Source organism: Phoxinus phoxinus, assembly GCF_949152265.1.
Source record: "Phoxinus phoxinus genome assembly, chromosome: 24".
In the NCBI taxonomy this organism is placed as follows: Eukaryota; Metazoa; Chordata; class Actinopteri; order Cypriniformes; family Leuciscidae; genus Phoxinus; species Phoxinus phoxinus.
In genome coordinates, this window is record NC_136899.1 from 6,463,858 (window position 1) to 6,529,337 (window position 65,480).

Consider the following 65,480-nt stretch of genomic DNA (forward strand, 5'->3'; position numbering starts at 1 on the left):
GCTCCACTTCTTGTCAATATCTCATATCCTCTGAAATTCATTAAAGCGTGTAGAGATGAATTTGGTCTGTAATTTAAGGCTTTTTGCAACTAAGTGAATTCAGCCGATTCTACAGTTTAATAATGTAGAGAGTTGGACATTTTCCTGTCACAAAAAGCAAATTAGTCGTTTTCTAAGGAATATGATGATAAACGGAAACACACTGTCTGTTTTGTTGTTGTTTGGAGCTACATTGTGTGTAAAATAAATTTAAAGCTGTCAAATGGTGCCAATAGACCAAGCCAAAGAATCCAAGGCAATTATGTATAAATCAATTTCAACATTATGACAAATGCTTTTTGAAGAATACTAAAACCATCAGTATACAGAATAAAACTAATATATTGTGTATTAGTATTAACCCCAATTTTCTTTGTTGTGTTCATGCATATATATATATATATATTTTGGCTTGCATATTTGTTCATGACCTACATTCAAACTGATTCTTCACCTATAAGGGACAAAATATACAAAATGCATCATAAGTTTACTTAAATCAAGCTTTATTTATAATATGAGGGGGAGGAACAAAGATGATGTGCATATAAAAATAATTTCAATAAAGAGCAAATTAAGGAGCTGCAGAGGCTTGAATAATTTCATCACGTCATAAACTCTAGACAGATGGAAGTTAAACAGCGAGATATTTACTCAACAGCGTCAAATAAAATGCTATAAGAGAGAAATTCTGTTAATATACTCAGAACTATGAGACTGTAGGATATTTGAGTAAAAAATCTTAAATACAGATAAATATTCTAATATAACAGAGTTAATCAAATGGGTTGCATGTGACCTTTTTCACAATTGCCACTCCTAAGGCACTGTTTAGCATAAATGAATAAAGGAATAAATGAAATTCCATTCATTTTGAGTGTACATGCTAAAAATAAAAACACATTCTTTTTAAGCTGCCAAAAACCTGTTCGATCTAAACATATATTTTTATGCACCCCAAACACCTTAAGAATGATTTCGAAAATAGTTAAGAAACAGACTGATCTGAACTAATCAGTTGTGTGGTCCCCTAGTGGTAAACCGTTACAATATCCCTCCTCCGCACCTCTTTTCTCTCTATTCATTTAAACACATAGCCGAAAGAACGATAATTACAGAGTGATCAAGGATAGAGCGGGCTGATTGTTGCCTTTAGTCTATCTGAAATGCTAATACATCACTTAAATGTGCTGAATGATAATGGAGAACAAATTAAAATGTTTGCAGATTTACAAATCGTCCACGTCAATACATCAACAGCCGGTTCAGATGCAATCTATTTGTTTTTATGCAAAATAGATATAAGTATAAAAAGCAAAAGAATACTTTCTTATAAAGCAATCTCATGTATATTTATCAGATCGGATCGTAAGCTTTCATAAGTCGAGTAGATCCTATTAGGTTCCCTAAATGGATTTCATGGCCGTTCGAATGCAGCATCATACGCTCGCCTGATACATATTCATGATATACGCGTGCCTACATGGCAAGCCACGCCGCAGTCAATCTAAAGCCGTGGTAACTGTTTATCTGCAGTGTGTTCCTTTACAATCCGCATAAATTTAGCTGTCAGTGGCATCGTGGACATTTCATTTCCATTTTTTTCTCTCTCTCTCCAGCCCTCCATATGGAAACCCTGCACGATAAATGTCATTTCAAAATCAATTTGCATTAAAAAGGTGGAGTGTGTGCAGTCCTGAGAAAAGAATATATGGCACAAACCGAACACATTTGCAATGCTACAACCCCGCCCGGCACGTTACAGTATACAGCTTTCCCTTTCGGTGAAGACGCCGTAGAACTCAAATCACAACAACAACAACAAAAAACCCAGTTTTTCCTTTTCCGGTGGCTGAAAAGATGTTTAGTAGGAGCAGGCGGATAAATCAACAGCACAAGCATCACACACAACAGGAAATGCAGCTTCGCTGACTCAATAAATGGATGTGGGCGTGAACCTCGGCGTTAGCAAACGCATGTGTGTGTGTGTGTGTGTGTGTGCAGGCAGGTGGGCCTTCTGGATGCAACGCTCTCTCTAGTCCATTGCAGGCGCCGCCGGTATGACTCTCCTCGACTACGCGTATTCTTAAGCAATAACAACGAGAGCCGTATTATCCACCCAAGAATACCCGTCACCGAAGAGAGTCTTTTACAGAGAGAAACAACAGAACCGCCGGCATCGTCCGCGGCCGTTCGGAAAACGCGGCCTTTTCAAAACAATTGATTGAAGACGCTTTGTAGCGCAAGGCAAGGGCCCCTCAACGGCTCGTCTGCAAACAGAAATTAACAGTGCATTTTTGTTCAGTAAACGCCTCAGAGGAAATATGTGGTAAGTGTTTTTTTGTGCTATTTCCTCCCAGCAATCTGTGCTCTCACAGGGCCACTCGGGGGAAAGGTGCATTTAATGAAGGAGCGGGGGATGGGAGGTGGTGGAAGGGGGTTATGGGTAATCCACCCCCCCCACCCCCCCAACAGCATAAACTCACCTGGGATGCAAGGACCCAGCGGAGGTCCTCCGGGAAGCGTCCATGTCTTGACTCCCATTGCCACGGCGGGGATTCTGATGATGACGATAGTCCAATGTAGCGGGTTCACCTAAAAACACAGACCACCGGGGTTAGGATACTAGAGCAGGACGCTCCGGATATACATCCTACTATGGTCCACTTCACCACACGCTGCACATCTCATCTGTCTAAATGATATAGAAACGGGGGGGGGGAATTAGCCAAACAGTCCATTAGCACCGTGAGGAGATTTCTATATGGAGACACGGACTCAAATGAAGCATGGCGGCCCCCCTCTACACCCCACTTGAGGATGACGGGGGGAGGGAAAAAAGGAGGTGGGGGCTAAACTGTGTGATTAGTCTATGAGAGAAGGCTTCTTTTGAAGAAGAAGAAAAAAATCGCCCAACTTGTATAAATGCATCATGTTACATATACAATTGTGCATTTTATGACAAAACAGGTCTGAATTAGATTATCTTTAAAATGCATTAACATTGAATGAAGTGCATTTAGCTATTTTAGCTTTTTATTGGTGTCATACTAATTTTAAGATATAAAGGATGTTATTTCAGCTGACAAACATACTGTGAAATATGGCTATTTTGTTTCAAATAATAACATTTTCACTTTTTAACATTCTATTAGGATCATCTTTTTTTTTTTAAACAAACAGGCCATTTTAAGGTAATTTTTTTTATTCACTTGCAATAACATGAGTTTCCAATATTTTATATAATTATTTCTTTCCTTCATTTCCAGAATAATATTTTGATCAATAAAACACAGTCTTCTCAAAATTACTCATAATTTAAAAACAAATTAACACTGATTTTAAAAAAAAGTGTATATTTATACAAATTCGTTATATTATATATATCATATTTTCCTCTATTTCCTGCAAAAAAATATTAATTAAAAAAATGACACCATTTAAAACAATAACCTACTTAATTATAGTCTGCATACCTACCCAAAAATACTTGTCTATTTTACAGCGATCATTCACAAAACGAGAAACACACAATCAGCTCTCGTGCTGAAATCCACACGACACAGAGAGAAGGCAGCTCAAGAAACTGGAGGAGAAGCTAACGGAGGCAGATGGAGAGGGAAAAGCTGGACTCGAGCACAAACGCAACAAAAGCCACCGTACGGACACACACCGGCAGTGTAGCAGCCGGCTGCTCGCTCGCTCGCTCTCCAGACCCCCAGTCTGCAAAACCATGAGACGCACCTCACACACACACACACACACACACACACACACAGCCACCCTGACGCAGGGCACACTCCCCCAGTGCTATAGCCCCAGGGCTCTCGCTTTCTCTGTCCATTTCTGAAGCTACACACACACACACTCAGAGCAACCAGGGACTCGACCCCCGTCCAAACCCCCTCAGAACTCCAGGAGTTAATCAATGGTCTCCATGCATAGATTTTGTGCTTTTTTTTTGGTTTGTTTGTCTTTGCCAAAGTTCCTCTGGGAGCATCTCTTATTTTCCTCCCTTGAATTATATATATATATATTAGTCCTACAGTTTTTAATTCTAATCTCTTCATGCAAGAGCTCATTCAGTCTTTATTATAAAAAAAAAATGTATAGATATTTTTAAGTTTAGCAGCAAAAAATATGACCAAATCTGTATTCTCTACCTCTCTCCACTCCTCCCTTTCTAAACAAGCGATCTGCGCTATTCCACCCTGCACTAAAAAAAAAAGAAAAAACACTTCGAGCTGGACCCTTCACTGATTGCAATTTAATTGAATGGAGCCCATGAATATGGTAATTTCACAAGACACTTGACAAGCATCAGAAGGTGTAGACCACACCGGCAAAAATGACAAAAACGTTAAATAATAAGAAAAGAAAAACGTCACCCAATCACACTGACATAAAACAATCAATATGTTTGGAAAAAAAAGAAGAAGAAGCGATGGAGTCCACATGTGGATGCGACTTACCCCGTCAAACCTTGAGCATCTCGTCGTGCCGCCCGCCTCAGCGAGGTGGGATGCCTGATGGTGATAAACCCAGGACGGTACGCCGATGTTGGAGCGAGCCAGGCGGGCAGTCCTGTGGTGTGCAGGTGGACGCGGTACACGTTCACAGAGGGGACGCTTGACAAAAGGATCAAAACCCACTGCCCACTCCCGAGCCAGTTGTTGCTTGACACAGCAAATGAACTTACAGCACAAGAGCGAGTGAAGCTGAGGGAGGGAGAGACAGACTGGGAGAGAGAGAGAGGCAGAGGAGGAGAGAGAGTGTGTTTGGCGCGTGTGTGTATGAGAGAGAGATGGAGAATGAGTGAGAGAGAGGAGGAGGTGGGGGAAGAAGGGGGTTCGGAGTGAGCGGGCGAGCGAGGGAGAGAGAGAAATCACAGCATAACAAAACCTATAGCTACGTGGATGGCCACTCTCTCTCTCTCTCGCTCTCTCTCTCTCTATACATCTCTCCACCCTCTCCGGCTCAAAGGAAGGGAGAGAATAATTAGATTTGAGCCACACATGCTTTCCAAAAGCACTGACTCGTGGATCCCAGGCACCTAATGTTGGATTAATTGAGGGAGATCTGATGTGCTACATGCACCGTGAGCCCTCGGCTCTGACTCCCCCCCTCTCACAACACCAAAAAACTACCATCGTGATACGACTCCCTGCTCCTCTCTTCCGGCATATGGTGACTGACACGGCACTGTAGGCACAGAGAAAAGAAATAATATATTGTTTATTTAATTGCGAATACATACAGACGTTTATTAGGCTAGATTTGTGCTTCTGTCAGAGTGGAAAACAGTCAGTATCCATCTTAAAGTCTAGAAATTGGCATTAGGAAAGGAACATTTGGATTTTTTTGAGGGGTTTAATGCACATTTTGAGCATGACATTTCCAATTAAAAAGGCCTAAAATTGTTTGAAAGATGCTTTCTTCATATCTGAGATTATTCCCAATGGATAGATTGGAATAATCAATCCATACGACATGATTTTGATCATAAACAGATCTCTATGTGAACATTCCTTATAAATATACCTATTATTATTCCTTAAAAATACGATTTTTGAAGATGTCCTACAAATTTTTGATTAATAATATAATGAATAATCCATTTTTTTAAATTAATATTAAGGTTGTATTGAATGAAACAGGATTCATCTGATTCCATTCAACTCTATTGAAAAAGGCAACTGTACACACACACACACACACATAATATATACATAATATAATATAATATATATATATATATATACACATACACATATACATGCACATATATATTGAGGACCTGCAACCAATCGCCATCATTTCCACCTCCACCTCGTCCCCTTTGATAAAAATCGCTTCAATAATATCAATATGATATTCAATATTCAAGGTAAATGGCAAAAGAAAGCAGCTCTGGTAACTGGCTTTTAACAGACCAGCAGACAAAGGAATCAGACATGTTGAATTTCACGCTATTGAAAGCGGTCTACTGCCCCCTGTTGACCATTTCGTCACGCTCCAAACAGGAAGGCCCAGACAGCTGGACCATATTGCGACGACACACATCGCAATTATTGCAGGAATAACAAATAATTCTTTATCAACCTATAGTCGTCTAAACAACATTAGGCATGAAACAAAGCAAATCAGTGATGAGGGAGAAATGGAGGGATGAGAGGGGGAGGAGAGGCGCTCTCGCTCAAAGAGAGGTGAGAACTCCTTACAAAAGCCCGGCTGATTCGGTTTTCACCCCTTCAAGGCCACATGAGCTCGGCACAAAGACGTACAGCAGATGACAAAAATCCATCCGTTGTTCTCTTACTTTTTAGCTTCCCCTCGTTCACAAAGTAGCAATTAAGGTGAGAGTGTTATGAGAGGGAAGGAAGAGGCCATGTCTGCTAACACCCTTTGTTTGCCCACGCTGAAGTAATTGAAATCGACTTTCAGAAGAGAACGAGATACATTAATTGACATCTACAATAAAGAGCCGCTCTGGGCCCTGGCACTCTGCATGGTTATGATCAACTCACCCCCCCGTTTCAGGCCATAAACTAATAAACGGAAGGTAAAGACAGAGTGATCGGACGTTCCCAGTGGATTGTTTTAGAACACGTATGTAATGACCGGCTATTAGCGTACTATTTTTTCCCCCCAGAGTCGCCCAGCGTGGTGGACACATTAGTTCATTAGCAGCCGTTTCGCTGCTGTAAATATCCTCGCCCGGAATGTACGGGTGAAAAAAATGATTTATTTAAATTTGATGTGCCGAGTTTATTTGCCTGGTGGCTCGTGCGAGCTGAAGAGAGAGATATTCACCTATCCTTGCAATAAACAACACCCCTCCCCACCTCGCCTGGCTGTATTTCAATTCAACAAGCTTATAAACACACATACGCGAGTGCACGCTCTCGCGCACACGAGCACGCGGGCATCCAGCAAATAGAATTCCTTCAAACGTACGTGGGTTGAAACATACTCCAGGGATAGAGAGAGGAGAGGTGCAGGGAGCAAAGGCCAGGCGCGGAGCTCCCTGTATCCAAATGGCATTACTCACTCTGAGATGTATTATTAAAGAAAGAAGTACCGCAGGCCACGGCTGACAGACCATGCAACAATAAACAAGAAGAAAAAAAACAGCAACGTTTGACAGCTAAAACACCGTGCTTTCATTCTCACACTGATACCAACAACACAGGGATGTGTTCGAATAATTCGCCGTATGTTTATACGTAGGCCTACCTGTGTGCATTTGGGGGGGTATCTTTTGACACTATTTGAAACGTTTTATGAGGTTGCAATGACTTTTGATATTCGATTTGTGCTTTTTTTCTTTGGTGTTGCCACATTGGTGATCCATAGGAAAAAAGAAAAGAAAAAAAAAGCTATTTGTCTCATGTTTCTAGCTTTGAGGTTTAATAGAGAGATTTGTAGATCTTTCTCCTAAGACAAAGACCCTAGAATCACACATGCTTCTTCTCTGGAATTGTCTCAAACTTTGATCAGATATACCAAGTGTGCAGTCTTAATAGTTTCAATATGAACTTTTAATAGGCCTACTTAAAAGTTGACACTTGGAGTTTCCGAAGAGATCTCAAACTGTGCTCGGATTTGCCAAGACGGCAAAGTCTAATCAGTAGATCTCGGTATGAATTCAAACATTTCTCATTAAATCATTCATTAGGAATTTTAAGGAGAAACAAAGTTTATACTTGCAGTAAGTGAGATCTCAATATTTCTCACCAATCTTTCAAGACCAAATTGTTGTATATTTTAATTTTTAAACTACTGCCATCCCTAGGAAGATGATCTTTCAATCAAACACACAGACACACAGACACACACACACACACAGACACACACACACACACACACACACACACACACACACACACACACACACACACACACACACACACACACACACACACACACAGTGTCTATACCTATATTTCCTGGCAGGTACACAGCAAGGCAGAAAGCGTACATGTGAGCATTATGATGATGAGAGGGTGTGCGATAAACCTGTCTAATATTACCACTGCAAGATCATGTGACTCAATTCACATGCCAGTTACAATTATATAGAGGATGTAACATAAAATATGAGATAAGATGTGAAAGACAGAGAGCGTCTAACCTGCTGCGGTTTTTGTAGCACTATTATTTGTCATTCCAATAAAACCCAGTGAAAACTGAAACTTGAGAGAGAGAAAATGAAGTCTACAATCTAAGCTCCTCCAACAAAATCTGTTTTTAAACACTCTCTCTCCCTCACACACACACACACACACACACACACACACACACACACACACACACACACACACACACACACACACACACACACACACACACACACACACACACACACACACACACACACAGGCAACTAGGTATGTAAATTGGATGCTCTCTCATGCAAATTATTTTCTGGTTATTAAAAACCAGCAAAGGTTGTTTGGAAAATCTGCCACTCTAGTGGGTTTCACTGTTTCAGAGCGTGTTAGAGAACATTTAAAGGGATAGTTCACACAAAATAAAAAGTCTTTCATTGTTTATTTTTGCCCTCTTGTCATTTCAAGCTCTTTCAATGCTTTTTCTCATGGAACAGAAAAGAAGATTTTCAGCCGGATGTTTACAAGTGAATCGTGACCAGAGGCTGTCAAGTTCCAAAAAAATGACCTAAAAATCTACATTGACAGTATCCATATGGCTTTTTTACAATGTTCCAAGTCATCTAGTTATAAGATAACTTTTATGGTGCAGTTTTTTAGAGCTTGATTGTGGCCACCACTCACTTTATTGTATGTAAAGGACAGCGTGACCATTCTGCTAAACTTCACCTTTTGTGATTCACAACATAAAGTAACACTGATTTGGAACTCCATGATGGTGTTCCATTTTTGGGTGAACTATCCCTTTAAAGTCAATAACTCAACATTTGATTGAAACATGGGTTTTCTTGCTCTTAGAATTACACAAAGCATGACTTACAGCAGAGCATAAAATGCTTTGAAACATCCCTCTCTCTCTGTTGTTGTCACATATCAATTGTGAACAGCTCGATGTCAAGGGACTCCAGCAATCTCATCATGGTCTCGGTCTGTCAGTGCTGACAAAGCAAAATTATTGCTTGTCACTGGTTATTTACAGGGGTTGGACAATGAAACTGAAACACCTGGTTTTAGACCACGATAATTTATTAGTATGATGTAGGGCCTCCTTTTGCGGGCTAATACAGCATCAATTCGTCTTGGGAATGACAGATACAAGTCCTTCACAGTGGCTAGAAGGATTTCGAGCCATTCCTCTTCCAGAACAGTTACCAGATCTCTATGTGGAGGAAAACGTGACTTGCTCCTCCACAATACCCCAAAGTGGCTAAAAAATATTTAGATCTGGTGAATGTACTGGCCATGGGAGATGTTCAACTTCACTTTCATGTTTATTAAACCAGTCTGTCACAAGTCTTATTGGAGCATTATCATGCGGATACACAGCACTCCCTTCAGGGTACAATGTTTGGACCATTAGGTGCACATGGTCCTCCACAATGCTTCGGAAGTCCTTGGCAGTGATGTCCCCATCAAGCACAGTAGGGAATGCCATGATATTGAAGCCCAAACCATCATAGATCCACTCGTGTTTAACTCTGGGCAGCAACAGTCTGGATGTTCTGCCTTTTTGGGGCTTCTCCACGCCGCAACTCTCCCGGATGTGGGAAAGACATTGAAGATGGACTCATCAGGGATCAATACATGCTTCAGATTGTCCACAGCTCAAGATTTGGACTGTGGCACCAGTAAAACCAACATTTGGCATTGGCACGAGTGACCAAATGTTTGGCTTTGGAGCTCCCGACCAACAGTTTTGTTGGAAACAGGAGAGTCGAGTTGTGAATTTTATTCTGCAGTGAGTTGGGCAGCTGTGGTTTTTGGATACAATCCGGGTTAGTACCTGGATATCCCTTTCAGACAGACTCCTCTTGCATTGACAGTTACTCCTGTTAGAAGTGGTTCGTCCTACGTGGTGGTATACCGACATTACCCTCATAGGTGGAATGTGTGTAAGGCTGGCCAAGGACTTGAGAATAGAGTTACATTTTTTCATTCAAACCACTGACTTCTGATAGAGGGAAAATCTGTCTATAACTGCTTGTCTAGGATTAGTTTTCCCCCGTAATAATAGCATATCGGTGAAAGAGATTAGGTGATTGCGATCTTGAGAGCATCAAGTGTTTCTATTTACTATGTGTTTTAAAGCGTTGAGCAATGTAGCCAATTACAAATATATCTGTTGAGTTCTTGAACGCAATGGCCAGTCTGTTGAGTTCTTGAACGCAATGGCCAATATGTTGAGTTCTTGAACGCAATCGCCAATCGGTTGAGTTTTTGAAGGCAATGGCCAATCGGTTGAGTTCCTAAACGCAATGGCCAATCTGTTGATTTCTTGAACGCAATAACCAATCTGTTGAGTTCTTGAACGCAATGGCCAATATGTTGAGTTCTTGAACGCAATGGTCAATCTGTTGAGTTCTTGAATGCAATGGCCAATCGGTTGAGTTCTTGAATGCAATGGCCAATCTGTTGAGTTCTTGAATGCAATGGCCAATCTGTTGAGTTCTTGAACGCAATGGCCAATCTGTTGATTTCTTGAACGCAATAACCAATCTGTTGAGTTCTTGAACGCAATGGCCAATATGTTGAGTTCTTGAACGCAATGGCCAATCTGTTGAGTTCTTGAATGCAATGGCCAATCGGTTGAGTTCTTGAATGCAATGGCCAATCTGTTGAGTTCTTGAATGCAATGGCCAATCAAACGTGCTTAAGTTAGAATCCCCTCACCACTCAAAACCCCAGGGTTTTTGTCCAGTGCCGAGTTCTGCACACTCGTAAATCATTAGTTATACATTAACTTAGAACAAAGTGTAGATATGAAGAGATCCATTGTGCAGTCAGCATAATTGATTAGCAGACTTTGTGAGATCGCAATGAATTGAGATGAGTGACAACTTTTGAGTAGCGATTATAAAGGGAGCGCTCTTTGCACCCTTTCTAGGCGATATACGGTATAATGCATTCAGAATTTGAAGAAAACGTATGCTTTGCTTGATTTAAGCAATGGTTATTTATTATTTGAACTGGCTGCCATGCCAAATTGCTCTTCTGTTCAAATAATAGTGGTTTGTGAACATAGCCAGTTTAATAACAAATAATTTATCAAAAGCGTTTATGTTGGGAAGTGTGGGTTGTTGATAGGCGAGACGTAACCTTTCCAGTAAATCAGATTGGCCACCAGGCTGCACATATATAGGTGTGAAACCTCCAAAACTATATTGGCCAGTGTTTCAGTTTCATTGTCCAACCCCTGTTTGTCCAGAAGGTTTTAACCAGAGCGCTTGCTTTTTATTTGTGTCTTCTGTCTATGGATTAACCATTGACCTCTATGTGGCACTATAAGAGAAAACGCCAGGCATGACAGCTCTGGAAAGGTAATATATAATATTGAAGTTTATTTGTGTTTCCAAATCAAGTTAACTTATATTTCAATGTTATAAAATGTAAAAAAAAAAATGTTAATGGTTTTGAGTGGCTTATTCCTTCAGTAAATCTTAAATGTTAAGATCTAAATCCAAATTGAAGTGTCTATGTATCTAAAATGTATATCGTGTTTTTGAGACACGTGTATGGCAATGTGTGGCCATCAGTAGTCAGTGTATTTTTGAATGAATACAGTTTTGTTTATCTGTGTTTATATAAACTTTAAAGAAATCTCCAAAATGTCTTATGAGCCGGAGTGCCTTTGAAACTACATTAACAGAACATCATACATTACAGCAGAATTTTCACATTCTGCTTTTTTCATGTGGAAAGGCTTGCAGATGAGTGGGACATTTCCATGCAGCCTTCGCTCCATTACAGGATCATATCATTGGACATGTCACCCATCTAAGTGTGTGAAACCACAGCGGCGCTGTGACATTTTCACAAGATGAACAGAATCGAGGCCCTGAGTTTCTCCTCAAAGGCTCTGACTGAAAACCCCTTCCTACATTTTAGCATGTGTTTACCGCAGGAAGCTGTCCCAGAAACAAAAGCCAATGTAATGCATGTACTGGCTTTGATTCATCCCAAAAAGAAGTTAATTAAATGTCAACATCCTCGTCGCTCTTTATTTTTCTGTTTTCTTTTAATTTGCCTCGTTCTTTCTGCTTGGTTTGCTGGTGTATCATTATATCTGGCACTCATTTCATGTTTACCCCCGACTGATCCGATATTTACGTAGTTGTGGAGAGTGAACTGAAGTTGCCGCGTTGCCAAATCGATGACACATTTTCAAAATGTTCTGGCGGTTTCTGCAGCACATGACACTGAGGGAGTGGGCTGAGTGTGAGTGGAATCACACACACACACACACGCACACGCACACGCACACACACACACACACACACACACACACACACACACACACACACACACACACACACACACACACACACACACACACACACACACACACACACACACACAGCTCTTTTGAATACTGCCATCTGCTTTCAGCACTACAGTGGCATCAAACTCATGATCATGATCACTGTTGCAATGTTTGTACGGTGGAAACATGTCAACAATGCACCACAAATTCATAAACAGAAATAGTACTGAGGATGATTCGCATAAATCACTTCACAGTCAAATTTTGCACAAAATCAAGGACCTATAAACATCTAATGGGCCAATAAATGTAGTCAGCAAATTTGACAAAAATACTTTTGGAAAGTCCGTTGTTCTGTGGTTGATGTGCAATCTTCCATCTAAAAATGTTTAATATATATGTATGCTTAATACGCATGCACATGACATCACATGTAAATAGTTTAAGTAAATACAATTGAAACAGTTCTTATGTGTATGTGTGTGTATACATATATACATATATATATATATATATATATATATATATATAGGCTTGCTCAAAGCTTTACTTATAAGATAAACAAATAGTAGTTATACCAATTATGGAACATTATGTGGAATATTTGTACTTCTAAAATGAATGATTAAAACTTATAAAAGGCAAAAAGTGATTATTATGGTTAAAAAAGGGAAATAAGACAAGAAAAAAGAAGGTCCAGGCACATGTGTTTACATAATTTATCCTTAGGTTTCCTGCAACTGTAAATTCAAGGCCTCCCAGAAGAAATGTTCTATTATTGAGTTTATGACACCAATGTAAAATAGTGTTGCCTTTTTGAAATGCACTTCCTTTTGTTTTGTCTTCAGTCAGGGAGATTCTATCATCCTGATATTGGATTTTGAGGTGAATTGAGTTGGTTTTTGGGGCGAGATGTGAGTGAGTTCTTAATGGAAGCTGTGAGGAAGTGCGGTGACGGTCCTTACCAGAATCCAGTCGTGACTCACTCAGACAGGGGGTGACAGAAACATGGCACCCAGGAGACTAACACACACATCACCCTCCCTTACTGGAGCACCACTGACGCATCGCCATCGCTGCCTGCCCAGACCTGCTCTCTTTCAGCTTCTCTCCATCTTCCTCTGCTGTCTTGGAGTCGAGAGTGTTCCATCGTCTCCATATGCCGGGTGTATCTCTGTTGCTTTTCTCCTTTCATGAAGGATCTGGCCTAGAAATGAGCAGCAATTAAGTTTACTCTGAAGTCATCTTCAGAGTATGTTTGTGATTGTACAGGAAACAAACTTTTTATTACATTTTATTGATCAAAGACCTACTGACTATCAGCTGTATTTTTCAGATGTTCCTCCTAAAGTAAGTTAAGCAAATGGGAGTATTCTAAAAAAATAACGAGGACATAACTCATGTTTGATGAGAGAATATTTCATATTCATTTTGAAATCTGATAACTAATTTCTGTCTCTAGTAAAATATGAGCATAGTTTGTGACATTGTTGTGATGTCTACTAAAACTCCCAGAAAAATCTGGAAAGTAGGAGACTAAAAGTCTCCGTTTGCTCCATTTAATCTCATTGTTTGAGATATTAAGAGATCATATTATGAGATCTCATTTTATGAGGTCTGAGATAATATAAAGATATCTAACAATATATTTCTTTGATATGGGTTGAAAATTGTGAGCGCATTTTAAGACGTTTCTTCTGAAAGTCTAAAAAAGAAACATGTAAAATGATTACACTTTTTCTACTTTTTTTTTTTTTTTTTCAATTTAATTGTTATAACTGGAAAAAATTATCTGAATTAAAATCTGACAGTCAATAGAATTTCTTTCAATTTAATCTTGTTGTTTAAGAGCAACAATTGAGATGTTCGGGGGATCTGAGATCTCATATTAAATATACCCATCAATGGATTCTTCCTAGGTTGGCAATTTTGAGCATATTGTTGAGATCTCTTATGAAAGTCTAAAAAGAAAGTTGTGGAATTATTAGGTTCTTTTTCTCAGGGTCGCAATATAAACAGCAGTATTAGCAAATTAATCGAATCTATTTGCTCTCAACTTAATCTCATTGTGGATATTTAAAAAAGCTCAATTGCAGAAAAGATTATTACACTGTAAAAAAGTATATGATCAATAAGTTATGACAATATTATGACAAAATAAGTTCCTTTTTTATAAGTTAGTTTAGTTTAATGTTATGGAAATTGAAATTATCCAAGCTTATTGTACTTAAAAAATTTAAGCCAGCAACTTTTTTTTTTTACAGTGTACACTTTAAAAAATACTGTTGGTTTAACTTAAAGTAAGTAGCCTGATTGCCTTAATTTTAAGTTAATGAGTTAATACAATGAAGGAGATTGGTTTAATCAACAGAAACTCAAAATATTATGTTATCTGAACCACATCAATTTTACAGTGTAGAGTATTTCCCCCCCTCCCATTGCTGTCTAGAAAAAAACAACTGAAACATTAAGGATAATCTCACTTCTGAATTCTCATCCCTCTGAGTGTTGTAGGAGAATATCCGTTCATCTCAACCTGTCTCGTCTTTGACGCCGTATATCTCCTGCTTCATTCCTGTGGACCCAACACAACCCAATGGCAGATGCCTCGCAGGGCCCTCGTTGCTGTCAGTGATTGATCCCCTTGTTTTTATCCGCCGTAATTAAACATTTAGAGCCATGCACTCCCTGTTGCTCAATGTAATTTCCTCTGAATTCAGAAGTCTCGCAGCCCAAGAAATCTTTATTATTGGCAATGAACCCAGCGCGATAATGAGCCAATGGGATGAAACACCCAGTTTAGCACACTCTAGTTACCATTTCTAAGGAGAGGAGGGGACCGCTCGATTTGTTCGCAGCACTATGGAGTCATTCCCGAAAGAAACAGACGCGTTTACATTAACGCAAACACTGCATGGGGAAAATAAGTGTTTTTCTGTGCATGCTTTGCTTTAAATGGACAGCTGGTTTTTTAGTAGCAAACTGCACAATAATGACCTAAGTGAAATAAAGTAGTGCAGAAAAAAAATAAAGGTAACGAATAACAAATTGAGGACCAGCTGTGTCTCAAAATGTGTATTGCTTAGAACAGCGCACGCATTGCCTCAATACGCATGTACAGATTCAATACCTTTCCTAATAAGCGTGAAAAGCACACTAATCATTTCCCAGTTTCCCCCGCTGTGCTTTTTGAGAAAGCAGGTCACGGTTTTTAGACCTATTTAGAACGCATACAAAACAAAAAGATAGTTTACGTCTATTTACACGTTTAGTCTATCGATTTTTGTTTAAAAGGGATAATCTACCCAAAAACAAAAATTCCATCATTATTTGTTGATCCAAACCTGTACGAGTTTCTTACTTCTGTGGAAAATTAACGTTCGTCCATTATATGGACCAAAGCTATAATAGAAGTCCATTGTGACCGAACCGAATCAAGAGTAAATGATGAGTGAATTTTCATTTTTGGCTGTACTGTTCCTTTAAGAAAACTTTTATGTTCACATCTGATCTTGCCAGAGACGTAAAAATCAAGTCATTTGTTACACTGACTGAGTAACTGACTATTATACATGTTTACATGAGGCTATTGTGATACAATTGATTACTTACCATATTTAAAATATCCATTCTTTCAAAGACACCGATTTATTGTAGGCTTGCTCCTAGTCAGACAAAACGTCTCTCATAAATGATTTACTCAATGAACATTTGAGTTGTTCATTGTGCTTGAGCTGAGTGGATCATTACAGTACATCCACTCTAGAGTCATCAATGGCTTATAAAAACATATGTCTGCTGTAATTCCACATGTCCACAGTTCTGTGTCCCACCCAACGTCGCCCTCCCCCCATTGCTTATGCATTAATAATATTAGGGCAAATTTGATGCTTCAGTTCAGGGGAAGCATTACTCATTTAAGGAGTGCATGGCACTATCTGTCTCTATCTTTCTCAGTGTGGGGCCTAATGGCTCTGATTGAACTCCAAATTCAATTTAGACAGGATATTACTGTTACATGAGCTCTCCTCAACAATGCCATTTCCCTTGCTTACACAGTACATTACCCAGTAAAGCTCGGCCTTTCCTGCTAAAACAAAACCAGAAAAATGAGAGAACAAAAAGAAAACGACTTTTCCATCTCGCAATGGCTATGATTGTCGGTTTCCAACGCTAACGTCTTGAAATCTCATGGCAGAGTGAGCCGAATCTATTTTCATTACCCCGCTACAGTGTCCATCTCTCAGAAAAACTGTAAAACCGCACCTGTCACAAACGTGAATCGTGATTTTGTTTCTCATATTTTTGTTCTGGCACCTGGAGGAAAAAAAACTTTAGGCATCTCACATAAAACTCCTGATCGCTTCCATCAAGGTCTGACTGTCATTCGTACAAACCACGCAGTATCGGGGTTCTTAAAAACGCAATGGCCAACTGTGAGTTGAGCTGCACAATATAGCCAATTCATGAGTTCACATGTCCATCTGATCCTTGAAAGTGGTAAACAGATTAGCGAGGGTAAAAAGATCTGGCTTGCTGTGTGTAAAGGAGGGGCTCATGCATGAGACGCCCCTTCTGGATTCATTCATTAAAGATAGTTCATGTAAAGTAGAAGCAGTGGAGTAAATTCAAAATTAATTAAAATAAAAGTGTTGTGATTGATGAACAAGTGCATTAAACATTTGTTTATTTCTTATGAAATTGCAAAAAATGTGAAATAAAATGCTAAACGTAAAAAATATTTAAAGAACTACAAATAAATGTTTTAATATAATTAATTCACTGGAAATAATGCCTATATTTTTTTAATTAATTTTAATAATATGATTTATTATAATTATATATTTAAAATATTTTATTATTTCCACACTTCTAGCAAAACACAGTAATACACAGCAATATGTATCTACATATTTTTACTTTTTAGTACATTACAAATGCCTTGCATTTCTGAGGGAAGATGCAAATTAATTATTCTTTTGACTTGATTCAAAAGATTTGAATCCATGAACAATCAAATCGAATTTCTTTAATCAGTTCATTGAAATAAACAATTTGAATGAATTCCTTTGGAAAGAATAAAATATTTGCCACCATTTTTCCAGTGAAGTCTAAATCAGAGAGGCTATTAAAATAGCTCAAAACTCATATTCATGAGTCAAATGAAAAAAAAAATTTAATTACAAGAAACTCACCAAAAACATGCATTAAATCATCTAGATCCTCGCAATGTTACAACATTTTAGCAAAAACCATAATGAATATATTGTGAATCTTCATTTGAAGCAAGAATCTGACCTGAATGAAAAGCTTTTGAGGTAGATTTCCAATTTCCCAAACTGTATTTGAAACACATGCCAACATGTTCTGAATCTATTTTCATTATCCTCCTTCATCACAGAGGTGAAACCATGTGAGGTGAGGACAGGAATCCTAGAAATTCCATGATCATCATCACCTTCCCAGAGAGACCCGACACCTCTGATGACTCTCAGGACATCACAGATGTGAATCCATAGGTAAATGTGTGTTTCATCCCTCCCCACAGTCGAGAATAACGGGTAATGAGGGAAGGTGATATCTTTAAGCACCGTGGGTCCCTGTGGTGCCGTGTGAATGAGGCTCTCTAAGATCGTCACGGCCCATTGTGCTGGCCCAGCCCGGCGAGTTACGTATAGGCCAGTCCGCCGCTGATTATTTTAACAAATAGCATTCCTATTCAAGTCAACAGAAAGGTTTCCAATGACAGCTCGCATGACAAAAGGTCAGGGGCAGGCTGCTTGCCGTTAATTAAGTAAAATTGGTGAATGTCAGAACTACAAAGGTCAACGTTAATCCACGGCATTGTCTCATCTCCTCAGGTTTCATCCAATGGGCTGGGGGGGGGGGGGGGGGGGGGGCTGGGGGGTGCTCCTTGCCAGATATTAAACAAGCTTAATTCATTCAGGACTATTTAAAGATTAATGCAGCTATGCAGGTCCAACCCCACAGTCAGCACATACTCATTGAAACAATCACATCTTACAGACGTGCCGGTTGCTGGCCAGAGACTTTTAGGTGAAGCTGCCAACCTGATCATTTCATTATCTGCACTGTTTGCATTGGTTTTGTTGAGTGTGCAATTTGACTGCAGCGTAGGAATGCATCGATTATATAGCTATTCATTATTAGGGCTCATAATATATTGGCTGACAAAATCATTTACAAATATCCTAAACTGTAATGTAGAATTTTATAGTTACGCATTAAGTGAAATCGGGCATTAAAGAACTGCAATTCGCTATAAAACCGATATGTTTGATATAGCTTTCAAATGTGGGGTCAGAAAGAAGGGCACGTTAAATTGGTCGAAAGTTAGTTAAGACATTTATAATGATGCAAAAGATCTCCATTACAAATAAATGCCGTTGAATTTGCCACAAAAATATTAAGCAGCAAGTGATACATTTATGATAATAAGAAATGGAGCAGCAAATCAGCATATTGGAATGATTTCTGATGGATCATGTGACACTGAAGACTGGAGTAATGATGCTGATAATTCAAATTTGCCAATAAATTACATATATATATATATGTGTGTGTGTGAGTGTGTGTTTAAAATTCCTCTAACGTTGTCCTCTAATGTTCCCCTAACGTCACATCGTAAAATTCCCCTAACGTTACATTCTAAAATTCCTTTAAAGTTGCATCCAAATGTCCCCTTAACGTCACATTCTAACAATCCCCTAATGTTATCCTCTAATGTTCCCCTAACCTTACATCCTAAAATTCCCCTAACATTACATTCTAACATTCCCCTAACGTTACATTATTTGTGCATGTTAAGTTATCATGTAATCAATAAAAATGTAACTATAGTCTGATTAAAGTATTTTAAAGCATAATATAATCTAATTACAAGTATATATTTTTGGAATCTGATTACGTAATCCAGATTACAGTAAAGGAGTCATAACTATAACTGTCCTCTCAACCAATCAGATTTTATATCATTTTTGGTATCTAATTACGTAATCCAGATTACATATAATCATTTACTAGTACCCAGCTGACTACAAACCGAAGTTAACCAACAGTTTTGCTTGTCACTCTGGACACACACACATCTCCAGCTGTGATTTTACAATACAGTAATGTAATGAAAGCAGTACCTGCGGCTTCAGGAGCTCTAGATGTGAGACTATACGATATGCTGTCAATTAAGAGAGAGAGGTTTATTGCAGGTCGGGTCAAAAGCAGCAGTTATTGATAGTGTGCATAGCCGTGCGGTTCCAAAGACACTGTTGTGCAGCTGGAAGCAGCGCTGCCTTTGAGGAGACCGTGCATTAACTTGTCAGGAGATCTGACAATCGTACAATGGCATCGTACCAGCTGCCAGCGAGCACTCCGCCGCTCCAAATCTAATTTCCATTACAATTAAAACCCTCGCCGATGGATTGAGGATGATGTTTGCGCTGCAGGGGTCTAATACGGCCTCTCTCACAGTTTGATAATGTGGCGATCCAGGTGGCTTCATACAGGCCCCCACCTCTCCACCAAACTGAACACACCAAAAACACAAGCACACCGTAGGGCTTAGGTGCTTCTACAGCCAAACGCTTTCACTTTCCCAGAAGGCGTGTCTGTGTTTGTGTTCTCCCAGAGGTTATGTGTTCATTGCGTTCATTAAAAAGCTTTTTTACAGCGCGAGAGCTTGAAGGAGCGACATGGCTTAGTTATCTCACCGCTGTGGATCTCTGAATATTACTCCTGTCCATCATATTCAGTCAAAGCATTCAGCCTGGGACTCTGTGAAGGCTACACCGCCACACTTTTTAATGATTTAACCAAGTTGGATGCATCAATCTACTTTGTTGGTCCTATAAAAATGTTTCTTTAAACCAATCAGACTTTAGCTGTAGGTTTAGGGGCTGGAAGAACATTCCTATCAACCAATCAGATTTTAGCATTATTTGCAGTAGGGATGCACAGATATAAACATTATTTTCAATGTTCATTATTATACAATTACAACATTATAAACAATTATTTTCAAAGGTTAACCGATAAATGGATGCTATTAAAAATCTATATAATAAATCTATGCTATAAAAAAAATAAAAAGTGAATTTAGGCACCGCAACATTATAATGTACAGCATGAAAATATTAATTTTGAGATTTGCAAAAGATTACATTTAACTATGACATTTACATTTAACATTAAGTGAGCGTTAGATGACAACAAACTATAAAGGTAAAAATAGGGGAAATGTGCATGCACAATTAAATATACAGTAAAATATGAAGTGGTAACGAGAAAAAAATCCTCTAATACTAACTGATATGGTTCTGAGATATATCATGCTAAAATTCCAATAATTATTTTCATGTTATGAGATATGACCGATAAATGGTTGATATTAAAAATATATATTTTGTTTAATAAATATTTAAAAAACACAAAAATCTAACATTTTGAATGCAACAAGTGATGTTGAGGTAACAGTAAAGGAGTTATAACTATAACATTACCAATCAACCAAAGTTTTTTTTTTTCACAATATGGCCAATAATGGATCAATGACAGATATTAAAATTCTATATTATTTTGTATAAATAAATTCAAATAAAACCAATATAAAGATCAATCGTTTGAAATGCTACAAGTGAATAGGCACCACAACATTATAATGTTAAGTAAATTTGTTCAAGTTTAACAGTGTTATTACATTATTCATGTTTTAAAGACAAACTAGTGACCAAAATATGATGCAATGTAAAAACAGAGGCAATCAGCATGCACAATTAAATAGCCAATATAAACCAATAATAAAAAAATCATCCACTAACTAATAAGGGACATATTGTGCATCACTAGTTTGCAAAAAAGGTTCAATGGGGTTCAATATAGAACTACAAGGTTCTTGACTCAATTTTAAAGAACTCTTTAAAAGGTTATAAGGGAGAAATTTGCTTTTTTTTTCTACAGATTAAGTATGTTTACAAGCTATTTAATAAAATGAAATGAAAACTAAATACATAAAATGTTCCCATGATGGGAACCCCTAAAAGGTTCTAGGCCCCTGACAGAAGGTTAGAGGGCTTGAAGAACATTTCAATGAACCAATCAGATTTTAGCGGTAAGTTTAATGTTATAGTTTCCAACAGCATTTCTATCAACCAATTATGTCACTCCGCACCTACGACTAGATGATAGGCTAATATAATTGCAGGGCCACTAAAGGAATATGCTCGGAACCACGTCATGTCCTCAAGCTCTTTCTGACCTCTCTGAACCTTCAAGTGGGCTTCGAGGGCGATTTGCTCCTGATGTCTCACTAAGACAGACTGACACCACAACGCTATGTACAATTCCAGCAGGGACTCTCGGGAGAGCTGCGAAATCACTGCGCACGCCACCCTTTATGACGGAGGTTTTCGCAGTAATACGGAAAAGCATTTCTGCGCTCGCGTACTCGGCATTAAGCATGCATTATTTATGCAGGTGCCTCGATGTATTTTTAATCATTAGACAAATTGAACACAGAACAGGGTTGCTTTCATTAATATCTGTCTGCTATGTGAGTGTTTCCGGTGCTCCTGTGTGCATTTTTACCCAAACTGTAATTGCTCATTTTCAGGAAATGATTAGAGTAAAAGGGGGCCGCATTACAGCGGGAATGTGAAAAGAAAATAATTAGCAGCGCCGCACAAATCTCATTTGGAGGCATACAGGAGCCTTTTAGAGGGAGGTCACCGCATGCATTACAGTGTTGATCAGCCCTGATGCTCTGCCAGGGTGACGCTGGCCAATGATCAGAGGGGCGAGGGCTTTTCCCCCCTCACGGCCCGCTCGTATCCCAACCGTGGCAGGAAGATTAAGTGCGAGCCTCTCTTGGATGTGAGGAATCATCACTGCGCCCTGAATGCTCCAGCGCCCGGACCGGCTCACCGAACACACTGGCCCGGAACAGAGAACCTGGAGGGGAGCTGATAAAACTAACAGAGCAGGAGAGAGAGGAAGAGGGCGAGGGAGACAGCGAGCGTATCGAAAAGTCCAACTTCCTGGGTCAGCTTCAATTTGTATTCATGCATTCATTTTTTTATTTTTTATGATTTATTTCACCCAAGTCTAGGAATCAGACTTGGTGGTAGTGGACCAAGTCCAGTATTCACTGATAGAGGGACAGAAAAAGGGGGGTAAAAAAAAGAGAGAGAGGGGAGGATCACTGGGGCGGAATGAAATGAGTGATAGCACCTGCGATGAGTCTCAAAATATATACAGCTAAATAAGACAGACTGTAAATCTTCTGAAGAGTTTGGGGTCTCTGCTGTACTTAGCACTGACTGACAGATTCACAGTAGTGTGGTCATATATTCATAAATGAACCAGTGTTATTTAAGGGTCACACTTTAGATTACGGTCCAATTCTCACTATTAACCATTACTTTTGCCTCAGTGAAATCATAATAGCTGCTTATTAGTTGTGAGGTAAGTTGAGGTGTTGGGAAGGATTAAGGGATGTAGAATAAGTCATTAATATATGCTTTATATAAGTACTAATAAACAGAAAATACCCCAGAAATGTGCATGCTAATAAGCAACTAGTTAATAGTGGGAATTGGACCCTAAACAAACAATATGATATTGGAACATGTGAAAGAAAAAGCATAGCAGATATCTTCAATATCACAGTTGGTTTTACCAGACATCAATGAAGTTAAAAGGAGAGTTGTTGAGGTCTTCTGCTTCAATGATTTTTCCCTGGGGAGAAAAAAAGAGATCCCCGTTAATATCACATATCTTCAAGAATTTCCGAAAATTCTGAAAAGTCAAATGTGCTCAAAGTTACCAAATCAAAAGTCATCTCATTATGAACATCAAATTCAAGAATCTTCTGGGCTATACATCCACATTCATGTATATATAATCATAATAAACTATCAAATGATGCACCGTATACTACAAACTTGGCCATCTAATGTATGTTTTAGCTCAAAAACATGTTTTAACTACATGGAAGTTTTTGATCTACTGCTTTACTCTCCTGAGCTGTGAAAGAGCAACCTCCGAGAAACACAACTTCTCTTTGGGTATTTTCAAACAGGAAAAGGATGGGAACTCAAAAGCAGTGTCTGTTCTCCATAGATATCATCACATTGTATTTGTAAGTGTTGATATTGAAAAAGATAGATTTACCATTGATGAAATACTAGTTGTTAATTTGCCTGTCAGTGAAAATATCTGGGTTTTCTTCAGCTAACAGCTTTTAGATAATAAAATCTCTCTCTCTCTCTCTCTCTCTCTCTCTCTCTCTCTCTTGTTATTATCAAATACAGTTGTGCTGCTTAAGAATTTTTTCTATTTGATGAATAGAAAGTTCAAAATAACTTTGAGCACTGAGCAAAAGAATTGATCTGAAATAGAAATATTTTGTGAGGTCTTACTGATGCCAAAATTTTAAACGTCAGTCTATGTACCTTAAAGGGATAGTTCACCCAAAAATGAAAATTCTGTCATTATTTACTGTCATTATTTACTTGAACAACATTCAAGTTGTTACAAACCTAAATGAGTTTCTTTCTAACACAAATAAGAAGATATTTTAAATAATTTTTGTAATCAAATAATTGACGGTATTCATTGAGAAAAAAATACTCAGGAAATCAATGGGGCCCATCTGGTTACCAACATTCTCCAAAACATCTCATACAGAAACTCATAAAGGTTTGTAACTGATGACAGAATATAATTTTTTGGATGAACTATCCCTTTAAAAACACAGTTAAATAATATTTTCACACTTTTTGCATAATTTCCCAAAAATAAATCTTAATTGTAAATGATGAACAGTATAAACATTGTTCACAAATCATATTTACCTTGATTTCTCTTTGTTTTCTTCACACATCCACCAATCACATGTCTAATAGTTCATGTTCAGCTTGTTTCCTGACTGACACTTGGTAAACAGGTACAATAACCCTTAAAAAACATTAGGGTCAAATTAATTGTTGGTTATAATGGAAATGACACCACAACTGAGGAAGTAATTTGTGTACAAATAAATAAATAATTTTCACACACAAACAAAAATTGGTTTCATACTTTTTTTTTTTTAATTAACAGTTAAAAAACACTTTTTTTTCTTAGTTCAGTTTAAGATTGGATCTCTAGGTCGAGGACAAGAGTAAAACGATGAAATCTATACGCCATTTGAAAAGCAATTCCTTCCACAATCTGTTCTACAGGCATCAAGAGACTTAAATGTAAATATCACAGCCCCCGTTAGTGAAAAGTAAATGACATCATGAACAGGACTCATCATGTGGAGATTTCAGGTGCCCCACTGACCTGTGGGTAATTCACTTCATAGAGGAACATTGAGAATTACTTCAGACTAAACCCAGTAGACCTGTGCACGTCTCAAGGGGACAGTTACTGTGGATTGAGACATGGGATGGACATAACCCCATACACACACAGACATGATTGCATGATCTCATGTTCCATTGTACATGCAGTTAGCAGCCATTGTCTAGGTCGATTGCAAGCCAAGCCGAGGTCTGTTGCCAGGCAGATGCATTCAATGCACACGGGAATAAATAAAGACCTGTGAGGTCTGTAAAAGTTAAAGGGATACTTCACACAAAAGCAAAATAAATTCTGCCATTATTTAGTCACCCTCATGTCATTACAAACCTGTAGAACTTTCTTCTGCAAGACACAAAAGAAGAATGTTTGAAGAATTATAGTGTCCAACCAACATTGGAAAAATGATTCACTGGAGAAATGTCCAGTCAGTGGGATTAAAAGTGAGTTTGGCCATTAAAACTGATCAAAACAGTTGAATGAGGATCTAGCGATGTATTTTATTTTACAGTACATGTACTTACTCGCAGTGTAGTTACCCAACAAAGTACTGATAATATAAGGTAACTGGGTTAAGGTTAGGTTTAGGGATAGTTTGAGGGTTAGTACCTAGTTATAACCCAGTTAATGTAATTAAGTTTAGTATATACATGAGGAACAGGACTGTAAAATAAAGTGCTACCCAATGTATTATCACATTGGTTGTTGTACCTATGAAGGCAGTTCAGACATGAAATGTCCAGTGAGTGGCGCTTAAAGGTTAATGCCCTATCGCATATAAAAATAGCATAACACATCACATACCCTAAACCTAACCAATAGTTGCAAAGATGACATAAAAACACATGTGTTGAACCAACCATGGCTGCATTTCTTAAAAGCATCATGAGCTAAGTTGTCAGGGTTTGGGGTTGAGGACTCAGTGGCTTAGTGGTTCATGTAGGTTGTCTACAAACCGGTGGTTCTATCCCCGGTTCTACCTGACCAAGTGTCGAGGTGTCCATGAGCAAGACACGAGCTGGATGGCGCCTTGCATGACTGACACCGCCGTCTGTGTATGAATGGGTGAATGTGAGCCCATATGTAATGTGCTTTGGTGGCCATGGGTCTGTTAAAGCGCTATATAAATGCAGTCCATTTACCATTTACAAACAAAAACAACCCCGAGGGGGGAAACAAGAAACTTGACTAGGCACGACACATGAGGTACATTCAACAACTATCCACCACAGGACTGCAAACACAGGGAAAATAAATAGGGAAACTTCAGGACTTCAGAGTCCTGCCCTGAAGACATCTACATGCCAATATTCACTTATAGTAATAGAGCCACCTCCTGGCAAATTCACTCCCAGAAACATATTTAAATATGCCATGAAGTACCAAACATGATAGAAACATGTTAAATCATGCAACACTTGGCAAAGTGCTAATGTATGCGATTAACGCCACGAAACAGGAAGTTGTTGTAACTCAGGCATACAATGTCCTCTTATCAAACGTCACGTTTGATAAGAGTCCTGTCCTGAACACATCTACATGACAATATTCAGTTATTAGTAATAGCGCCACCTGCTGGTAGCAGGAAGTGTGGCAAATACAAATGACTGACATAGTCCTCCTATATTTACATACTGCCCACCATGCTCTGTTTTCCTAAAGCCGCCGGGTGGCGGTAGCACGGGTGCGAGGGCCCTTTTCATCGCTAATTGCAGCTTTAATTAGGACTTGCGTTTCACTGCAATGCAAGTGCAAAACTGTATCAGGTGAGCTACCGCATAAGTTTACTACATCAAAAAAGTTCTGGTTATGAGGTGCAAACCTCAAAATGTATTAGCTTACAAATCAGGTGGTTTTAACAGTGAGTTTTTGAGGTCATAACATGGTTTTGCGCGAAACAAAAAGTCTTTACTCAATAATAAATAATCTGCCCATGTAGATCATAATTTGTGTGAAAAAGAATAAAAGTCATTGGCGTTTTATTGCCACTAGTGGTCATTTTAGCTGAAACTGCAGTGAATTATGCATAGGTATTGTTGGAGTAGAGGCATGTTTTCCCAATGACAATTGGTTGCATTTTTCATGCAAACAGTGTTCTGCAGAAAAAGAAAGTCATACAGGTTTGTAATGACATGTGAGTGAGTAAATGATGGCTGTCATGTTAACTTCAGAAAGGAACACTCTACCGCACTCATTTCCATCCGAGACAGCTCTGGCGTTATCAAGTGTGGTGTTATCAAGTTAATGACTTAACTAATTGCAATAAAAAGCAGTGGTGTTTAGAGAGCGAGAGGAAAACGGGTCTAATTAGAGAGCGGTGGCGGCAAAGTTCTCGGATAGTCGGTCTGGGGGAAAAGAGGGGGTCAGGCGAGACCTCTGATCATCGGTCGACTCTCAAAGAGAACGGTTCCTCCATTGATCTAGTGCACTCTCTGCTACCAGCTGATATATGGAGCCGGTTCCTGTTCACTGCAAACAGCTAGTCACCACAACACACACATCAATACGAGCGCATAAGCACACACACGCTCTTCTGTGCCTTGATCCACTCATACGCTCGCTCACGTCAACATGGACACACTCGCTCAGACAGGACACCCTCATGCACAAACAAATGCTCAATAATGATGTTGAATCCACTCTCATTGCTTTTTGATGAGAGTGTGTTGAAAGAGCAGGCTGCTATGATGTGGTCTAACAATCCCGTTCCCTTATTTGCATTAAGAGCAAGCAGGTAGCCCCAGTAATGGCTTTGTGGCTCTCCAGAAGATGTCTTTGAAGCCAGAGAATCGATGTGCCTCTTCAAAACTTCATATCCTTCCAGATACGACTCCTCGACCCACTCAGGCGCTACCGTGAGACCAAAGCAAAACACTCTTTTAGAAAAAAGAAAAAAAAACGAGCGAGAGGAAAGAGGCTAGTGGCACTTTTTTTGTAAGAGAAAACGCAGACATTTGGTCTTTCCGTTCCCTCAATGTGACTGTAGCAAACATTACTGCGCAGGGCTATTTGTGTATAACTTGCTAAATGGAAATAGAGAGGGAATCATGATGCCAATTTGCATCATTCAAGCGTAAAGCCCGGCTGGCATAACAAAGATAATGAAAAAGTAGCACAACTCAATTTTAAACATCTGAAATGAGCCTCATTTTGACAGAAACCCCAGATTTCCAAGGCTATGACAATAATGCCATTTTCAGAGACATGTACTGGGTTTTCCACAGTCCACTGAGGCTGAAAGGCCATTTTGATGGGACAGGCTGAACCTTCTGCTATTGAATGTGACTGCAATGATAATTTGAAGAATGGGAGGTGATGGTTAGTCATTACGGCCGTCACTGAAGGTTCTTGAAAACGACTCCTGGCAGGTCCGGCTCCTTCCCAGATGCAGCCTGTCAAGACGCACCAAAGCAGAGGCTAAGCTGATTAAATAGGACCTTTTCCAGGGTGTTTGTTTATTTAGCTCTCGTACGGGGGGGGGGAAACAACTCTCGCCGTGATGAAACCGGGCTAGCGCTTAATTGGGATGCGGGTCGCATCTTTTAGCAGGCGGTGACCTGCGGGGAACGTCCTGGCAGACGTGTTGGGGTCACGCGAACGGGCCGGATTAACATAACGGAAACTACATGCCAACTTTGGGCCGTTCCAAAGGATGCTAATTATGGAGCAAAAGTTTAAATCAATACCTCGGAGAGAAAATGGCGATGCACGTATAAAAACACAGGAAAAATGCAGCCAAATTACAGTTGGCCTTTCTCCCCCCCCCCCTCCTCATTAGGGAGCAGGCAGCATTATCGCCTCAGTTTCTGCGGTTAATGCCACCCAATTCCTTCTGTTTACTGAAAAGCCTCTGCTGTGGCCTCATACCTAATGTGCTGCTTTAAATTTTAATGCTCCGAGTTCACATCGGAGGCTTCTAGGGGCCCATCAAGGCGCGAGCGAGGGAGCCAGATGCCCATCTCACCCCCAGAAGGATGTGGAAGTATTACATTAGACAGTAAATCCACACCGGCCTTGTTAATTATTTAGGAAAACAAAGTGCTGCAGTCATAGACACTCCACTGTACAGCTGAGCAATGTTTAATCTACATAATGTATCTGGAGGTGGATGAAGCCGGGAGAGCGGGGGATAAAGCGGCAGGGAGAGAGAAACATGCATCTGATAGAGAAGTGGAGAGCGTGCTAGGCTACAGTAATGGCAAGGAAAGGGAGAAATGAAGATGTGAAGCGCTAATGAGACAGCGAGGACAGCGGCTGTGAAACTGCACGCAGGAAGGTCACGAAAGATAAACACTGCGAGGACAGAACAAGCAAATGATCTGAAGCTTTGATAGACTGTAGGGGAGACCGGGGCTAGTTGTCACGCAGGGAAGGGTTATATCTCAGTAGCCATAAGTCAAAAGTCCTATTATACAAATGTGAATTATATCTGGTTTATGTTGATGTCAAACAGCTAGTTAAAAAACTTTGTAAATTAGGCACTTTTCCATCCTTCAAGATATATTTTTTAAAAATAGCTTTTGGGTGAAGACAACAAAATATAATTGTACAAATAATACAAATGTAAAAAGTTTTTATTATTTTTTTTATAATATCACTCTAAAGTTTGGGGTATAAGTGCACTTTATTTAAAAGACATTATTACTTTTATTTATCAAGAATGCATTAAAGCTTGATTGTGTAGGATTTTCTCCCATCTAGCGGTGAAATTGTATATGACTACCAACTGAATATTACTTTCTAGCCCCTCCCATTCCGAGGGCGTTTTAACTTCTACGGTGGCCGTATTATTTCAAAAATCTGCCGGCAGTCGCGAGTGATCTCCCCCTCGCATTCGTCACGGTGCCACTGAGTGTAAAAACGTGAAAGGCGAAGCTTGGATTTCCAGGTATGTCCCTCTTTGGCTAATGTATTTCCAAGATGGAGGCGCAACATGGCTTCCGCCATTTGAGTAGCTCACCCGTATGTATTATAAATAGCAGATTTGCTCTTACGAGAATACTTGATTAGTTGGTAGAAGTAATTATACATTAATGAGCACATATCATTTTGAAAGAACAAAGTGTTTTTTGCTAAGAATCAACTTAAAAAATTACACAGTGTATCTTTAAAGTGTCAGTAAAGACATTTATAAAAATATTATATTTCCAATAAATGCTGTTCTTTTGAACCAACAAAAAAAAAAGGTCCCACAACAGCACAACTTTTAATTGATAATAATAAGAAATGTTTCCTGAGCAGCAAATCAGCATATTAGAATGATTTCTGTCATTTTAAATTGTAATACTACAGTATTCATTATATTACTGGTTTTACTGTATTTTTGATCACATAAATGCAGCCTTTGTGAGCATGAGTTTTTCAAAAACTTTTTTTTTAAATCCTACCGACTTGAACGGTGTGAATATATTTTTGTAAAATTATATTTTATTGTACAAAAGCTATTACAAACAAAATGCTAAGAATTATTCTTTTCTATTACAATAAATATGAAATATTATACATTATTTAATATAGTATAATCCAATACTTATACACAATATACCTAACCTAACCTAATAAATATTTACAAAAACTTTGACAATGCTTTCCCAGTTTCTCTGTGTCTTTCTGTCCCTGAAATGAAATAGGAAAGACCGCTATTTGATTTCAGGGAAAGAAAAACACAGAGACACTGGGAAAGCGGAGTTGACAAAACTTAGTTTCGCCACAATATGACACTCTATCCTCAAATCCTCTACATTTTTAATCCCATTATTGTTCAAAAGCTCTGACTCCTCGCTACACTGAACAAAGACATGCAATTTCCCAAGTATTTAACGTTAACTTTTATATGATTGCAACAAAAGGACATAATAGCAAAGCCGTAATTCTTACCATTACACACTTTTTAAGTTCACGAGTGAAAGTCTTTACAGGTCTTAAGAAACATTCCCTGCATAAATTTGTGTTTGTAAGTGTGATCTATTATGCATTCAGAGGGAGCAAATAGGAACAGACCGGGTGCATTCTATCATTTATCATTAACTATATTGGAACCACAACGCTTATACTGGCAATGCAGTTGAGGACATGATGAAGCATCTCAAAGAGATCCTGCTGGTCATTATGGCAGAGACACTGAAGTAATGTGGTCGTTATTGATGAAACATATTGAGCTGGGCTGGAATAGAGTGAGAGGGATAGGATGTGGAGGTGTTGGCAGTGGGATGATGATGTTGCAGCTATAACCCTAATCATTGAAATCAGATGAATGCTGTGTCTGGCTATATTTATATGCAGACCATCCTCCATTTGTTTAGAGGCTTTCTGTATCTCTTGACCCGAGATTCCTGTTAAATGCTAAAACAAGAGTTGATGGCAATCTGGGAGGTAAATGTATGCTGCATATGTCTAAGATATTACTAAAGATTTATGTAATTAAAAATAAATGGTTCTTAAAGACCCCATTAAATATCAAGGTTTTGTGACTTTTACTCCAAGTTTATAAGCATTGAGGTCATCTACATGCTAGTGTATACTAATGTTTAAATGTATGCATTTAAATGTTAGCGTTTTTTAAAACTTGACTCTTCTGTAGTTACATCGTGTACTAAGACCGACAGAAAAAGAAAAGTTGCGATTTTCTAGGCCAATATTATTAGGAACTATACTCATTCCTGCGTAATAATCAAGGAACTGAGCTGCCGTACCAGCAGGCGCAATGATATTACAAACTTAGTGCCGGTCACGTTGTAAGTTACCTAGCTGGTAGTCTCAGCCGTCTGATGCATATGGTACACTTAACTGGAAACACTTCAGGAATGTCGAAGTCGTCATCTGATTGGTTGAATTTTATCGGATTTCAGGGGGGCGCGAGTGTCGCGTTTATTTTCGGTCCGCCGGGAAACAAAGCGCAGACGTGTGATTGCGGAAGAAAAACTGTTGTGTTTACATGAGTGACAATGAGCATTTATCAAGATCAGTACACTCTAAAAAATGCTGGGTTGTTTCAACCCAATTTTGGGTAAAATATGGACAAACCCAAATGTTGGGTTAAAAATATAATGTAAAAATTTAACCCAACGGCTGGGTTTGTCCATATTTTACCCAAAATTGGGTTGAAACAACCCAGCATTTTGTAGGATTCTCAAAAGTATGCGAGGTTCACGGCATAGACTCTTTAAGAGATGTCCAGGAGTTTTGTTTGAGGCACTTAGTGGAGACTTGTTGCATGCCGGTCTGTTGTTGTGGGGACATTTCCACGCCCCGAAACGTGACGCTGAACGAAACGAACTTTAATTGGTTTTTTGACATGTCGGTCAAACGGCCTTATGGGCGGGCCTTGGCCAAAGAAAGCTGCTATGAATTCCAGACCTTCAGCCGTCAGTCTGAAGGTCTGGCTACGCGAGACTACCTAGCTGGGGACTATTTTCAGGCGCTGCGTAATATCATTGCGCCTGCTGGTACGGCTTCACAGTTCCTTTGATTATTATGCAGGAATGAGAGTGTAGTTCCTATATCGGCCTAGAAAATCACAAATTTTCATTTTAGGTCGGTCTTAGTACACGATGTAACTACAGAAGAGTCAAGTTTTAAATAGGAAAAATATCGAAACTATTTTTTTTGAGAGAGATGCTAACGGTCTAATCAGATTCAATGATCTATGCTAAGCTATGCTAAAAGTGCTATACCGCCAGACCCGGAGATCGGCTGAATGGATTTGAAAACGGTAAAACTCAACTGTTTAACTCTGGAGGAGTTGAAAAGTGAGCCTATTTCCCCAAAAAAGTGGAGTGTTCCTTTAAAATATTAGACTTTGCATTATTAAAAATGGACATGAACAATGAATGCATTGAGGAGCAGCCACACCTTTTGCTCAGCTGTGATTTAGAATTGTGCGTAATGCATTTGCGCTTGTTTTCACCTCTGCTTATCTCCCCCTCTCAGCCCTGTATCTCGCGTGCCCCTCCTCTAATTTATCTTCTTTCTGGCTGATTGATTAGTAATGCCTTTTTTTGTTTGTTTGTGACTGAGACTTAATTAGATTTCACAGGTTAGAGGTCTACATACTGAAAGTTCAAGATTATTGTTATTATTTTAATTAGATTGTGCCATTAAAGCGGGTTATTGTGGGACATTTCGGAGAAGGGAAGGGCAGCACTGTGGCTCCAGCGGCAGTCATTAAGTCTGTGATGGAGTTCCGCACGTGTTCGAGAGCCCTGGATGTGTGTGGTGTATGGCCTAACAACGTCATAAATGAAAAGAGCTTCAGGGAGACAAAACAAGCGCCGTGTACATGGACAATTTTAGTGTGCTATGGATCCACCTGTTGACTCAAAAAGAATTCTTGTCAATAAAATAATGCTAAAAATCTCAGAAGGCTACACATTCGCAGATGACATGCTCTTAAGCGCAGTGAGCCTTGAGAGCTTTTTGTTGAGTGCAATTAGAAACGGCCTTCTGTCTAAAGGCCTGCTCACATCAAGGACGATAACTGTAAAGATATAGTTCTGATAGAGTCCAAGAAGAGTCCACACCAACTAATGACACAATATGGTTGGAATCATTTTTTTCAGCTGATGAATGATAAAAACATTGACAGCCAATTATAATCCATCCTGCTTTAAAGAGCTCAAGCATTTAAAGCATGGGACAACAAAACTCAGTGTGCGCTATATGTGAATAAGCCTAAATTAAATCTGTTCGTCATAAAAAGCGATCGTGTCTCTTCCGAAAATTGGGACTAAACAGCTCAATTCATGGATTCATTTTACGATCTCTTTATGAACTTTTCAAAGCGACAAAGTGGTAGTTGCGTAGCTGTCAATGGAAAGCTCTCAGATTTCATCAAAAAGATCTTCATTTGTGTTCGGAAGATGAACAAAAGTCTTACGATTTGGAAAAAGAGGTAATATTAATAAGTAATATTCATGAGGGTGAGTAATTAATGGCCACATTTGGGTGAACTATCCCTTTAACAGCACATCCTCACCAAAGAGATCTAGAATACCTGGTGAAATGACATTGCCATTCATATCAATGCCAGTTTCACAGCACATCATGAGTTTTGAGCCATAAATGTCAGGAAAATTGCATCATGACAACTTTGAATGGCTGATGGCACCGCAAGAACGCACACAGTTCCAAACCCTTCACTAGCAAAAATCCCGAGCGGTGACGTCAACAGCGGCATATAAATCCATTTAACTCTATTCCATTTATTTGCCTTCCTCAAAGACCCATTAAAAGCCTTCTTGAAATCATGCAGATCTTTCTAATGGAGACCCGGAGAGGAAGTTGAACCTTCTAAAGGCATTTTAATAGATGAATTATAAGACAAAGTAGTGTCCAGCTGCTTGCCCCCTAAAAAAAGAAGTGCCTTATAATGAATAGCCATTATTACGACATGTACAAGTTGCTAATGAGAGCGATCATGACGGCGCAGTTGTTGGATTGGACACCTGGTAGTTATTGAACAGCAGTCACATTTAAAATGCATTTAGAAGCCTGATTACAACCATATGAAATAAGGTATAATAGTCCTCGTCAGAATTCACGGCGTCTCAAACAGTGTGTCGGAAAAAAAATAAAAATCGTAAAAGCGATAATAACTATTGCACCCATCTGGGGGGTAATAAATAAATAAATGTGTGCTTTGCAACTGTGCATCAGCCAGCAACAAGAGAGACTCGGCTGTGTGCGGATTTAATTAGAAAGCAAAGCTTTTTGACAGTAAATTGATTTTTAATTGTCTTCTTCTGCATTCACTCCAGGTGGCTCAAGTCTTCTCTATTTGATGTTTTGTGTGCTTTATGTGAAGGTTTTTTTTTTTCCTCCTGCCAAAACACAGTTTATTATGGCACACTGCAGATTAGCAAGCGGTTCTCCCAAATCAAGCCTATTCTACATCTGAGGGACATCCAGTGGGGTTTTAACAGAACTGTCGAAATTCTCTGTGGCACTGTCCCGCAAATGCACTCAGAAACAACAGCAATGTTTTTTTTTTTAAACATGGTCTGGTCGACATTGCTAATGGGCCCAACAGGAAGGAAATGCAATTTGAAAGGAGCTGATCTATGTACGCCATTGTTGTGGGGTAATGCTGATGTAATTATTATCTGCCGTTGATGGAGGTCGGTAGAGGAAGGATTTGGGACCATGCCACAAATCAGTGCAGGATGTCGTTCATTCATACACACAAAACACCATCTATATATGGTTATGATCATTCTGCTAGGTAAACATATATCTGAATCATATAGATTCAAAAAAGCCATGACTAAGTCCGAATGGGTGTGGTCTGCACTGAATCTGATCTAATGGGCTTATATCTGTAGTTTTGAATCATGTTATGTAACACATTCCCTATATCCTGCCTTACAAATGACTTTCCAACGGGCTATTTATCATTTACATGAAACCCAGTTTTAATTAACAGCTTGCATTGAATATGCTCGCTGCACTGGCTAAATAAAGATTGTTTCACAGCAACTCATGCATCATACGGTGTGATAGTGTGACACAGTTATGAAAGCCTTTGATCGTCACACATCAAAATGATAAAAAAGGGTCCTAGCTTCAGCTTTAAATCAGTTATGAAAGCAAATGATATAAAATGACAGTACGCTAATGTGATCGGGGTGGGGTTGACCTTTTCTGTGCTTAGCTCTACAGCTGTCTGGTCCAGTCATGAGTACGGCCTGCCCTTTCTACAGATATTCTAATACTTTATATGCTTTATAATGCAATCTATATCCAACTTCAGGGAGTTCTTGTGCGGAAGGGCGTCAGCTTCGAAAAACAGTTTTACTTTTTCCTGATGCGTGGTATAGGACAGCTCTTGATTTAGTTTCATACTAAATTAATGTAATGCAATACGTAAAGGGAGTTAAAATCATATAAAAAGCAATATCTAGTACCATTTTCACTAATAAACTCAATTCAGGAACGTAAAGCATTATAATTTATGATAATATAATGGATAAAGTCCAAAATCAAAGAAATATGATCAAGTCCTACATTCATTATATCCAAGGGGATGGTCTTTATTTGATTAAATAAATTAAATAACTGACAACTAATGAGGAATTCTGAGGCAGAATATTTTATATTAATGACAAGAGCGGTCTCATGGTAAGTACTTAAATTCGATATAGCCTGACTGGCATGCCCCTAATTAGATATTTCATAATAAGTCCCTTATTAGATATGCCCGATTTTGTCCTATAATACAGTCTCACACAGCAAAATACTTGAGTGTTTGCATAGCTATATAGATTTGTAATTGCCACTGTCATCTGAAGTCTCAATTATGAGCTTTGCCACATTGTAAAGACCTTTAAAATTGAGCAACAGTGGCATCTGTTGGTTGTAAAAGGACACAGCAGGAATTCAGTGCCAGTTTTAATATGTTTTACATCAAGTTTACAGTTTTTTTAAAGTGTTAGACAAACCCCAAACTGACACAAAAGACAATATGTAAAGACACTTGCCGTCTCATGTATTTATATATATTATATATATATAGGCCTATATAAAAATCAATATTAGAATATTAATATTTTTGAATATTTGAATAACTAGCCTACTATTTTTACTATAGTTTACTATAGCCAATATGCATTGAATATTTTGTAGTCTATATATAGTGAAAAAAGTATTTACTGTAGGCCTAAATGAGATACCTAAATATCAGTTTACACATATTAGTGACCTTAGGTTACGAACTGTCCTCTTAAACCCATGATAATAGAGTTTCATACCTTAAGTGCATTATGAATTATGCAAACAACATGTATGAGCCTGTATTTTAAACTTTAAAAACAACCATCTCATGTAAATCACTATCATTTCATGGTTTAGCACTGACTAACCTTTAAAGGCAGGAACTGTTGTTGGCTAAAAAACAACCAAAACATCACATCAAATAAGTTACTCCTTCACGTGGGCGTCTCGCGGCGGAATCGGTTTCCGATTCTGCGCAGTCGAGCCCGATCCACTTTTGTTGAGCATTTTGAGAGCTGTGCGGAAAAACTGATGAAGTCCAGAAAACTTGTAGCAAAGTAGCGATTTGAGCAACGATGAGTGATCCTGTCGTCGACAATGCCGTGCCATCGGGCAATTCTTCGGTTGCGATTCCGACAGACATCAGCGGGCAAATATTAGATCTAGATGAAGACGATGACTTGGAAGTTTTCAGTAAGGTAATTTACAATCAACTGGTTTAAACGCTCGATCGCACAACTGTTTTATCAATCCTGTAAAACAGACTCATAACTAGAGCTAAAATCTTTTGATTCTACATCATAAAGCTTCATCATAAAAACGTATCACTGAAATCTGGGTGTTTTTGCTGTGATCTGAAGTTTCAAAGGTCAGCGATCAGGCGCTGTCATGTCATGTTTTTTTTCCACATCGGAGTTATTACTGTTGTATTTTCTGTAGATTACGTCTTAAATTTAATTTGATGCCAGATATTTCGTTTTAAATAGCCACAACTCATCGCACAGCTCAGACACAACCTGTGTGTTTGACTATCGCTGCTTTACTGTTGTTTATCTATCAGTGAGTGAGCTTCTCTGTCGACAGCAGGCACAGACTAGACAGAACTTCATAACAATTCCCAGCAAACAGTTAGAATATAACGTTATAGCTGTCTAACAACTAGGCAGAACACTTAAATGGATAGTTCAACCAAAAATTAAAAGTCTGTCATCAATTAACGTTACTAACCCTTATGTGATGTCTTTCCAAACCCGTAGCCTAAGTCTTCTTCGGAACACAGATCTTTTTGATGAAATCTGAGATATTTCATTCTGTCACTTTGACGCCTCAAAAGTTCATTAGGAGATCGTAAAACTAATAATAATTGAGCAGTTTAGTCAAAATTTTCTAAATTGATGCAAACGCATACCCTGGAAATCCAGAGTTCTCGCGAGAGCACAAATTGAATTTTTCAGATTTTGGTTTGGATTTCCAGGCTAGCAAGCCCACTGAACAGACTTTTATTCTCATATAAACATTCATCAACCCAAACATCAGTTCAGTTGTGGTAAACTAATGCTCAAACATGTTCGCTTGACATGCTTCTCGTGTTACAAGCACGTTTGAGCTTCCGCAAGCAGGTTCGGTTGAGCTTCTGTATATGTTCGCTGTTCAATGTTTATATGTGAATAAAAGCCTATATTCAATCTGTTGATCATATAAAGCGACCAAGTCTCTTCAGATTTCAGACCGCTGGAAGTAAACCATTCTAAAACTATGGATTAGTTTTAAGATCTCTTTATGAAAGTGGTAGTTGCGTAGCTGTCAATGGAGGGACAGAAAGCTCTCCGATTTCATCAAAAAGATCTTCATTTGTATTCTGAAGATGAACGAAAGTCTTACTGTTGGAACGACATGACGGTGAGTAATAAATAATGATATCATTTCCATTTTTGGGTGAGCTAGCCTATCCCTTTAACAATGCCCAGCAAGCTAGAACACCCTAGCATTGTCCTAACAACCGCTCAGACAGCTTTTGCAAACATTTGCTTGGACTCTGTCTGTTGTCAAGGTCTGTATAACATTAAAACTGTTTAAAATGTTCTGACACATCTTTGTCAGTCCAACATCAAAGTTAGTTTTGACAAACTTTCATTTTGAGTAGGAGTGTTTGTACTGTACTTCCCTCAAACATTGTGGGTGGTTTTATAGTTAGTATTAGCAGTGAATGGTTATGAATGGAAGTGAGGTGTTTGTAGTGTAAAGCAGAAGGGCAGTTTGTGCTGACTGTGGGCCAGTTTGTTATGACAGGAAACACACAGGCTTCTGTCCCTGCAGCTGTGGCTAAACGAAAGGGATTTGCATGTGTCAGTGTTTGGACTAGGAAAAGATAGCAAAACAGTAGTAAAATTAGATGTGTGTCTCTCACTGTGATAACCCAAACACAGCCCACAAAGCAGGTTTAGAAGCAGTATTATGTCCAGTTTTAGTGATACACACTTAAAATGGCATCATATTGGGGTTCTTAGTAGAACCATTAAATATTGTGCCTTTTTATATTGTTCTCTAAATACATACATAATGAATTTTTTGGAAACTTGAATTTAAAGAGCTTTTTAATGTTTTTATGTATAAGTGTAAAGGATCATGTGACTGAAGACTGGAGTAATGACACAAAAATTCAGCACATAAATTTAGTAGGGGCCAAAAGCAATGTCCAGCCTTGGAAAATTGACATCTTCACCCCTTATTGAAATATTATTAAAAATTGGTTAAAATTTTTGTAAGCATAGCCTAGTTGGAAGTCAATTAGGCTATTTTTTTGTGATGATGCTGTGAAATGTCCGCCAAATTGTGTATATATAATAATTTTCTCATATCTTGATGGTTTAATTGAACTTGTAGGCATTTATTGTATCCGTTTGTGTGGTTTTTCTTCTTTTCTTCTTCTTCTTCCACTCTTGAGTCTATGGCAACCAGGGCTCCAGACTAACTTTTTTCACCTCCGTCCTGGAACCGTCCTGAAAAACAATTTGAACCGTCCTAAAGTGAATGTCAACCGTCCCAAAATAAACATGTTGTTTCTGTTTGTTATTATCATAGTTTTTAGTAAAATAATAAAAACACCATTCAAATGTTTATGATATATATTATTATATTTATTTAGCTCCATTCAAAGTAGTTATCTGTAAACAGGTAAAACACAGATTTAATAAAAAATAACTTAAATGCTTTTTGTATTCATGCAGAACAAATATTTTCTTTTTCTTTTTTTACATATACGAAAATTAAGAGAAAAATACATACAGCTCAAAGCGTTTTTGCTACTAACGTTGAGTTGGTTGGATTAAACAATAACAAATAAATACTGGTGACTTTCCATTGATTGCACTTGAGCAAACGTCACCGACCCAACCCTCGGCAAACTGATTGTACGCCTCCAGTGATTTCCAGGCACGGAATTACTCACATGTGTAAAAACTCCTAGCCAATACCAGATAATGGTACACATTATAATACTGTATCTGAGGCAAAGCTGCATAATCAGTGCTTCCTTCGTTAGCGCATACGGATCCACACCATTTATGACTGAAATTTTCGCATTGTACCTCTCTCTGTCTTGTGTTAATAAAGTCTCTTTATAATCTCTGTCACTTCATGATTTTCATAACATTATAAACAGAAATAAATATTCGAAATTTGCATGTAAAACTTTGTGAACACAGCAGCTTATGCCATCAAAGATGGCGTCTCCAGGGAGGTCACGTGACATTATTTGGCCTGTGGGAACTATGTATATGTCTGCTCTACTCATTCTCCCAGACGTTTAAATTTTTTAACGTTTTATGAGACATGCAGCGCGAAAGATGTTATGTTACCGCGAAACAAGTCTCCGCGTGAGTAGCCGGCCAGTGAGAGTAACTATAGTAACAGCATGAGAAGACGCGCTCCGTTGTAGTCAGCGCTTGGTCGGTTAATTTTGGCATTTTCTAAGTAAGTTACGGTACCCTTATTGGCTAGTAATGAATGAACACACATACAAACATGTCTTTCGTCCTGTAGGCGTCCTGGAGAATATTTCTGTTCGTCCTAAACACATTTTCCCCAGGACGATAGGACGCCGTTAGTCTCCGAGTCTCTGATAGAGGGCAGTTTGAACATTTATCACAGCAATTTTGAAGTCTCTAACTCAATCCCTCTAACTACTCCAATTTGCACTCACACTTTTGAACCGTTACGGCTAGAACCCCATTGATTCCTTGGCTCAAGACGATTCTATTGTGAATTGTCATTTTCCGTCATACATTCTTAACCGCCATTTAAAATTTTCTGAAAAATCTACTTTTCCGAACTCCTCCTAGCTCCTTGCTCTGACCTTTTTTTTGTCCTTGACAAAAATTTTTAAATAAATTCAAGTCAATTCATCAAACCGTTGTCGTTTAGCGTGATAACAAATTATACGAACAACATGGCAAAATGGACACGAGGCTTTATCTCTGCAGCATAAGTAATATATGACAAAGTAATAAGCAATTACCGGTATGTCACAAGTGATTGTATTAATAGCATTTCAACCATTTTTTGCTTAAAATCATCTCCAAATGTCTTTACTCATTTTTACAGTTGGTACGCTGTGTTTTTTTTTTTTATACGCAATTTGTCCAATCCACATCCAATTGGTTGAAAGCACTTGTTGTTTGCTTGATGTCTAAACACTTGTGTCCTGATGTTTTGTGTAGGGTACGACTCTCACAGAGGGGAGCTCATTCAACGCCTCCATGCAGACCTCCCCTGCTTCAATGATCAACCAGTACAAGTTTGAGGAAGAAGAGGGAGACGCTGACACCAAAGATATTTTTGTCACAGTCGATAACCCAGAGAGTTTTGTGACGGCTATTGAGACATACGTAACCTACCGGGTCATGACCAAGGTACGGCAGGTCTGAGCACAAATTCACCTCGTCAGGTTCTGTGAATAATTCTCTCACCTTTTTCCTTCACTCTCCCTCTTACATCAGACCACACGGAGCGAGTTTGACGCAAGTGAGTTTGAGGTGCGAAGACGATACCAAGACTTCCTGTGGTTAAAGGGACGCCTGGAAGAGGCTCATCCCACGCTCATTGTTCATGTAGGTGAAGTGCGCGAGTCTCTTGCTTGTCAAACATTCTGGAAGAGTGAACACAGTTAGAAGTCTGTGGAGCAAGGCATTTTATATTAACATTTTCCATCCAATTTTTTAATTTTTTTATGAGTGGAGGAACTTCTATTGCCTTTAAGACATAATTTCACATCCCATGTCGTGTCCTCTATCTCATAATACAATGACTGTATTGTGTCCCATCAGCCACTGCCTGAGAAGTTTGTGATGAAAGGAATGGTGGAGAGGTTTAATGAAGATTTCATTGAGACGAGGAGGAAGGCGCTGCACAGGTTTCTGAACAGAATAGCAGAACATCCAATTTTCTCCAGCACTGATGATTTTAAGATCTTTCTCACAGCAGAATCTGGGGTAAGACTTTTTATATATATATATATATATATATATATATGTTTATTTATGCACTTATTTATTCATTTTTAGGTAGTTATTTATCTACATTTTTGTTTATTCATTCATTTATATTTAGTTATTTATCTGTTTATATTTTTAATAGGGCTGTCAAAAGATTAATCGCGATTAATCGCATCCAAAATAAAAGTTTGTGTTTCCATAATATATGTGTGTGTACTGTGTATAATTATTTATATATATATAAAAACACACACAATCATGTATATATTTAAGAAAAATTGGTTATATTTATATATAAAAAAATTATATATATAATATAAATTATATAAATGTATATACAGTATATAAATGCAATTATTCCTTAAATATATACATGAATGTGTGTGTATTTATACATAATAATTCTACACAGTATACACACATATATTATGTAAACACAAACTTTTATTTTGGATGTGATTAATCATGATTAATCTTTTGACATCCCTAATTTTTAAGCATTTTATACAATTTATGCATTTTTATATTTATTTATTGTATAATGTATTGTATCTATTTATTTGTTATATGTTTTATACAACTACTTATACATTATTATTTATACATTTATTTGTATATGTATTAAATTATCTTTTTTTTATTTGCATATTTATCTGTTCCATTTTATTTCAACAATAAATATTAAAGTTTAATTATTAACGTATTTCATATGTCATATTTAACTTTGATGCATAACTCAATCCAAATCATATCTAGGGACCAAAAGTAGAAACTTGGGGATTTTTTGACCCGTAAGTGATTCACCAGTAAGTGATCACCTAGCAACAACCCAGAATATCCTGGCAACCACATAGCAGTTATATGTTTTAATCACTATTTATTTTTTTGTGTTGACATTCTACTGGAAGATTTTGCTCTTTTGCTAGCGACATTGTTTTCTTCCTAATAAGGACATTAAAACCTGCGTGTAGTACACACACACACACACACACTACCTTACTCTGATAATCACTGACCTTCTGTGTGTTCATTATATGTCATCTCAGTTTTGCTTTATAAGAGGATTATGTTGAATTCACACAGAGATAATGTGACCGTGTCAGTTTAGATCTGGCTGAGTGACCTCTAAGACAAGTACTTTATATAGACCTCCTTTCAGTCATAATAGAGGAAGTTTTTCTGTGATGGATATTTGGCGCTTCGTAGGCTGTCGACCACATTTTCTGTCATTAGAGGCTTTTGCTGAGAGAACATGGTGAAAATGGGGGTTATTTTGCTGTTGTCAACCTGCATCATACACTGTTCCACTGATCCTCTATGCAGGAGTTGACCTCTCATAAGAAACAGGGTCCAAGTTTTCTGAGCCGGATGGGGGAGACGGTGAAAGCTGTCGCTGCTTCAGTCAGAGGGGTCAGAAACCGGCCCGAGGAGTTCACTGACATGCAGGAGTACGTGGAGGCCTTCACTCAGAAGATCGGCTCGCTCGATAAAGTTAGTCAAAGAATCGTCAGAGAGAAGAAAGGTTGGACTTTTGTCCCATTCACACTCTTTTTCCACGAATTCTTTCTCATCTAGTCTCATCTCACGTGTCCGTCTCATCTTCTTCTCACTTAATTGACTGGCAAATGTATTGATATGGGCTTTAGCTGCTATAGCTGCTTAAACCGGCTGCTGCTGTTGTCGCAGAGCACCTGGAGGAGCTGAAGGAGTGTGTGCCGATATACACGCTGTGGTCCCAGTCAGAGGAGGAGCTGGCCGAGCCCCTGAAGAGCATGGCGGACTGTCTGGACAGCTGCTGTAAGGAGACAGAGGAACAGGTCAAAGAGCACAATGATCTCCTGATTCCAGCCCTTCACGAGTACGTCCTCTGCACTGAGACGCTCAAGGTAGACCACCTGACCAGATGATCCTGTTTTCTCTTTCTGTAAGGGATAGGTCACCCCCAAATGAAAAGTCGGTCATCATTTACTTACCCTCATGTCGTTCCAAACCTGTATGACATTCTTTCTTCTGCAAAACACACAAAAATGTTTTTTTGTGTGTGTTTTTTAAGACATTTTTATTTTTATTTAATAAGGCTGCATTGAATTGATCAAAAGTGACAGTAAAGACATTAATAAATAATGTTACAAAAGATTTCTATTTCTGAACTTTCTATTCATCACAGAGTCCTGGAAAAATGTATCAGTTTCCACAAAAATATTAGCTCAAAGGTTTTCAACATTGATAATAATCATTTCTAGAGCAGCAAATCAGCGTATTAGAATGATTTCTGAAGGATCATGTGACACTAAAGACTGGAGTAATGATGCTGAAAATTCAGCTTTGCATCACAGGGAGAAATAAAAAAATGTAATGCATTAAAATGGAAATGTGTGTTTTTACTGTATTGTTAATCAAATAAATGCCCGGTGAGCATAAGAGACTTCTTTCAAAAACATTAAAAAAATCTTAGACCCCAAACTTTTAAACGGCAGTGTATGCATGAATAAAACAGTTGAAACATTATATATATCTGACATGAGGGTAAGTAAATGCGACAGAATGAACATTTTAAGTGTAGAATGTTATATTAATCTGTCTTGGTGAAATAAAATGTTCTGTTCCAGTTTGTTCGAGGCAAACGACCTGCTTGTTTTCCTAGTTTAAAAATCATGTTTGAATTGATATGATATTGACATACACCTTGATGCAAAGCTAAGATCAATACAGCCAACGATATGTTTTTCTGATGCTTATTTCATATATCACCCAGCCTTAAATTTCATTACAATATATTGATCACAATTTTCATACTTCACGAGTATCGATCATGGGTTTTCAGGCGGTACTAAGGAGGCGAGACAACATCCAGGCGGATTTTGAAGCAAAGACTGAAGCTCTTGCCATGAAGAAGGCCGACAAGGATGCGGTAAGTCTATTATTGACTCTTTCCATTCTCCACGTAATCCGTCCAGCGCTCCTTTGAAAATTCACGGGGATTATTTTTAATAAAACCAGCACTCCTTTTTAAGCTGTAAAAGGAATTTGGAGAGATCATATAAATATCTCCGGCTAGCTGTAGATGTCCCTTAAAGCCAGACTACTCTTGAAATGCTTTTAAAAATTACTTATATTGCCCAAGCTAATATTGCCATATTTAAGTCTCTTTGGCTTTTTGAGTTTATCTTTGTCAATTCCACCAAATATCAGGTGCGGGACGCTTGAACGCTCTGAAAGGGCATTACTGGACAAAGAACCGATGGTGTCTAGAGAAGCTTAGCAGCATCTCGGCACTCTTGTCTATTTAATTACGTGATTTGATTGAGCGCTGTCCCCGCTGACTCCTGCTGCTTACTACAAAAGGTCATTTCCAAAATGAGAAGGTATCCCCAATGCTCTGGATTTTTTTTTATACCAAAAGAACTTGCTCTAGATTCACTCACTCACAGCAGGTAGAAAACGATAAACCAAATGATATATTTGAATAACATATGATATATTTGAATGTTCTCATTCAGCTGTGGGTCATTATGTAAAATTTGATCCCAATTTAACTACTAAACAACATATAGTAGTGAGCGGTGTTGGGAAACTTACTCTAAAACTGTATTTTAGTCAAGCTACAAGCTACTCCAAAAAAAAAAAAGGTTTTCTTTTTTTTTTTACGCACGGCCCCCCAAGGGCCCTCTTCCTAAAATATAGATGGTTATATATTTAAATGTATAAAGACCTATTTTATTCTGTGACGAAATATTACATAACTTAAATTTCACATTTTTTTCGGCTAATCATTAGATAGATTTTAAATGTGTAAACCTGAAGAGAAAAATACTACTACTACTGTTCAATAAAATAAAATAATTTTGTTGACTCATGATTACAGATCAGCCTTTAGAAAGCCGGATAAAATAGTCATTTTAATTTTATTGTATAATTTAATTATTTACTGCACTTTTAAGCCGTTTAAGAGGATACTATCTTTTTAAAATATATAACGTATTATTAAATATATAATGTATTATTGCAGTAAAATTAGGCAAATTTAAAGCTAAATAGTGAAGATCAGCAGCATTTAAAAGGGTCATGTGATGCTTTTTAATGTTTTTCTTTTCCTTCAGTGTGTACATTACTGTTGGTGCATCAGGTTTGTGCACAATTCAGAATTGAATTGAGAATGACTCCTTAATTCCAATTCAAATCTTGAATTTGAATTGAATTGATGTCAAAAACAGGATCTAGAATTACAATTAAAATTTTAATTAAGGAAGCAGAATTGCAATTCAAAAGAAATTCATATACATATTTGAAGTCTATAACAATGAAGCTTTACAGTAAATGTCAGATATGATTGCATTATGCACTTTGTGTTATTTGATTACTTTGAAATGAAAATAACATTGGAACAAAACTAATTAAACAACATTGAGGGGGTCAGGTATTGTTCATATTCACGTGTTCATGTGTCCATTGAAGGAATCTAAGGTGCTGAGTTTAGCATGGGACAGCTTGGTGGGACGATCCCCCGAGGAGGTCAAACAGCAGAGACAGCAGAAACTTAAGGGCGAGATTAAGGAGGTAATGTTCCCCATCAGTGCTTGGGCTTGGCCTGACTAGCTTCTCCTGGCTTTATCTGCTCGAGCATTCGTCTCACATGTAGATGTGCTTCCCGAGGTGACTCGCCCTGTTATGAGGGTGTGTTGTCACCTTGTCTTTGTTTCACACATTTTTGATTACAAGCGTAGTTTAGGCCGGCTTTACGTTTGAATGCTGTGGTGTGTGTGATGTCAACATATGCGCTGTCTAACATGCTGTGGCTATTTTGAGTGGATAACCGGTTAATACCTCACTCTGCTGAGCATGTTAGCATAGTAGGTTTTAAGGTGTGGTGCATGTGGCCTTTTTTCAGTCTCGTCTAACTACTTTGTGCTAGAGATATGAATGAAACCTCAAATCATAATGCTTGTTGAGGAAGAGGTGTGTTATTACTTTTCTTGGAGATCAGGACTGTTTGCAACAGATCCATGAGGCTGAGAAAACCCTTGGTTATAAATCTTAACCTAACGGGTTTGTGTTGCAGGATTATTATGTTTTTAATATATTAATTAATATGATTGATTATTGTTGTTTTTAATATATATATATATATATAAAATAATAATTAATCTATATATGTATATATAATGTTACTGTATTAATGCTAGGAGTTTTTATTTTAGGGCTGCCAAAGTTAATGCGTTAATTTTAATACATTATTTTATTTATTATTCACTGTAGTTTACCCAATCATTTTTAATTTAAGCATTTTCAGTTTTTTTTAAAGTTTTTTTTAAGTTTAGGTCTGTCAAAGTTAATGTTGTCTTGTATCATTTTAAAATGTTTGACAGCGTTACATTTCTCAGCAGTCTAGCGTTATTGCAATCTTGTGGCATTTTCATATTTAATCTTATATAGTTTATATAGTATAGTATATTATATAATACCATGTATCAATAATATGTCATTGGTGGTCATTTTTATTTTATTTTTATTAAAAAATACGTATATTTATCTCAAATAATAGTTAACAGTAGCTAGTGATGTGGTTTGTTGATTTGGGTCAGAAAGTATCCACCCAGAACACCCTAGCAGCCACATAGCAACACCCTGGTAACCACCCAAAACTTTAGTGGCGAGTTTTGCATGGGCAAGCAATCTACAAATCTAATTTTTACTGCTTCTTTCATAGTGTTTCCTAGCAGACTGCATGAGGTTTTAACGGTTAGCACAAATGCTGCAGAAACATTGAGCTGAGGAGGTTCTCATATCGAAGTCATGGGTTCGAATCTGTCTTGCATCACTTCCTGATCCTGGTGCCCCCTCTTTTCCCCATCATTTTCTGTCATCTCTGTGAAAAAGTGAAAAAGTATGCAGTGATGTGCTTTCAGTCCAGTAGAGGGCACTAAAGGTCACTATAAACAGGTGGAAGTTCATCATCCCATCGGAATTTCTCTCCAAAAGGTCTAAATAAATAATGGGATACTCATGAAGTTTGAACAAGATGATTCATTCATTTGTGTGTGTGTGTTTGTGTGTGTCAGCAACATCAGATCAGTGGAACTAATGATCTGTCCTGCTTGTCAGAAGGGAGACGTGGCTGTAGACAACATCTCATCCCTAGAGAACTGCATCCATTCGCCAAACACAACTGCTGTTCCACGAGACAGCCTCACATCTGACTCACACGCTACAATGGAAATGAGATGGAGCTCTAACAGATAGCCACCTCTGACCTTCATTAGCTTACCTGTCAATAAACATCTCGCTCTCTATTTCAATCTCTTTTAAAAGTCCCTCTCAGTCTTGGCCCACTGATCTGACGTGCCGCCGTTCCCGCAGGCCTGTCATTCCTGACATCACTGGGCATGTTTACTGTTCATCTCTCGCTCAGTGTGTAGACACTGCTACTGTTGAGTGTCATCTGGAGGTGCTTTTCACCCCCCAGAGAGCTCGCGCGCTAAATAGAGTACGTAGAGTTGTTAACGGCCACCCTGTGAGCCAATCACAAGCTGCGCAGTGACAGGAAAGCGAGCGTGCATTGTGCGAAGACCCTAAAAATACACAAGGTGGCTGAAAGTTTATCAACACCATTGTCTAATTAGGGCGTTTTACTATTTCAATTACAAAATCTACTTTTGCTGAGTTTTAAATTAATTTATTGGACAATAACATTTATTGTTTCTGTTCTAATATATTTTAAAATGCAGTTTATTCCTGGTTATGGCAACGCTGAATTTTCAGCATCATTACTCCAGTCTTCAGTGTCACATGATCCTTCATAAATCATTCTGATATACTGATTTGATGCTCAAGAAACATTTCTTATTATCAATATTTTTAAAAAGTTGTGCAGCTTCATTTTAGTGGAAACCATGATTAGTATTGAAGCAGAGTAATATAAAATGAATTATTATGATCGTCTGGTTTGAAAACCAATTAAAAGCTGTCAGATATGCTTAGCGTCATTGCTTGAACAACTCTTTTAGACTTTCGAGACAACTCGCAGTGAGCCAAGAAACATATTAACTTAATTACAGTGAACGATGTAGTTGATATCAGCATGACAATATTATTCCTGCATGCTCAGCAAGTTTTTACAGTAGTTATACTCCTCAGTAATGAAAGCTTTTACAACACTCTGAAATAAAAATGTCTATACGTCAGCAGTCTGATGGTGGAAGAGCTGCTGTAATAATATTGGTGTTGGCATGTTGGTTTTTACTTGTCCGTTCAGAGCAACATGACTTCTCATCTCTAGAGTCACGGGTCAGGATTAGGGATGCGCAAAACTACATCTTTTCAAAATTGGTTAGTCAGTAGGTCATCTGAGGGATTAGTGGACTAGTCTGAAATCCTTTACAAGTTTAGGGTTGTGACCACCAGACTTAATTAGATCGGTTTCTTAGCAATAAATGGTAAATGCAGCACTTTCAATAGATTCAATACATTTTTTTTTTTTTAAATTAGGCTTTTATTGCAAAGAAACTATGATAGTGCTTTCAATAAAAGACAGCTGTAGCTTAATATGCAAACAGGTGATTTGAAGTATAAAACACTGATTCTAACACACACACACACACACATACATATATATATAATACTGTTATATCTATTAGTATTCATAATATAAAACATTTCTTTCATACACATTACACTGTTTGTGTGTGTGTGTGTGTGTGTATAGTGTGTACATGTGTGTATGTATATACGTACACGCTACACACATACGTACACACATACGTGTATACACACACACATTACACTGTGTATGTATGTACACACACACAGTGTAATGTGTAATTATTTTATACAGTTTATACACAGTGTAATGTGTATAAAAGAAGTATGTGTTTATCACACATGTATTATAATACTGTGTGTGTGTGTGTGTGTGTGTGTGTGTGTGTGTGTGTGTGTGTGTGTGTGTGTGTGTGTGTGTGTGTGTGTGTGTGTGTGTGTGTGTGTGTGTGTGTGTGTGTGTGTGTGTGTGTGTGTGTGTGTGTGTGTGTGTGTGTGTGTGTGCGCGCGCGCGCTTCTTGTGAATGGCCTTCAATTGAGTTAAGATGTTAGACGTAAGACGGACTAGTTATGACACTGATACTTTAGAGGTTAACTGGACCATGCTAACCAACCCATCGTTGTGTTTAGATGAGAGATGAGCTGGATAAGATGGAGGACCGGCTGGAGTGGGCCAATAATGCACTCAAGAGCGACTGGACCCGCTGGCAGAAGGTCATGAGAACTGACCTACGATCAGCCTTCGTCGACACAGCAGAGAGGAACGTCAACTACTATGAAAAGGTGAGATGTTTGTCTAGTTTTTTGTGTGTGTGTGTGTGTGTGTGTGTGTGTAAAGCAAGAAAAAAATATATTAATTATATATTAATTAATTGGGGTTTTTGCATATTTGTTGGCAGAATGATTTATTCTGATTAATATTATTAGTACATTAGGACGTCTTTTTATCAAATTTATGTGGCCGCCATTTTATAAAAGCAATAAGCCACTTGAGGTTGGTTGTTACTATTTTAAATTTGATCACGCATTAAAATAGTAATTGAGAAGATTGGTTGAGATTATTTGAGAAGATTTGAGAACTGAGAGATAAACATTCAAAGGTGGTAAAACTACTTTGGACAAGACTTGGACAGACCACTGACAGATCTGAGAGGGTTGTATGTGGCTGTCTGCCTGCATTCATTTGCACAGCCCTGGATCTGTGCCAGCAGAGGGTGGTAGTTTCTCATTTTTATCCCTGCTGACAAGTAATTGCACTCCAAGTCTATAAATGTTGACATTGCTCGCTAGATTGGACGTGTTTTAGCCGGTTCACTGCTTAATTTATCTTTTTTTAAAGGTCTCTTCCTTTGCTTTTCAGTCGTAAACAATAAATTATGACCTCAAAGTTGAAGGTATTTTGCAACAGCACAACATAAAACGAGAAGCAAAAGAAGAAAGTTGAACTGTCAAAAGTTTTAGAGATGTTGTGATCTCTGGTTACCTGCTGTGACCTCAGAGGCTCTAGAGACCAACCTGTTGTTGGACAGAAACAGATGAATGCGTTTATAGCAAGAACGAATATAACAAAGTCTCTGTTGTGTCTCCAGAGAGGTTGAGGAGACATCCACCGGGATTTTTAAGATGGAAACAGATTTAAAAATAATGTTGAAAGAACTGTCATTCTCTCCAGTGTTGAGGGAAGCTACTTTGAAACCATAGCTTGCCAAACTACTCATTTAAAGTAGTTTTGACTACAGACAAAAACTAGCAGAGAAACTTAAATCAAAATGGCAGTTTGCAAAAGCACAAAAACTAGACTGAAACTAATAACATGCACTACAATAGGAACAAAAACTAAACCCAATTACAGGACAAAATCATAGAAATTTTTGTAATTGCAGGTCTGATTTAGTAAATGACTTTCCCAGGCCTGACCTCAAATGTTTTTTTAATTTTGTACATGACATTTAGGGGCTATGGAAGCTTGTTTCCACCATGGAAAATACTTTTTATCTCACAATTCTGCCTTTTTTCTTCATAGAATTTTGAGTATATCTCACAATTCTGAGAAAATCATCAGAATTACGAGATAAACTCGCAATTCTAACTTTTATATCTCACAAGTCTTTATAACTTGCATTTCTGAGTTTGTCTCTCACAGTTCTGAGAATACAAAGTCAAAATTGCGAGAAAAAGTTAGAATTCTCACATATTCTGAAAAAAGTTAGAATTGTAAGTTTACATCTAGCTTAATTCTAGTTAAATCTGACTTTTCTTCTCAGAAAAAAAAAGGTAATTAGCGAGAATTTCAACTTTTTATCTCACAATTCAGACTTTTTCTTACATTTGAGTTTATATCTCACAGTTTTACCTTTTTTTAAATTCTGTGGTTGAAACAAGCTTCCATAAGGGGCAGATCAATCTGAAATAACACAAAATAATGATCCGGCAATGCAGCAAAGTGCTTGCTGCGAGTAATCGTGCTGCTATCTCCTTGAAACGTTAGAGAGGCAACACAATTATTGTCTTGTTTACTTGATCCAAATGGCCTCAGATAAAAGTCTTGAACATATTTCAAAAAATTCTATGCAATAAACTGCAAACTCTAAATCCAGCGACTAGTTATTCTTCAACTGGATCCAGTCCATGTGGCTGAATCAAAACAATTGGAGATGAACTGCTAAATGCAACACACTTATAGCTCATTTGATTGGCCATAAGTAATGCTGTGTTTTATTTCACAAATAAAACTTTGGCAGTATTATTTTGACTACAGTGCAGTTTCTGAATAAATATGTACTATCATATGCACAACTTTGTGGTTCTTTGTGTTATATGGTGCTAGGCAGCCAAATAATATATTAACAGTGATTTGATTAAATCTACAGTAGCTATTTATGCATCATTGAAACGGACTAGAACTGAAATTGAAAGCTGAAATACAAGGAAATAGTGCATTTTAAGATGTAACCTCCAGACAAAGAGGCATTTTTATTTAAAACGTGTAAGGAAGAGCCTGACAGCATCAAACACTGAACTAAAAGAGAATATGGTGTAGGAAGAGGTAGAATAAAAGAGAGATGGTGGATGACTGAGCAAATATGTTTGTGCAAGAGAACTTCACCAGCCTTAAAGTGATAGTTCACCCAAAAATATCAATTCTGGCATCATTTACTCACCTTCAGAAAAAAATACTATGGAAGTCAATGAGGAGCAGAAACTGTTTGGTTACCAACATTCTTAAAAATATTTTTGAGGTCAACTTGAGGTTGAATAAATTACATCATTTTTATTTTTGGAATTATTTATTATTGAATTATCCCTTTAATCTGTGGAGACTCCTCAGTGTCAGATAATGTCTGTTAATCAAGATGGTCACGTGTCTCCTTACTAAATGCTGGTCAAACGCTGGTCTTGGGAACCTCAGTAAGTTCAGAGCTCCATTATGTCCAATATTTGTCCATTTTAAGATGGTCACATATCCATTTTGTTGACCATTGTTGTTCAGATATGCACACTTTTCTCATTGGTTCTTCAATATTGGGTCAAGCCATTTGTTGGGTCTCTAAAAAATAGCAGCTAACAATACCATTATACCATCATGTGTTCAAGAGTAAACATCGATATTTACAGGTAATATAGCCTACATAATATATTGTTTGCATAAAGGTAGTTTTAAACTTTAAAAATGTAACTTTTACTTGCGTGTGCGCGTGCGAGTACGTGTTCCAGACATGTGATTTCGAGGTTACTGGTTGGTGGAGTTACTCTGTGACTTATTTTAAAACAAAACCGTTAATTGAGAATTAATCGCATAGTTTCTGAATCAATTTCCCAGGTCTAATCTGCACACTTAATAAACTTTTTCTTAGTTCTCTGTTCTTTTGGGCGCTTCTAACCTCTACCGTTCTCCCCGCTGAAGTCATTTTCTTACGACAAATGGGAACACCTCAGTATGTGATCACTTCATTTTCATTTTTCCTTGATCGAGTTGTGCTGGAGGGGTCAACCAATGTTCTTTTAAAAATTACTTCACCCAGTAATGAAAATTCTGTCATCGTTTACTCACCCGCGTGTGTGTGTGTATATATATATATATATATATTTATATTTATATATATATATATATATATATATATATATGTATGTATAATAATTTATTTAATTAATAATTCTTTTTTTTATATTATATATAATTTAGATATTATAATTATAGTAATTAATATTAGCTTCCAGGTCTAAACAACATGACTACTGTGCATTTTTATTTATTGTTCAGTTTCACATCTTGGTTGCAACCTATCATGAAGACATTTGCATTCAACCTCAGCTCTCTGTACACATTATGCTTACAATGCAAACTGATATAAGAAACACTGTAACCCTGCACACTGATGTGGGCGGATGTTCAACATTTGCAACAAACACCGCAGCCATGTACTGCAACATAGCATCTTCAGAGAATTGCCATGGAGACGCCATAGCAACAAGGCTGTAGCTGAAACGACGGCAAAAGACGAGGGAGCTGTCATTAAATGTTACATATAATTCGACCGGCACAGAGCCTTTGAAGGATTTTCAGACTGCAGAAACATTCATTTTGTTCCCAGAGTTAAAGCAACAGCTGATGCAACTGACGTTTCAGAATTCACATCTCGAGCTCTTCGACCGTGTAGCTTTGCTGTCTGGTCTGCACAGTTACGTCTCAGTTGTGTCTGTGTTATAATTAAAACCATCAGCAACCATGTTTCAGACAGAGACGTGTTGCAATGCAAACCCTTTGACTGTCTAAACCACTCAAATAGGTATTGACATGCTCAACTCTTCTCTTCTCTTCTGTACTGCTCACCTGATCAGTCTTCTGGAATGGTCACATGTATTGTGCCTTTATTATAGTTTGTACTAGTATGTGCTTATATGCAGTGCATTGACCTTTTGTCATTGATTCTGAGGTTGTAGAACATTTTCTCAAAAGTTAGTTGTGCTTTTCTTAGTTATGTTCCTTTTTTTCTTGCACTTCCACAATTACTATAGAAATCTGAAGTAATTTTTTCACGACAAATGGGGAAATTGCTGGAAAATTGCAAGTCGTTTTCTGCTGAGATCAGAAAAAATGCATTTTCCACCTCTGAATGTGATCGCTTCATTTTTTGTATGTTTCTTATACTCATTTGGTTGTGCTGGAAGGGTTAACAAATGTACTTTAAAGGGATAATTCAGCCAAAAATGTAAATTCTATCATAAGTACTCATGTCATTTCAAACCTGGATGTTGTTGCTGCCATTTTAAAAGCAAACAAATCACTATTATTAGCATTCACTATTGTTTTATTTTTTGTTGGTCCACACTAAAAGATTTTTAAATCTTATCTGATTTTTTTTTTTAAATGTGATAGACCACAAATATTTAAAATCATATATTTAACAGTTTTGTTCCTATAGTGTGTGACCAAGAGAGAGGTCTTGGTCACACACTATAGGCGCACTAACAGATTCCATTCACAAACAAGAGTCGCGACTGAACACAAGAAATCTCGCAAAATCTCTCGCGGTCAAACGTGAATTTAGAGTAACCAAACATGGCGGACGACGGGCAAGAAGAAATGGCGATTATAGCGTTTGGACTGCTTTTTACAGAAAATGTTTAAAGTTTTTACAGGGAAGGTTTAACGAAGTCGTGTTATGCTTCCGTCACCCGTCAGCTCGCTTTCTGATTCGGTATCGTTTCGTTCCCCGTGACGATCTACAGAGTGCGGACGCGTTTGTCCTCGGGGTTCCCCGCACACGACAGCATTTCTGATCGTAAATATTTAACATGACGTTCTTCCAAGCAGATTCAATCGCTCTTAACACACATCACCACAGGAACGTTTATCTTGCAGTGTGTGGGTGCCTTCAGTTGTTTTTTTCTATATGGAAGCAAGAAATAAGACAATTCTTTACATATGCTTTTACATCAGTGAAGGGAATGGCACACTAAAGTCTTGAGTGATCGCCCTTTCACCCAGCTGCCGAGATCCGGCGGTGCCAAGCCCGATCGCATCTGTCCCATTCAGCTTTGGCATACAGTTTTATTTTCTGTGATTAATCCGTATCTTGAACCAGAGTTATACAGTCTGCTTCCTTAAACTGGGCCGTTTGGTACTGAGACGAATCTAGCCGTGTCCTAGTGTGATTCGGAGGGTGACTGGTCGAGCGGCCTCACGCATGGCCTGTCTAAAGTCATTTACCAAGGTCACGTCACGTCTGAATCCTGTGGTGACGGAGTTCATTGATTAACTGCTTTTGACAGTCAGTCGGCCGCAGCCAACGCGCCTCCAGAGATTCTGCTCTGAAACACGCTTGCGAGCGGCATCCGAGCGGTTTGGGTCGAGGTGTTTCGGGGCCTGGGCGACGGTTGACGAGTCCCTGTGAAGACATTTATCAAGGGCTTAGAAAGTGACACCTAAATGGCACTCGGGATGAGGTGCGACCGAACCTTCTGAATGAAATTGGAAACCAAATAGAAGCCACTTGTCAGGCCTCACGGTTTATATTGTTTCTATTTCACTGCAGTTCGTTTTTACTCATATATTTTATGATGAACGTATATTGATGCATAAGGATAGCGTCACTCACATTTGCTTTGGAAAATTTATTTAGAGTTATTTATATATTTTTGTTATTGGGATAATCCACGGCTAGCTATACATTAAATGATTTTAATGCGCAACACGGAGGCGAAGTGCATTAGTATCGTTAAATGCACAGTTGTCCGTGAATTATCCTGCTTATACCATGGTCATTTGCCAACATTGCCAACTTAAAGCTGTTATTGATGTTTGAAGCGCAATATTTGCCCGGAAGGGTAAAATTGACGGTTATTTTCGTCAGTTACGACTCGTCAGTTCTAGCATTCGGCACACTTTGAATCAGACACAGAGATATCAAATAGCATTAAAAAAACTTTTTTAAGGCTAGATCCGTCAATATACATGTGCAGTCCTAAGCGCGAGTCTCAGAACACTTACTGTTTCTATAGCAACTGCAGTGACATGAAGAATTTACCAATCAGCGATTGGCTCTTTTATTTAGAAGGCGGGACTTATTCCGCCATATTGCGCTTTGCACTTTCCACCATTCATAAGTAATATAAGTGCATATAAGTTATAATATATATAAGTTTGTTGTTGTGTCTGACTTGTCTAAATCAATTTATTACACTGCTTCACATGGCTTATTGCTTTAACATAAATGTGTGTGTGTGTGTGTTTTCTTGCAGTGTTTGGCTGTATGGGAGTCGTTCTTGCATTCTCAAAGGACAGAGGCTGAAGGAAATGGAAAGGTTGACTGTTCCTAATCTCCCACGGTACTTTTAGGTATACGGGACCACACATGATGCTTTTATTTCTGCAAACACCAATAAGATTCATATTTAGAGAGTGAAACGCCAAAGAGAAAGACAGTCACCCTAAAAGAACATCTAACAGCTTTAGCAACTGACCCAGAGAGAATCATAAAGGAAGTGTATTTTCCTCTGTCATCGGTACATATGCTCCAAAGCACGATTGGTGTCTTTTGATAGCAGGGAATAACTATATTGCCAAATCTTTTATACTGAGACCTATTTTTTCTTTTTTGTTTATACGAGTACGACACACACGAGATGAGAAAAATAATGCAATTCCTGGAAAATGAAGATGCTCACATTGTCTTTTATTGCACCATCTGACCTTTCTAGTGAGAATTCTATCCATATGATGTTTGAGATTCATATGTCTTGCCCTTTTGCAGATCAATGCAAATGCAGTTTACCTCTTATCAGAGCTGCCTTGCTGCAAAAACCATTCGATTAGTGTATAAATAAATATAAATGCACTCTGAATGCATGGATTTCTTGCATTGGACTGAATTCATCATTGTCCTGTTCAGGTTACTGAAGCTACATCTTTATGCAAACATCATATTTTGAAGATGATGCTGACATTCCAGAATTGTTTACATGATATTAAAATCATAAATCAAAAGAATTTAACTGTTGCCTTTGAATATGAAATGAGTGTATTGTTTTAGATACTATTATTTGAATGCGGTGCACTAATATCATTAAGTGTAATAAATTGCAGACTGGTTTAAAACTGCTTTTACAGATCATTAGTGAAATTAATGTCTTGGAATTGTACATGTATTCTTTGAACAAGTAAATTGTTATTGAAAAGATGATCGAAAGATGTTTTGTGGTGTGTGTTTTTGTTCTCTCTCTAGAGAAAGTGAGCAAACAGAGCGTCATTTTGGATCCTAAACTAGGTTACAATCACAGCTTGATCACATGAAACATTAAAAAGCTCTTTATATATAATAAACCCAAGATCGATCGATCTATGTCAGTACTGTTTCCTTCATCGCTTTTACAGTCCTGCGGCAAAATAAGATAAATGTCACCCATGTTTGCAGCCAGAATTCAATGTGATGGGATAAAAAGGCAGTGTACCGGGAAATAATGGTGAGAAAACATGCATTTCAAAAAACAAAAGACTCATATACGAATAGGTTCTTTTTAGTGAATCAAAATCATACAGCGCAACCAATTTAACCAGATTGACAAACAAATGACTCTCATGAACTGGTTCTTTTTAGTGAAAGAAATGCATTATAGTGGAATTGGTGTAATTTGATTCACTGACAAATGACACGTATGAACCAATTTTTTTTTGTGAAAGAAATACTTCATAGTGGAATTTGATTCATGAACAAATGAATCTTATGAACCAGTTATTTTTAGTGAAACAAATGCTTCATAGTGGAATTAGTGGAATTTGATTCATGAACAAATTAATCTTATGAACCAGTTACTATTAGTGAAACAAATACATTTTAGTGTAATTTGATTCACAAACAAATTACTCTTTAGAAATGGTTATTTTTAGTGAAACAATAAGTATTATTCACAAAGAAATGACTCTTATGAACTGTTTTTTTGTGCGTGTGCGTGTGCGTGTGTGTGTGCGTGCGTGCGTGCGTGCCTGCGTGCGTTTGTATCAAACATACAACACAATTGAAGAACAAACTACTCTTATGGACTGGTTCTTTTTTAAATGTATAGAGCAACCAATGTATCATAGGCTACAATTCACAAAGAAATTACTTTTTTGAAACGGGTTCTTTTTAGTAAATCAAAACATACAGCGCTACCAATGTAGTATGATTCATAAACAAAAAAATCATGTGAACAGATTCGTTTTAATGAATCAAAAGCATACAACGCAACTAATTGAAGCTGCTGACCTGTTGAATTTGGCCAGCACAACACTACTTTGGCTTGGCTTTACTTAAAACTCATTAGCACCAAGACCATTTTGAGAGATAGATAACTTATATTTTTGGCTGTAAAGCCAGTTTCTTCATCAGATCCCTCTCCTTGGACCACTGAAGTCTGTCCATGTGGACATAAATACTCCAGAAGCCTGGAATGGGAAGAGGAAAACCAAGCCCAGACTTTTCACAATCCAAGATTACCAAAAGTGCTCTAAACTGATGTGCCGACTGAGTTAATCACTATTGTCTTTGGCAGAGTCAAATAGTGTCTCCATAGCAATATTAATTTGCAATTTGGTTTGAAAGTAAGTACGGATGTAAAAGCAAATGAAGTTATTGCTGTGCCGCTTTGCTTTCTCCTGCCATCAGCAGCAGCTGTTCTCTGACTCGAGCATCTGAGCCCGGCTGGCAGAAAGCAGGCCTGCTCTGGGCTTTCCTCGTGGAGACTTGGAGAAGGGAAGTACATGAATGCCTGAGTGACCAGATGGATCAGACCGCCTCAGGGAAGCCCACAGTCACCATGCTTCTCTGTTCCTTTCAGAATCCTCCAGCACAAGACTTAATTCAGCATGACCAAAGAGAAACTGCCAGAGAAAGAGTTCAAATTTTGCCTTTTCAAAGCTAAAAAGAATTTGGAGTTCTCATGTGCCTCAGATGTTTCTCCTCAAATTCTGTGGAAGAAATCAAATACATTACATAATATCTAAGAGTAGCTATATACTGTAAAAAATGTTATGATCAATAAGTAATGACAACATATGTTTTTACATTGCCTTAACTCATCAAAATAAGGTAAGCAATTTTTATTTTTATTTTTTTTATACAAGATTTAACTAATTATTTAGTCCGTTTAATGTAATTTAAGTTGAAATGACTTAAACATCCAAGTTCATTGTACTTCTTTTTTTACAGTGAGTTTTAGTTTGGTAAGCCTGATTTGTGAACAAAGATTCTTATGAACCGGTTATTTTTTGTGAAACAAAAACAGTGCAATTGGTGTAGTACAATTTATGAACAAATGACTCGTATGAACTGGTTCTTTTTAGTGAATCAAAAGTATACAGCGCAACCAATGTAGCCTGATTGAAGAAATGAAATACATAACATACAAGATGAGTAGCTGTATAGTATTTTTGTTAAAGCTGCAGTCCGTAACTTTTTTCGTGTTCAAAATTTACAAAATGTATACATAAGCGAGTAAATCATGAATCCATTTTCCAAACCGTGTTTTTGTCTTAACCTGAATCACTACGGTACCTGCAATAATTAAACGTTAAATTACAAATATACTCTATGTATTTAATCTCACTTTATTGACCAATTTCTTTGCTGCTGACCTTCGATGCTCCGATTTAAAAATGACTTGAAAATAAGCCTCTCATTTGTGTTTCTCTGGAAGATCTGCTCAGCCTCATGTCAGCTCGACCAGTTACTGAAGTGTGAAGTGTGTCCAAGTTCCTGGTTACTGTTGCGTCTCTTGTGTGTAATTATGGCATCGGGTGTGAACATGAGCATGTCAAAGCATTCAGAAGAGACCACGAGACAAATGTGTGCCAATATGCAGCTCAAGGGAAATAAACAGAAGAAAAAAAGGTACAGTAATTAGTTTGATTTGACTATAGGCCTAATAATAATAATAATTGCGACTTTATATCTTGCAGTTTTGACTTAATCTCACAATGTGAATGTATTTCTTAATTTAAACTTTATCTAATGCAGACCTCTACTCTTTTACTCATGGGTTGGAAGCAGCAGTGTTGGCTCTCTCAGTACCGCTGTACAATGCAATCTACTAGAGGAATTAAGAGTTTCCACACCATCAAAACGAGCCATTTCAGTTTTGTATGCTGCGCTGAGCAGGGCTGTAACGGAGAAAATGACTCTACTTTATCTCGCTTGTGCATTACGCTCTCCCAAAAAGTGTGCTTTAGACGTGGCTTGTGTTGTGCATCGGCTGATACGAGGTGTCGGTAATGGAAAACAATAGTTATGGACTCCATGACTCATTGGTCCTTGGCTATCGAGTCATTCTCTATAAGAAGAGAGATTTGATGAGCTGCAGGTACATTCACAGCGAATCTGTTAGCATTGTATGCTCGATTCTTTTGACTATTACTAGCAGGAACTGATGTTGTTTGCTATAGTAAACAGATTCTATTGTTTTCTGTTTCCATCACGTCAGAAGCAATTCAACACCAGCTATTATGATGAATGCAACACACTGTTGTCTCATAAAAAGTGTCAGTCCTTTCTGTGGAAATCAAGTTTCATTTTAGACTCCACTATGGTTCGGTTAGCAAATCTCTGAAATCACATTTAATTGCTAAGGTAGCGTTTAGTAGCTTTTGTCAAGTAATAACTTAGTCTCCAATAAAAGCAGACAGTAGGCCTAATGAGATACAAACGAATGTGAATAGTATTTCTGTGATGGGTCGGTGTTATGAATTTGATATTATCATACAACAACAACTATAAATGTGTGTGTGTGTGTGTGAAATTTTCATTATATTTAAGTTATTCAAAAATATAATTTAATAATTAAATCGAAATAGAATAGAAATTTTAATTATATGTAATACTGCATGTGTCTGTCATAACATTCTCATTTACTCATTTACAGAAGTTCTGCAATCTCCTCCAAAGGTTAATTGGTCAAAATGTGATTTTTAGAAAAATTGTTCTTCAATCTTTCGATTTTCAAAGAACATAAAAACGCTTTTAAAAGGTGTATTTGGAAAATCCAGGTATTTATACATTTAATCCACAATGTTTCCACAGAAAAGGTGAGAAGAGGAACCTGTGCTGTGCTTGGGAATGTTCCGATACGGATAGCGGAATCAACGGTAAGCGATCAAACCCATTCATAATCAGGGTGTACTAAAAACAAAAAAGTTTTTCCTTCCCGTTTTTCGCAACAACCCCCATTCACACGGCCCTGCGAAAATGCGAACACTGTATTATGTATGCCAGGCCAGTAGTTGGCGATGTTACTTTGTAAAGAAACACAACTCAACACATAATACGCATGTGAATGATGAACGTCAATGTGAACGTCACTCACTGTTTTCACAATTATGCCTTTTTTTCGTTTACACCGAGACTATAACGGTATTGTTTTCAAAAACTTGCACTTTGAAACCAGTTTTCAAAAGTTTGCATTTTCATGCCCCCAAAACGCTGTTGTGTAATTAAACGGCCAAAGCGCATAAAAAGTTTTCAGTTTTTAGTAGAAACTGGCATCATGTAAACACCCCCTCAGTCAGGGGACTTACTAAGTAATGGCTTGCATCATAATGAATCTGGTAAATGGTAGGAGTAAAATGCTGCCAAAGAAAAATCAATACACTCTCTGAAATGGCTAATCAGAGTCTTGAATGACAGTCCCACAGAGTTCCCTTAAACATGGTTTAGTTCAAGCAGCAGGAGAGGAGATAATAGGCGATGTAGCCGTCTTTTTCTCTGAATGTTTGCAGCCCTGTGAACCTGTGTCTAATTACACTGTTGCTTTCACCTGCTGCTATGGGGAATTCTCTGTAGGGATCCGGAGGCATCCATTATGTGTGGCGCAAACATTTGTCTGCCACAGAGTCTAGCTTTCTACCCAGCATGCCTCAAAATCACCTCGCAGTGTGTATCGAGACTGAAAAGAGCGACGTCCTGCCAATCACTCAGCGTGTAGAAGTTTCTTTACACATACAGACATGTTGCTTCATTCAAATGTGGGTTTTTTTTCTGTTTTGACTGGTTATTCGTGTTTGTTTGAGCTTTTTACGATTGTTTTGACTGGAAGGTGAGAGCAGGCATGGGATTTTACAATCAGATACAAAATGACTGGTAACATTAAAGATGTAATCACATTCACAATAAAAAGAAAACTAGCAGGATTCCAATGTTTTTGTATAACAAAACAATAGAACAGCTAACAGACAAGTTCACTTTCCTTGCTGAAAGAAAGATGCTCTGATTTTCTGGTTTTCGACCGCGGAAGTTGCGTTAGTCTTTTCTTCCTTCTTCCCTTTCGAACAAGAAGTAGGCGGGACTTAATTTTGTCCAATTGGGAATTGATTGGATGGCTGTGATTTGCTATTGGTCGATATCATGTGAGTGACAGGTTGTCCCGCCCTTGCGCCAGTAAACACGTCATCAGAGAAGAGAAGAGATGTCGCTGCAAGACGAAGGGGAAGTTTTTTTGATTAAAGATTATGAGGGCACATGAATAAATCATCTATAAAAAATACTGCAATATTCCATCAAAAACAAGAATTGTACATTTTGATTTCATGGTGACTTAAGGACCAGTATCTTACCCACAGAAATGGGAATTAAATCTGCTCTCTGTTCCACCTGTCCCTATTATTTAAAATTACACAGCATTTCATTTTTTTCTGAGCGACTTCAAGCAGCCTCATGGCGAATGTCAACAAGGGCACCGCATGAGTCAGGACCGCCACTTACCATTACTGTAGATGCACAAATGACTCTTCACTCACAACACCACTCTGCTATTGAGTCATATGTGCTCAAATCATATACAATTATGGCAACTGATACCATTACCAACCCAACTCACTGCAATGAACTCTTGAGAAAAAAAAAAAGCTTTTCTAGTGTTGAACTTTTTTCTCTCAAGGATAAAGTATGCCATTTTTATGCTTGCATTGGGCCTTATTTACTGATTATTTTGCACATATTGCTTATTTAAGGATGCAGAAAAGTTCAAACGCAACAGGTGCGTATGCACAGAAACCTCTTACTGTCATTGGTCATCATTGTTGGTGAATCCAGGTTATTTTAAATGAGACCGGGTTTGTCTGCAACTAGTCATTTGCGTAAAATATCAAATGTTTTTGTTCAAAAAACAAAAAAATATTTTTTTGTAATTGTTACTCAGAAATAATGAATCATTCTGTTTTACTTACTTGTAGACAAGATATGCAAATTCTAATAATATTTCTCCAAATAAATAAATCGACTTAAATGACTAAGGTTGTGTGGGTGATTTTTGCATGGCTATATGTGGTTTTAGTTAAAAAAAAAAAAAAAAATGTTGCGCAAATTAACTTGACTTATTAATAAATCATGATTTGTGTGTGAAAACATTCTAGCTGACAAGGAAAATCAAAGCTTAGAATAGTCTTTGATATTTCTCCAAACTCCAGAATTTGTCATCTTCTAAATATGTTGTGAAAAACATTCATATTGCATATTATGTGGAGGTCTCACGGGAGAAAATATCAGCCAGAGATGTTGTTTACTCCAGTCTCATTAGACATATAAGTCTACGACCATAGTCAAATTTTTATTTCTTTTTATTAAAAAACGCTACGGCATTAAACAAAGACGAAATATGTAAGATTCTGACTTATTTCTTGCTTTCAAACTGAGGCTTTTACAATTAATGCCACAGAAGAACCATTTTTGGTTCTCTTAGGCTAGTGTTATTCACTTATTTTAGGGATAAGTTATGGGTATAGGTTTAGAGATATGGTTAAGATTACATTTTAGTTAGTGGTCTCAGATTATGGACCTCAGTATATCTCTCCCTGCTCGCCAGAAGTTAGATGTTGAACACATTTGCATTTAAACCTTCTCTAAAGCAAACGGTGAGTCATGCCGAGTCCCACAGCGTCGGAGCAGCTTTCTGAAAGATGGCCGTAGAGTGGGACATCGATCAGAGCCGGGCCACACTGGGCTCAAACCTGACATTTAAAAACCGGACCTGCGATTAATCATCGACCTAACAGGGCTCAGACTTCACAGCATTTGTAATGCAGCCCCGTGGACATCCAAAGACCCAAGACAGTGGGAGTGTGAAACACTTATGTTATAGACATAACCGTGTTAAACAATAATGTTTCTATTTACCCAAATGCCCTGTGAGGATGCGTTCTCGTTCTCAAAGCAGACATACTGTAACATTACATTTTCTCATGGCAGGTATGGAGTTAATATGATGCCGTTTAGATTCGGCCTTAAACCAGCGAATCAGGGTTAGAATTACTTTAAAACTACCGTAATTTTGTTTATAGTAATAAAGCTTTCCAGAAAACACTACTTATTTGGCTCTTTCAAGGACACAGAATTTTGTGACCAAACTACATTTCCCATCATTATCTGTGGCAGCACAAGAACAAAAATAGTGTTTCAAATCCACCTGGGAAGTTCATATTCATGAATTGACGAGTTGTAATCATGATGTCAGATACAATCAAATCTTTGGATATATAATATGGTAATAGGTGACGGTTTAAAATGCATTAAAAGACGACATATGCTAAACTGAGGTTTTGGTCAGCTGATGCAACATTGAATACATTTTTTTTTTTTTTTTTTTTTTACTTAAAAAAAAACTGATTGCACCATCTCAGTTTGGGATGAGTAAGATTTATTCAAATTATTTATTTACTTTTTTTTAATGATTTCAAATTATCGTTATTTTATCATGGTTTCCACAAAATATTAAGCAGCACAACTGATTTAAACATTGATAATAATAAGAAATGTTTCTTGATATTAGAATGATTTCTGAAGGATCATGTGACACTGCAGAGAGTAATGATGCTGAAAAGTCAGCTTTGCATCACAGGAATGAATTACATTATCCAAATAGAAAGTTCACTTAAATTTTAGTAACATTTCACATTATTACTGTATTTTTTCATTAAATAAATGCATTTTTTGAGCATAAGAGACTTCTTTCCAAAACATTTAAAGATCTTATCAACCCCAAACTTTTGAATATTTGTATATTTTTTACACTCATTTTTCCCCCCACTTTTGTTTTTAACAGATAAAAATGCATTTCCTCGATACCGGGAGACTAAACAGAAGGTTAGGCACAAATGCAGGTACTTGGATGAGA

At 37.8% G+C, this 65,480-nt stretch overlaps 2 protein-coding genes and 1 long non-coding RNA gene across 4 annotated transcripts; 1 reads left to right on the plus strand and 2 right to left on the minus strand.

The window, feature by feature from the left end:
* Window positions 1-531: 531 nt before the first annotated feature.
* LOC306992683 (uncharacterized protein) lies at window positions 532-20,234 on the minus strand (the record flags this gene model as incomplete). Its single annotated transcript, XM_079601809.1, has 6 exons — window positions 532-2,309; window positions 2,526-2,634; window positions 4,512-4,777; window positions 16,490-16,561; window positions 19,843-20,014; window positions 20,199-20,234. 6 exons carry the CDS (start codon window positions 20,232-20,234, stop codon window positions 2,251-2,253), a joined length of 714 nt encoding a protein of 237 aa, XP_079457935.1. The 3' UTR covers window positions 532-2,250.
* Window positions 20,235-21,584: 1,350 nt separating this feature from the next.
* Window positions 21,585-36,798, minus strand: LOC306992223. The gene is made up of 4 exons (XR_013796240.1): window positions 36,684-36,798; window positions 24,339-24,441; window positions 23,162-23,220; window positions 21,585-22,630 (listed from the first exon to the last, which is right to left on the minus strand). It is a non-coding gene; the product is annotated as an uncharacterized lncRNA (long non-coding RNA).
* Window positions 36,716-57,683, plus strand: snx7 (sorting nexin 7). 2 transcript variants are annotated; one of them, XM_079600870.1, is made up of 10 exons: window positions 36,716-37,013; window positions 41,034-41,225; window positions 41,313-41,423; window positions 41,640-41,804; window positions 43,131-43,329; window positions 43,494-43,693; window positions 44,632-44,718; window positions 46,263-46,364; window positions 49,974-50,126; window positions 56,586-57,529. In XM_079600870.1, exons 1-10 carry the CDS (start codon window positions 36,891-36,893, stop codon window positions 56,661-56,663), a joined length of 1,410 nt encoding a protein of 469 aa, XP_079456996.1. In that variant the 5' UTR covers window positions 36,716-36,890; the 3' UTR covers window positions 56,664-57,529. The 2 variants fall into 2 exon arrangements, with proteins under 2 accessions (XP_079456996.1, XP_079456997.1); XM_079600871.1 differs by lacking the exon at window positions 46,263-46,364 and having other exon boundaries at window positions 56,586-57,683.
* Window positions 57,684-65,480: the final 7,797 nt, after the last annotated feature.

Coding starts and splice junctions, on each gene's coding strand:
- snx7 (XM_079600870.1), top strand. CDS start 36,891: ATGAGTGATCCTGTCGTCGACAATGCCGTGCCATCGGGCAATTCTTCG. Junction 37,014..41,033: donor ACTTGGAAGTTTTCAGTAAG/GTAATTTACAAT, acceptor TGTTTTGTGTAG/GGTACGACTCTCACAGAGGG. Junction 41,424..41,639: donor ATCCCACGCTCATTGTTCAT/GTAGGTGAAGTG, acceptor GTGTCCCATCAG/CCACTGCCTGAGAAGTTTGT.